The sequence below is a fragment of the Stegodyphus dumicola genome, chromosome 12 (assembly GCF_044657685.1).
Source record: "Stegodyphus dumicola isolate Sdum_Otavi_A_Nest chromosome 12, ASM4465768v1".
Lineage (NCBI taxonomy): Eukaryota > Metazoa > Arthropoda > Arachnida > Araneae > Eresidae > Stegodyphus > Stegodyphus dumicola.
In genome coordinates this window covers 110,422,826-110,494,914 of record NC_140779.1, presented here as the reverse complement: position 1 = coordinate 110,494,914, position 72,089 = coordinate 110,422,826, and the positions used below count along the sequence as shown (strand labels likewise).

The window sequence follows — 72,089 nt, the reverse complement described above, 5'->3', positions numbered from 1 at the left end:
TGCAAAAATGGTATAGAGTCTCATATGGTTCAAAGTTTAAGGCTTCAAAACACTTTTCCCCTGTTTAAAACAAAGGAGATTAATTTTTTCATGCAATTGGCATTTCACTTTGTATTTTTTTCAAGTCTCTTACACGGTAGTTTCTACGATTTTTTTTTTGGATCACTTATATTTTTTTACTATGTACCCTTCAATGACGTAACTTGGTTTCTGATACCAATTTGACGAAGAGAAAAATTAAGTTAGACTTTATATACTTTTTTGTGGGGGGGGGGGGGACGGGAAATAAATTTATTTTTAATTTACGTTTCGACACCTTTCATTTTAAAATTACATCCGTTTTGTAAAAGAGTCCTTTATTTTGTTCGTGCATACAGACGTTACTCAAAAAAAAAGTCGTCCAAATGGATTCGAAAATGGTCAAAATAGATACATCCGTTGAAATATGACACCTGAAATTTTCGCTATTACAGTATTTCCTTTACTTCGAACAAAGAAATAAAATGCTTATTTCTTAGGTTTCATTGCGAAGAAAATAACGATATTGCCAGAAAAAAAAACTCTGCACGAGGCAGGAAAGTTGGGGATAAGGTAATAATCAACCGAAATTTCTGCCTTATATCTGTAGTGCTTATAAATATACGCTGTTTCTTTCGCTTCTGAGAAGATGCTTTTTTTTTTTCACATGTTAAATGCAATAAAAATGACGATATGTTAACTGCGCAACCAATAGTTAACTTTACTGCATTTTACATTGCTTTATTTCTAACATCAGTACATAGTCACGGCTTTGCCTCAGTTTCTTCATTTATTTAAAGAAACCGACACAGAGCAGGGCAATAGCTTCCAATACCTAAAAGAAATCTCAAATCTTCCATTTTTACTTCCTTGTACGAAGTTAAGGAAGTATTGTAATCGCGAAAAACTTCGGATATCATATTTCAGCGAAAATATCCATTTCAACAGCTCTCGAAACCCTTCGAACAATGTTTTTGCGTGACACGTACGTACAGAATAAATGGCTATTTTTCGCCAAAAATGATTGTAAATTGGATTTAAAATGGATTCAAAAGAGAATTTTTCTTGACATCTGTACCTAAGTACGTATATATGTATCTCGCATAACTCAAGAACGAGTAGCCGAAGAACGCTCAAATTTTAAATACGCAACTGCTATAACAAGTAGTTGTGCAACTCCCTTTTTCGTTGCAATCGGCTGCACCTGGAGAGTAACAGAGTGGAAATATATATATATATATTTACCTGCCTCGGTGAGCTTGGTTTTTTTTTATTCTTATATGTTGGTACATCGTGAAGTATTTGCTTTAAAAGTGATTGATTGAATGATGTAGTTTTAATGTTCTGGTTAAGGTTTTTATGTCTTTAATTAATCTGCATGCAATTGTAATAGAATTATCAACCATTTAAAACTTTACGTGGCTAGTTACGCCTAACGAACCGCAATTTGTTTACATTTGTAACTTAGTAGAAAAGTGAATTCAATTTCTGCACTTTCAATGTCTTTTTGCCGAGTGGAACCGTAAGTAAACTTTCAGTTTTGTGTACGGAAAAACTGCCTTCTTGCCTACTCTAATTTTAATTGTAAAAGCTGTTTTATTTTTTTAAAACTATTTTAAGTGTATTCTGCGTTTTGGTTTCTTTTGGGTTTTACAATTTTTAATGAAGATGTTTTGAGTTTTTATGCATTTTTGCCTTGCCGCGAAGTGAGAACTGAAATGATTTAATGAGAAATATGTCTCTAATAAAATTCGAGGAATTAAGTTTAAATGAAGTGTAGCAAAAAATGTATATAGTTTAATATGCCATACAATGAAGTCATATTGTGTCCACATCAGATTTTTTACGTACGGTTAATGCCTTTCTCTGCCAGTGATTGAAAATCAACTTTGCAAAAACACATTTTTTAACTTCCAGGTAGCTAATAACGAAATGAAACAGCCATTTTCTCAGATTGCGTATTTAACGATTGAAAAATGAATACTTGATTTGCATTCCATTTCTTTTCTAAAGAGTTTGTGCTTCTTGAAACCTAATGTATTTTCGTTAATTCTTACATTTTCTTCTTAAAAATTTCTTATAATGAATTGTACAAAATTTATTTGCCATGATTTGATATTCAATAAAAAATAACCATTAAATTATTAGTCCAAAGAGGCTTTGTCCCTGAAGGACTCTTGTTTTCGTTTTGCGATTTTGCGTTGAATCAATATAAATGTCCGTTTCTCTTTTCAAACTGTTGCCACCAAATGTTAGAGCCCTGCATTATATTTGAAGAAATTAAATAATGAAAAACCTGCATAAATGTATGTATATTTCTCGCATTGTGATAAAACAACGGTGCATAGAGCCATCGAATTTTGAATGACGTAATCCTCCTACGAACATGTGCATGTGGAAGACCAAATTTAAAATTTGGAATTTGTTTGATGATCGATTTCATATTTTGTAAAACTTTAACGAATTTTTGATTAACAAACTCAAGGATTTCAAAGCGAGCAATGGCAACACTCTACGGGGAGGGGCAACCTTTTTATCTCCAGCTCGCGGAACTGTGTATCGGAAATTCTAAAGATAGGCTCATTTTAAAATTGTTTTGCGACATTGCTATAGAACTGAATTCTATGGTTTCAGTGCAAAGTACATGATATTTAAAAAATAAAGGTAACACACAAAACGTTAAAAAAACGCCCCTTGGACGTAATTTAAAGTCTGAAACCTTTCATTTTTTTTTAATAAATATATATATATATAATATTGTTCAAATTTTGGACAAGTTTTTATCCGACCATATATTTTTGAAGAAACCATTTTAAAAATTGAATATTATTATGTTGCTGTTATGTCTAATCTCACTTGTTTGACTTCATCAGTACAATCCCACGGAATTCATCGTGGCATGGCATACAAGATTACTCCTCTCGTTGGCAAGAGCCTTCGGGATTATATAAGTGAGAGTACGGTTTTGCCCAGCTATACGCCAATTTTGAAGAAAAGCACCCCGGGCAGTGGTCCCACTCCTCTACCATAAGAACTTTCCGTCTCACCATATATTTAAACTGTCGCCATGCCGCACAGACACTATACATTTTCAAACATCCATACCTTCTCCGGGATTCAAACCTGGGCCCTTCAGTACGGTAGTCAGATTCATTAACCACTGCTCCTTTTGGTGGTGTCTTCCTGTTTCCACGGTTGTCAAAAACGTTCCTGTTTCCGCGAAATCATCAATCTTCATTACCCCCCTTCTCAAAGGGGTTACATAGTGGAGAGGGGCCTAGTGGACCTTGGCCTCTCCCGAAATGTAGGAAAGCAAACAAATTTTAGATTTAGAAAAAAGAATTTTTAATACAAATAATCGAAACATAGTTACGATATCACATCTTTGCATGAATGAAGCTAATACAATATTTTAAAGGAGAGAAAGATGTTCAAACTCTGAGATGACTTTGGCAATGAACTAAAAGATAGTTTCCTAAATTAAAAAGCAATATTCAAAATTCTGCATAAAGGTGAGTTATAATAAAATCTTTCAGAGCAAGTATTCGTTCTACAAAGAAGTTCTAAAATGACATTCGTTCTTCTAAAATGATTTCTGCTTTGGTTTTAATTGCGCCTTTGCAGCTTTTAATTCTTTCATTTATGCAAATCTAATAAACTACATTTTCCTTATTTCTATTCCGAATTCGATACTGATAACCTTCATAAAGGGCTAAAGAATTTTTTCCTTTCAGTTTCAATAATGTCTAAAACATGCATATCGATTAACATATGATGTGAAAATAACAGTTAATATTGCAGCAGAATTATAAACAGAATGAAATTAAAGATTTAAAGATTCGAAATTAAAACTTAATGAAGACTAACTTATTCACAAAGAAACTGCCCAGCTCTTCTTAATGACTTATCGTGACATTCCCTGAGGAGCTGTGGGAGGGGGACTGTACTCTCCGAATTCGCGGGAACAGGAAGAATTTTGAAAAACGCGGAAAGAGGAATCGCGGAAACAGAACTAATTCCCTTTTGGCGCCCTATTATTATTATTATTATTATTATTATACCCCTAGGAATTTTTCTTAAGAATGTCATTGAATGAAAGCAAAATTCGCAGCGACAAATATTAATTATTTTAGAAATTATTATCACTTAGGTTTAAGATTTTAAAAACATTTTAAGTTTTCTTATTGGATTACTCTCTTTAATCCTAACACTACTATTGATGTATTATTAGATCGGAAATATAACGAACTGCAGATATGACTTCAAAACTAGCAATAAAACAAGCCAGCCCCCCTTGGATGTAAATAAATAAAAACCATACTATTGTACAAAATAGAATAAGCACTTCATTAATACAGAAACTGAAACAAGCTTTCAAATTCTGCTTACGATTTAATTTAATTTATATTTCAAATACGCATTTCTGAGATATCTTAGACAATGCACCTCTAAACGCTTCTCCCTCGAATTATTTCAAAAGTCTCGTTTCCCTAGTATAAAATCAACGCAAATCTTTGTAGGTAAAATGAAAAAGAGTCCGACACTGATAACAGGAGAACAGATGATATCACTGAAGAGGAGGGAGGAAAGAAAAAGAAAGAATCCAAAGGCCGTGCATGGAAGTAGGACGCAATTAATCAGCAGAATTCATCGAACGCATGGCATTCGCGTAGGAAACCCAGAAAGCATCCATTTCTGTCAATTAAGAGAAACCTAAAGCAAGGCTCTTTCCAGTCTACCGCGCTGCATACCAGAGAAAAGACCTCGAGAGGTCAAGCGTTCCGAAAATTGATGTCCAGTTCTGGATTCGAGAGCGAAAAGCAAGTCAGGGGTCATCAGCGCACACACCGGGCGGAACATCCCAACCACACACCTCACCCACAGCAACAACCCCCTACCTCTTTCGTTACAAACTAATCTGCCGGTGCATGCGTATGGAGCTGGCCATCGCATACCAAGCTGCCAGTCGCACGCATTGCTCGACGGCGAAGATACAGGGGCAGGAGATAATACGATTGCCCGATGCGCGGCGAAACGGGGGTGAGGGAATACACATCCCTCCTCCCCACGCCTTCATACAACGCAAACAGATGAATTCCACCCCCCGCCGCCGCAAGTTTGTCTTATCTCAGCCTATTACCGAGTCGGGCACTCCAGAACACATGTAGGTCTCTTGCCCGCTGTCCAGGCCGATATTCCTGCGGTGTATCGGAACTGCTAGTAATGGCGTACAGAGTTATATATCGTCCTGTTCATCCCCCCTCACCTTCCTCCTCGGTATATCCTACCTAGGTCCCTTTCTCCCCGTGCAACGCTTAATTACTATAGCATAACATGCAAATTACTCTCAGTCATCGTACGAAATTAATATACAGAGGCCGGCGTGTCCCGCGTTGATGTTGACTACTGCCGCTTCGGCCGCTCCACATGGGAAAATGGAATGGAATAATTAACTAAGTGGACCGGAAGCGCGCTGGCCACTCTCGTTAATGATTCAGGAGGTTTCGGCGTCACTTCCGCTCGAGCCCCTCTCTTGTAAGGAAGACGGAGCTAAGACGGGGAATGAGGGGAGGGCAGCAGCAGCACTGCCTGCCGGACTACCAGCGGTGACCAAACTCGGATTCGGAATTAAATCGGTGCTGTGGATTTCGACGATAGGGGGGAGGAGAGTTCGTGTGTTTGTTCGGCTGGGAGGGAGGAGATGTATGGGAGTTCGGGGGGAGGAAGGGCGAAAATACCGGACGGTCATTTGTAATAGCCAGCAGAAGACGACCGTTTGCGGGAAGGGGGGCCGGGAGAAATGATGGAATGCAGGAAAGATGATAGACGATATCTGAGGTGAAGCTTAGCGAAAGCTTCTAATTCAAACCTAGGATGGATTAGAGCCATGGCAAGAGCGGAAACCGAAAAGTTACGGTAAGTGAATAATCTTCAGATGGAGAACAATGTCAATAATTGCTACATTTCAGAGCTTGAGCCATTGGAAGCATATTGATTCAAGTAATTAATATTCTAATTTGCCAATTCCAAGCCATTCCAACTCTTCTCAAAACGAATGCCAAGTACCATCCGATCTCCCATATTAGAGAAGCAATTTAACAAGCGAGAACGATGATTTTTGTTATGAATAACCAGACAGTAAAATAATTACACAGTATTTATCAACAGGTGTGCATGCGCCATGCGCAGTAAGCTAATCACATAATTCTTCTCTTCACGTAGAATTAAAAAAGACAACATTTTTAGAATTTTACAAACAGCTTGTGGCCAAATAATTCCTTCGATGCATGGATGTTATTTTCGAATATTTTAGCACCTTTTTTCATTTATACTGTAGAAATAATGTATAGTTACCGTATAGGCACCGCGATAAAAACGCAAAGCATTAAACTGATTCACTGTTACTTTATCTCGCTATTCTCACTGCATTTTAATTGAACTGTATATCACATTTTGTGTGTTACCTTATTTACTAAATATCATGTTCTTCGCCCTTAAACCATAAAATTCAGTTTAACAGCAATATCGCAAAATAATTTTAAAATGAGCAAAGCTTTAGAATTTCCAATACACAATCTCACGGAGATTAAAATGTTTTTTTCTGTACAACGTACAATTGCTCGCTTTGAAATCATTGAGTTTGCTAATCAAAAATTCGTTAAAGTTTTACAAAATATGAAATCGATAATAAAACATATTCCATATTTCAAATTTGGGCTTCCAGATGTCCATATTCGCAGAAGGATTATATCATTCAGAATTGGGTGGCTCTAGGTACGGTTGTTTTATCACTATGCGAGAAATATACATATATTTATGCAGATTTTTCATTATTTAATTTCTTCAAATATAATATAGGAATTTGAAAAGTGAAACAACGCTTATAGTGAATAGACGCAAAATAGCAAAACGAAATTAATCGTCCTTCCGCGCAAATTGGCCCTTTGGTCTAATAAAATGGCCATTAGAATCATTCATAATTTTAAAATTAAATAGTTAATTATTACCAGATTAATTAATAATTATTAATATTAAAAATTAATAATCGTATTGTAATTTAATTAATAATAAATTATTGTTTATTAAAATAATTAAACATTAAAGTAACTAAATAATTAAAATTCAAGTAAATGTAAAGAGATAAATAAAATTTAATAAGCGATTTTTAACATAATTTTATTGCTAAAAATAAAATTTTCGAGATCAGATTTCTACTGAAATTGTTGTTTAGTTACATAGAAGTACCGGAGCCTTCTTATTTACGGCTCCGGTCCGCTCCGTCTAGAATTATGATTTAACTCAAAAACTAAGAAGTTTTTGTCCCCCCCCCCCCCAGTTTTAAAGGACGGATCTGACAGCCTCCCACCATCTTCCTCTACCAAGAACCTCTTGAGAACACTTTTGGTTCGCCACATATTTAGAGTGCCCCTATGCCGCACAGACACTATATATTTACAAACATCCGTGCCTCCTCCGGGACTCAAACTCGGGCACTTCGGCCTGGCAATCAAGAGTCACTAACCTCTAACCCGGTTGGGCGGCTCTTTTACATTTAAAATTAGCTGTTCAAAACAACAAAATCAAATAATAGAAAAAATTTTTATTGTACTATTTCATAGTAAAAAAGATTTAATTATTTAAGATATAACTGCACATTTATTCCACTGGATAACTTGTGGAACAGGCTTGCAAGAAATATTTTTCTCGAGCATCACTATGCTTTATAGAAACTACTGCAGAAGCCAGATGGCGCTGCGCGTCTGACTTCCTTTTTAAGTTAATATTATTGCTATTGAGACTGCGAACAATGTTAAATGATATTTTTTTTTGTTTGTTTGTTTTGTTTTGTTTGTTTGTAAGTGCGTACTATAGTTGGATTTATAAGTGTTTTCTTCGTTGTCATGTATTGTTTGTGTCATCAGCAAAATTAGATAAAATATCATGAATTGAACCGATCTCGTCTGACAGGTAAGAGACTTTAATTATTTTATTCTTTTAAATATTAAATTGAATTCTAAAGCGAAAGTTATTTTAGATGTAATTCAAGCTACATTATTCTTTTTGCTGCCGAAACCCAGGAAGTAATAATGTGAATTTTAAACTAATGTGAATTTTGAATGAACCCATTGTCATTCGGGGAACAGTGAAAATTCTCACTGATACATGCTTTCTGAGATGACGTAAAAATCCGCGAACTTAATAATAAATATTTAGAACATGTTTCCTACGAGGTGTTTAACCCCTTCGCGCCGACTGTCACGTATACGTGCCAGCAACGAACGCACTTACCTACCGGCCGACACGCAGGCGTGCCAGAGGATCTCTACCGACTGTCACGTATTTGTGCCAGTACTTTGGAACGTTTTTCAAACTATAATTTCTGCCACAAGATGGCACTGTATGTCCATATGGTTTCAGATACATGTAAATTAGACCTTCTACTCGAAATGAGAGAAGCATGACTCACATACACGTGTTTTTGATTATATAAACAAACGGGGAAATAAATGTTTCCGAATGGCGTGATTTATGACGTTTCTTTAAATCGCGCTTTATTCGCACGTGGTAATTGTTTACTGTAAGTAGAGAAGTTTCATTTGCTCTAAAACGTTGGGTATTTCGGTTTGCAGTTCAGTTTTTAGAAAATAATTAGATCTTGTTAGATGTGAATTCTTTGTTTTTACCGTTGCAATGTCGAAGCGTCGAAAATGTTTAACAGAGCATGAAATAGCAGAAATGATGCAAAATATTTCAGATATTGATTCTGAAATTCTGATATTCTGATATTCATTCTGAAAGATTAAATGAAAGACATTTTCCAAAACTTTGTTCAGAAGAGACTGATAAGAAAATGAGACGACGATGCTTCGTTTGTTCACATTCCCGGAAAAATCCTCCAAAACGGCAAATGAGTTATTACGAGTGCAAGGAATGTAACGTAGGACTGTGTGTAGATCCCTGTTTTCAAATTTTTCATACGAAAAGAGAATTTTAAGTAATATATTTAGTTTTCAGATGTATAATGTTAAAATTCATAAAATGGTGAGTAATTAAAATAAAATGTGTAAAATATGCATTTAAACAAGAAATAAGGTAATTAAAGTATATATATAAAAATATTTATAAAGCATAAGCCGTTTAAATACTCTATAGAGCATTATTAAACAATGCGTTGATACTTCGGAAATTTCATGGATTTAGGCTTAGTAGCAAAAAAGCCCCCGGCTCTGGAGAGACGCTCGCGTAAGACACTGCCGGCCTCAGCGATAAGCGCGCGTTTTCGCTACCCGGCTCGAAGGGGTTAACAAATGTTTTAGAAACATTAGGTTTTATATCCATGCAGGAACGGAGAAAATGGGCAATGCCATCGCCTGGATTAAAACTTCAGACCTTCCGAATAAGAGTCAAGGGTGCTTCCAGTTACAACGTGAAGGCACGTGGAAAAGAGAGAGAAAAGACCTTATAAATTGCACCTTTTAAAAGGCGACTGAGAATGAGAGAACCCACCCGCCAAATCCTGGTGGTGACGCAGGGGCGTAGCTAGAGGGGGGCATCTGTTTCCGGGCGCAGAATCCAAGGGGCGCCAAACTGATGGCATTTTAGAATTAAATGTTTTCCATCCTTGGCAAGCAGTAGAGGGCGCGAAATATTCAGTTGTCCCTGGGCGCTGAAAACCCTAGCTACGACTCTGTGGTGACGAAAAATCATCCACCACCTTTTTAGTTCGATCGCAATTGTAGATTCTTTTATAATTTTTCGATTCAAAATCCGCAGTGCCCACTTTGGAATTCGAACTGCGAACCTTTCGAATACGCGTCGAGCGTGCTTCCAATTATACCACAAAGGCATGTAGAAAGGAGAGAGAAAATACCTTATAAAGTTTTTTTTAAACAATTATTTTAAAATATATTTACCTGCTGAACGAAATGCGTTCTTCTTTCTTCGTGACTAAGATTCCTCTCTGACACCTTCCCAGAAGTCTGTACAAGAAAACCTGGAATTATTTTCCCGTAAAATTAACAGGAAGTAAGAAATCAGGGCATAAGATTATTTACTTGACACTAGTAAATATGTGATAGATGTAAATAACTGCAACACAATCTGCATAAGATACATAAACGCACTATCGCGATTCTCACAATCGTATTCGCTATAAATGCTAATATATCTATATATTTTAAATTCGAGAATGATAGTAGCTGTCCGCTTACTTTATGCATGGTTTAAAGATTTTTTTAGAGATAAATAAAGTATCGGTTTGTTATGGTTTAAAAAACCATCGCTTGCTCTTCACCTAAGTAAAATTCAATTTTTATTTTATTTATATATTCCTCTATTTTTTTTCAATAAAAATTAATACAAAAGAGTATTTTATTATTATTATATTAATTTACATTATTTATTTAAGGGTTATTTTAGTTGACTAGTAATAGATTTTGCGCTTTCTTTCATTCAGAATAAGTAAATAAATTAGTAAACCCTGGAAAGCTTTCAGATTTAGTAATACGTCCAAAAGGGCGTTTTTTAACGTTTGGTGTGTTACCTTTATTTATTAAATAGCATGCTCTTCGCACTTAAACTACATAAAATTCAATTCAACAGCAACATCACAAAATATTTTTAAAAAAAAGAGCATATCTTTAGAATTTCCGATAGACAGTATCGCGCGCTGGAGATAAAAATATCCCCCCCCCCGTACAATGTTGCCATTGCTGAGTATTCAAAAATTCGTTAAAGTTTTACAAAATGTGAAATAGATAATAAAACAAATTCCAAATTCGGGCTTCCATGTCAGCATGTTCGGATGCAGCATTACGTTATACACATTCACATTGTCATATCGTATCATAAGACAATATGAAGGTTTAGTGCCGAAAGTTCAAAAACAAGGACTAAATGACATTCAAGAAGCAGAACGCTCTGACCGGCCTGCTGATGTTTATGAGGCCCGCCTGCGAGAACTTGTGGAAGAAGATTAGTATGCAGTCACTCGAGAGCTTTGCTAAGGAGTTACACGTAAGTGCCATGTCTGTTAGTCGTGCTATGCATCGCAAAAACTTGACGTACCAGTTCAATTGCTGAGTGCCGCATGAGCTGACTCAAGCAGATAAGCCAGACGTGTTCGCGCCTGCACTAATCCGCTCGAATATCAATTGAAGGACAAAATTCTGGACCGGATCGTCACCTTGTAGAGTCATTAGGATTATTTTAGAGGCCAGCGAGATGAACAATTAGCAAACGCCTTCGCCGGGAATCGAACCACGGACCTCTGGAATACCGTCCCAGCGTACTACCGTTACACCACGAAGGCACGCTAAGGAAGTGAGAGAAATACCTTATATACTCCCCTTTTTAAAGGGTGGCTAGGATTTTAGGGGACCTAGTCGCCAAATCCTGGGTGTGGAGAATCATCATCCACAACCCTTTTAGTTCGGGCGCCACTGTAGAGATATTAAGATTTTTTGGAAGCCAGCGAGATGAAAAATTAGCAAACGCCTTCGCCGGGAATCGAACCACGGACCTCTGGAATACCGTCCCAGCGTGCTACCGTTACACGACGAAGGCACGCTAGGGAAGTGAGAGAAATACCTTACAACCTGTGATGAAAAGTGAATTTACTTCAACAACGCAGGGGGTTGTTATGTTCCCGGTTAGGCCGCCGGCAGCGTCGCGAAAGGCAGATTGAGTAACAAAAAAATCGAGCTTTGTGTCTGGTGGGATTTCCGTGGTATTATCCACAAACAGTATCTGGAAAAAAGGTACAAGCCTTCGACAGTAAGGTGCACAGCGAGATGCTAATCTGTGTTGACGCTGCTATTAAGAAAAAACTTCGAACGGAGTTCCGGCGCAAAAAGGTAATGTTTTATCAAGATAATGCAAGACCACATCTGTCTGCATTCATCAGCTGGACTGTGTGCGGACTCTGGAGGGATCTTTTGCCACACCCACCATATAGCCCCGACATCGGTCCTTCGAATTTCTACCTTTTTTTTTTTTTTTTTTTTTCCCACAGCTTCAGCTTCATCTTGCTGGTACTGTCTTCCATTGTGCTTTGGACGTCTTAAATGAAATTGATCTGCTTTTGGATTGGCAGCCATCAAGTTTCTGGGCTAAAGGCTTTGAAAGCTACCAAAACGTTGGCAGCAAATCATTGATTTGGGTGGCGATAGTTACCCGCACTAAAGGTATTGCTTTCATGTTTATTTTTTTTTTCTCTAACTTTATTAAGAACGTTTTTGGCGGAAAACTTTCGTTACAACCAGGTATATTTCTTCATATATAAATGTGATTAAACAGCGGATTACCTTACAGTGTACACAAGCATTCTCTTTGCCTTACCATGAAAGAAATATGCAGGCGCGGCTCATTTATCGCATTCATTTCATCATCTTAACTTATTATTGTTAAGTTTTCTCTCAAAATGACTCAAACGCAAAATATTTCCTTTATGAATCCGACGGGAATATGCTTCAAGTAAACAACTCTGACATCTTTATCGCTATAAATTATACATACCCATGCAAAATTCTTGGGAATTATTCACTCCGTCTTCCGGGTTGTTTAATCCGTTGACAACGTTAAGAAAAAATACCGTTGGTGATTTAAGGGATGTTTACCCGCTCAGTTCAGCTCTTTAGGAAGTTATGTAAGCATAAAATCAGACAGACGGCATAAGCAAATGATTAAAAAGGAAATAAATAACAAGGCCACCTGCTCTGACGGAACTCGCAGTTGCCCTTTCGCAGTCTATCAGGGCGCTTTCCGAAGAACGAGCTGCGACGCCAATGCCGATCAGGAAATATTTAGCAAGAAGTTTTTCTTTCTTCGGCCTTCTGGCAACTTGAGTTATAATAAAATACTTATATAGTATATACATTAAAATTTACGTCCGTTAGTTGTTGGTTGTGTAAGATCAGAGTACTTTTTTCACTCTTTCATTTGCTAAAAGAATTAAAGCTGTCGTATTGACTATAGCGAATATAGCATAGAATAAAAGCGTAAGTCAAAGTTTAGAAATTTGAAATTTACTTTCCTAGTTAAGCGTCAGATATTCAAATAATTTATATGAAAATCATAAGCAAATACTGGTTTGTAATATTCCTTTCAAAAATGAATTTTTTTGTCAGTCACAATTGGAAATGCTTTTACTATCATCTCGAAATGATGGTTTGGTTTATTTAATTACGGCAAAGCACTCGAGGTCTATCTGCCTAAGGATGCCTTCGTGGAGGACTTTCAAAGAGAAACTTGACTCGTATACAGTTTGCATATGAGAAAACCTGGAAAACGCCCATGCAGCAAGACCGTTCGCTCGGAGACCCTGGACCAAACTATCACCGTTCAGCGACTTTACCGCTGATGGGCCTACCCTCAAAATGAAATATATTTTTTCGTAACTCTTAATTTCACCTCCAAATTTTTATTTTTGAAGCATTAGCAAAGTCGATATTTAGAATCTTATTTTTATTTAACTTCACACAGTAGGTTATCGTAATTCAAAATCACACAAATCGATCACAGAAGCTACTTTTTGCTACCTGTACCTTTCTTTGTCAAACACCCTCAGCTCATTTAACATAATCAACTCAGTATTATTTTCTTGATGCTATTTCTTCGAAGAATTACTGCTCTTAAATGACTGTTTGTTTTTTGTCGACATCCTACATATTTAACGGTAGAATGGATGTCAGAGATTCACGGAAGTTGGATTTCTATTCCCCCCCCCCATTTTCTGGAAGAGCAGCCGGGAATATCCCACCTCTCTATCTTACCACCAAAACACACGAGAGAGCTTTCGTCTCGTTATATATTTAGGGTGCCCCATGCCGCACAGACACTATACATTTACAAACTGCTATAATGCTTAATGAGCCTGACTGCCGTAGAGGTGGGCCCAGGTTCGAACCCCAGAAAAGGCATGGTTGTAACTGTCCGTCCCGTCATAGGAGGTAACGGTGGCCGCCTATTAGGTGCTTCCATAATGAAATGGCCGTCAGTTCCGTCCCTTGTAGTGGCGCAAAGCTAATGGCCATTAAATAAAGCATCCGGCCGTTAAAAAATTTACAAACATCCATTCCATCTCCGGGATTCAAGCCCAAGCCCTTCGGTACGGCAGTCAAAGTCAGTAACTACTATCCCATGGGAGGCTCCTTAGCCAACAGCTGTGGGCAATATGTACCACGTAGCTTTGTGAAAAGAAAACAAAATTTGCATTTTCATATTTCAGAATCAAAATCTTCGAATTAACTGCATCTTTGAAATCTCGAGCAATTTAGTGACTTTTCTTTCAGTGGGACATTCTGTACCATAATATTAAAATATTTCGATTTTAATAGTGTTATTATGCAGAAGTTTATGAACTTTTATTGCAGTTAGCTAACCCTGTGTTTCTAGTAACCTTTAACTAGAAGGTCATTCATTTAAATCAACCGGAAATGGAAACGCATGAGTCTAATTTAGGACAATCCATATATCTATATTTTTCCCGACATTTCCTCATCTTCGAGGATAAAATTAGCAACCTGAAGAAATTTTTAAAATCATTTCGAATATATCGATATTGAAATTGTTGATTTTAGTTTTTAAAAGTGTTTAGCTTTAAAACAGATGAAAGCTTAAGATATCTTATCCAAGTTTAGCCTTTTTTAATAGCAACTTTGAATTGATCTACTGCGTACCCTTTGCGCATAACCGATTTCAAGATGTTGCCAAATGAGCAAAGCATAAGATCTTTAACTTATTTTTCAAATCCGATCAGTCTGCTATTGATTAACAAAGACGATTTTAGTAAATGACAGTCATAATAATTTAAATCTTTGTTTTATTTTTTAATATGTGTCTAACAGATATAAATTAAAATACGCTACTTTTTGATGTATCGAACTTTTAATTATGAATATATGCAGCTTTGTTAGAAACGAAAAAAGACATAGAATGATTCATAATCCCTTCCGATGTTCGAATATATAAAAAAATATATATTATAGTACATTATATAAAAAAATACAGCGAAAAGGCATGTATGGATCACATTCCTTATGTATCAATACAAAACTTGGAAAGATTCTTTATGTATCAATACATAAAGAATCTTTCCAAGTTTTGTATCCAGTCTACAGGTATCTGATATATGCCTACCTGGCGAAGGCGACTGACCTCGATCTCGGCCGGCCTATTCATTTTGTATCACAGAAGCGGCTAGTCTTGTAGTATCAGGTGCTAATTATCACATCTGTTAATGCCCCTGCTTAATGTAGCGTAGAAAATACCTGTTGAAACTGTCACAATCAACTCTCATTTTAAGTAATTCTAAGACGCAGTCAGTAAGCTTTGTATTCAGCAGTGAATATCATACTTAGCATCTACGTTATTAAGCTATTAGGAGTATAGACTTGGTGAGATTCTTAATACAAGTATATTGCTATGCTCTTTTTAGCCATATTTGGCATTTATTTTACAATAATGATTCAAAACTCCACATGGAATTCTGAATCACTCTGTATTTCTAACACTATATATCAGACAACTGAAGCAGAATTAATTTTTTTAATATTTATTTTATTTTTTAATTTTTTATTATTATTGTAAAGTGTTGACTCTTTTAATTTTTTGAAATTTTAAACGATTAACTGTAGATTAGACTGTAACCCTAAAATCTCATACTGTATTTTTTTTAATATTATTAGTACCTTAAGTTTGCTGATATACCACAAATTTACCTGCCTTTAGCAAGCTACCGTTTTAACATGGTTTTATTAGGAGGAAGAATTTTTAGCACAAAGAGGTGGTGGCCGAGAAGGGCTATTAGTCTCAAAACGGCATGTTGTGGAGTTTCATCATAAACAGCGAATCACTTTTTAAATTGTTGCCAGCAAATATTATCGCCCTGTGTTATATTTAAAGAAATTAAATAATGAAGAATCTGCATAAATGTATGCATGTTTCTCGCACTGTGAAAAAACGACGGTACCTAGAGCTATCCAATTCTGAATAACGTAATCCTCCACCCGAACATGGGAACCTTGACGCTCGAATTTTGAATTTCGAATTCGTTTTATTATCTATTTCATACTTTGTAAAACTTTAACGAATTTTTGATTAACAAACTTAACAATTTCCATGACAGCAATGGCAATACTGTACGGAAAAAAAAAAAGCATTTTTATCTCCAGCGCCCGAAACTGTCTATCCGAAATTCTAAAGATATGCTGTTTTTAAATATTTCGTGATATTTCTGCTGAATTTAATTTTATTCGGTTTAAGTGCAAAGAATGTGATATTTAATTAATAAAGGTAACACACAAAGCATTAAAAAAAACGCTAATTTGGGCTTAATATAAAATCTGAAAGCATTCAGATTTTTTTATATTTTTGATGATTACATAAATTCCTTCCTCCTCCTAATAAAACGATTATTTAAATTTATTTTAGAAATCGCCTGAGTTTGCAAACGAAAAGCAATCAGAAGTTACTTCCATTACACATTCCAAATTATGGTAAGAAAGCATAACTTAACGTATGGGAAAAACTCATCTGCTAAGTTTTTGTCCTAATTTTACTTCTGAACAATATCAGTATTAAATTCGCCTACACCGAAAAATTTCACTTACTTCTGCTTTAATTATTAATCTCTCACAGCTGCGGAGTTTAAGATTTTCTCAGCAGCTCAAAGTCACCTAGATAATAAAAGCAGATAACTCAAATACTAATGTGGCTGTTAATCTAAATACAGTTAAAAATATCAAATCAAAATTCCCAATACTGCCATTTATAAAGTTCATCAAATCCTTTGCAAATCTAAACTATTTCCTGCGGCAATAGAATTCCTTTATGCTACCCTGTTTTTCCCTAACATGTCGTAATAATACGCAGTATTCGACGAAATGTCGTGCACTGCCTTCAGCACTACAAAAATTACAAAGACTATTATGTTTTAAATTAAATCTTTTCGGTTACGCCGGGAGCACCCGTGTCCAGTAATTATTTGATTGTAATCAAAATCTCATATCATTCTCAATTTTTTAGAAACTTCAAACTTAAAAAAAATAACCTTTTCTTTTTCCCGAAACGTTCCATTTCTCTTTCCAGCAATCGTAATAGAAATCCTTGATTTTACCAGTAACAATTCTGCTTGATGCCTGAATATCGAACGCATCCCCGGCATTACCCATACTAGCCTCTTTGGCCAGCATGTCGGCCCTCTCATTACCTATAACACCAACATGGGCTTTCACCGAGTTCATTTTCACTCCATGTATTTTCTCAACTTTTATAAGGAGACTTTTGTATATGAGACCAAAATATTAGTGTTATCAGCATCTGCTTGGCGCTTCCAAATCGTGTAATGCGTCTGTATATATATAATAATATATGTCTTTACAGTCAGGTTTCCAATTTAAGAGCAAATACAATAGTAGCTAATTCGGCTTGAAAAACCGACTTTGTAAAGGTTCAAGTCTAATTTTGCCACAGTCTATTTCTGTACCAAATAAGTAAACCACATATGCTGCACCAGTTCCATTGTCATAACATCATTTGTATGTGTAATAAAACTTAAAAGAATTCGTACAAAGTAAAAAAGAAATTAAGAATAAGTACCCCCCCCCAAAAAAAAAACGTGTCTCCCAAAACCAACTTGGTTTTGAGAAAACAATGCAAGGGGAAAGCCTCGTATCGGGCAAAACATAGTGCAAAAAAGAAAGCAAAGAGAAACATCGTGGGGGAAAAAAAAGAGAGAGAGAGAAAGAAAGAAAAGAAAAAAAAAAAAAAAAAAAAAGCAAGGAGAAAACATCGTGCGAAAAAAGAAAACAAAAAGAAAACATCACGCAAAAAAAGAAAGCAAAGAGATAACCAACCTATCATGCGAAAAAAGAGAAAGAAAGCAAAGACGAACACCTTTTTATTAAGTGGGTGGAAAATAAAGCGATGCGAAAACTACGTAGGTTTAAAACATCGGCGTATAAAATATCGGGCTAAAAACAAAGCACATGCATGCATCGCATGATAATAACATCTCCGATGTGTGTTTTCTGACTATAGAAATTTTAACTGAATTTTCGCGTAATGATTTCTGAAAAATAAGCATAATTTTTATCTCTCTATTTCACCTATTTATATTAACTAACTAATTTTTACTGAAAAAGCAAGAAGGAAACTTTAGCGTTTCAAAATTTGTAAATTATTAAACGTTAACACTACGTATAGCAGTTAATATAAATTTAAAATTACTTTGCTAATTATAAAAAATTATTATTTAATAAGCCTCTTTTACAAAGACGTATTAGTAGATTTTCATGAAAAAAAAAAAAAAAAAAAAAAAAGCATTAAAAGAAGATTAGAAAAAGGAAGATGGATAAGCTTTAGTTCTATGAACGTAGAAGTGAATTTTTTACTAATTTCCAGAATTTAAACGCTTAAGTTTCCCTTTTTTTTTAGTAAATATTTATTACTTAATACAAAAACAGGAAATACACAGATAAAAATATCATTTCTTTCTTTTTCTGCTCACAAATCATTACGCAAAAATTCACTTATAGTCTTCAGTCAGAAAACGCATGTCTGCGATGTTAACATCATGAGATAATTCTTAAGGGCTTCATTTAATTGCTTCATAAATCATTACCTTAGTAATAATGTTGTTTTCTGTGACTTTTTGTCCCTGATGTTTTTGACGAACACCTTTTTATTAAGGGGGGGAGTGTCTTATTCTTAATTACTTCTTTTTAGTCCAAAGGGACTTTGTTTCTGAAGGACTATTGTTTTCGTTTTGCGATTTTGCGTTGAATCACTATAAATGTCCGTTTCACTTTTCAAACTGTTGCCACCAAATGTTAGAGTCCTGCATCTGCATAAATGTATGTATATTTCTCGCATTGTGATAAAACAACGATACCTACAGTCATCGAATTTTGAATGACGTCATCCTCCTACGAATATGGGCATGTGGAAGACCAAATTTGAAATTTGGAATTTGTTTTATGATCGATTTCATATTTTCTAAAACTTTAACAAATTTTTGAGTAACAAATTCAACGATTTAAAAGCGAGCAATAGCAACACTCTACGGGGAAAGAAAAGCCTTTTTATCTCCAGCTCGCGGGACTGTGTATCGAAAATTCTAAAGATAGGCTCATTTTAAAATTATTTTGCGACATTGCTATTGAACTGAATTTTATGGTTTAAGTGCAAAGAACATGATATTTAAAAAATAAAGGTAACACACAAAACGTTAAAAAAATGCCCCTTTGGACGTAATTTAAAATCTGAAACCTTTCAGATTTACCCCACCCCCACCGATATTTTACACGGCAATGTTTCAAAACAGACAAATTTTTCCCTCGCATTTTTTTTTTTTTTTTTTTTTTTTTTTCTACCTCTATTTTTCATAACACATTTCTTTAGAAATGTTTTTTCCCTTTCCTTGTTTGCTTTTTCCTATGACGGCGTGTATGACGAAGCTTTCCCCTTGCGGAACTTTCTCCGCGAGGTTTTCACTTGTAACAAAATAAATAAAATAAAAATCTGAAAGGTTTCAGATTTTAAAATACGTCCAAAGGGGCGTTTTTTTAACGTTTTGTGCTTTACCTTTATTTATGAAATATCACGTTCTACGTACTCAAACTATAAAATTCAGTTCAACAGCAATATCGCAAATTAATTTTAAAATGAGCATATCTTTAGAATATCCGATACAGTGTCTCGCGCGCTGGAGATAATTTTTTTGGGGGGCGGATTACAGTGTTGCCATTGCTCGCTTTGAAATCGTTTAGTTTTTTAATCAAAAATTCGTTGAAGTGTTGCGAAATATGAAATCGATAATATAACAAATTCCAAATTCAAATTAAGGCTTTCACAAGCCCATATTCTATGGAAGATTACATTATTCAAATTTTGATGGCTTTAGGTACCGCTGTTTTATCACAATGCGAGAAACACACATACATTTATGCAGACTCTTCATTATTTAATTTCTTTAAATATAAGACAGAGCGATAATATATGATGGCAACGATTTGAAAAGTGATACAGCCTTTTAAAGTTTTCGATGCAAATTCACAAAACGAAATTAATAGTCCTTCAGGACAAATTGGCCCTTTGGACTAAAAATAAAAATCTGAAAAGGTTTCAGTTTTAACGGTCGTCCAAAACGGTTTCTTAAGGTTTTCTTTATGCTCGCGCTGAGCTCGCAGTCTACCAGTCCACTCTTACACTCACTTCTACTACCCCCCCTTTTTTAGCTTTATTATCAAGCATCATTTTCTTTGCACTTTCGCCATATACAAGTGAACAGCAAAATTACAAAAATTTTAAAAGCAGCACAGCAGTATACGTTTAGAATTCCGGATACACTTTAAATGACTAATTAAGTGTTTCCATGCATTTTTCTGGTTCCCCCTCCCAGTCATTACTCAGCTAATCATATCAACATTCCGATTTCTTACTAAGTTGACTTTCAAATCTTTTTTTAAATCTTTATATTATAAACGTTATGTGTGTTTAGTTTAGTTTTGGCGCTTAAGGCACATAAAATTTGCAAAATCTCAAAGACAAAAGTATTTAAAAACAGCATATTTTTTAGAAATTCTGATAACCAGTCTCGCGCGCTGAAGACAATTCCCCCCCCCCCGTATAGTGTTGCCAATGTTCGTTTTGAAACCAATGAGTTTGTTTGTAGAGACATTCGGTATTTTTTAAAGTAGGAGAGATTAAAAATGAGCGATGCTCCCCGGGACTCGAACCATGGACCTCTCGAATACGCGCCGAGCGTGCTGATAACTACACACGAAGGCATGCTAAGAATGCAGGAGAGATACCTTATATGTTAATAAAAAATACCTTAAAGTTTTAGAAAATATGAAATAGATAATCGAACAAATTCCAAATTCGGGCGTCCAGGTGCTCATATCCAGGCGGAGGACTACGTTATTCAAAACTGGATGGCTCCAGGTACCGCTGTTTTTTCACATTGCGAAAAGCATACATACAGTCGCGCAGATTCTTCATTATTTAACTCATTTAAATATAATAATGGGCTATAATATTTAGTGGCAACAATTTGAAAAATGATATAACACTTTCAGTGATTCAACGCAAAATGCCGTTTCGAGACTGATAACCCTTCTGGGCTAACACCACTTTGGGCTTTTTATCATTTGTTGTATCACTTAGTTTTTGCGAATTTTTTTTCAATAGTTTATGCTATTATTTTACGTGTGTACTTACTACTGTTTATTTTTATGTATATTTGTTTTCTTTGAATACATGTAGGGGAAAGATACGAGCTCATCTGACACTCCTTTGAAATATCATTTTAAAATTTATGATTAAAGAATTGCAAAAGCTGTATAGAGTGTCTAATGGTTGAGAGGTACGAAATGTGTATTCGAAACTCATTAATCGACCGAGTTTAAGGCTTCAAAATGCTTTTCTCTTGACAAGTTCTCTTTGAAGCATTTAAACAAAGGAGATTAATTTTTCGTGCATCTGTACAACACTTTGTATTTTTAAGTCTCTTATATGAGAGTTTTTAAGATTTTCTTTGGATCACTTATGTTTTTATTTTATTTAACTATGTAATAGACATAAGTAACTTGTTTTTTGTAACAAATTTCACGGAGGTAAAAAATAGGTTGGCCTTTATCAGTTAATAAAACAGGTATTGATTCTATATACCGAAAGCATACCTCAGTCTTCACAAAAAGAATGAGATTAGAGAGAAAACTCGGGAAACTGAAGAAAAAGAACTCGACACTAAAGTGCCATCCTTTCAGGAACAAGAAATTTTATAGGTTGCCCTCATGTAATTGAGATGGTATGGCTATGCTTATTTGATCAAGGTCAAGATGGTATTAAATCTGGGTTAAAAGTGGTTAAGAGGGTTAAGAGCTCAAACAAAGCTGCAATCTCTTCTGACTTTAAAAAAAAAAAAAAAAAAAAAAAAACTATTTTTTCTTATATGTATATTTTCTTAAATTATATATTCTTATATATATATATATATATATATATATATATATCCGTGTGTATTGTACGCAAAATTACTATTAATTTACTCAGCTGTCATTTGTTTTATTATTCCATTTAACCTTTCCGTTATTTAACTTATTAATTATTGAATTATTTGAAATATATTTCAAATATAATTTTATTAAATGCACCTAATGATTTGAAATGTATTTCAGCTATATAGTGCAGTATGTATCTGATGAACACTTGTAATCGAAATTCATGCATTTTCTCTATATAGCTGAAATTCGTGAAAAAATTTTTGAGGCCATTAAAAAATTGTACTAATTATTTTTCAAAATCTAAAATTAAAATCATAAAAATTTAAATCCAACGTTATTCTACACTTTTTAAGGTGTATAATGTATATCATTAAATAAAACCGAAACAGTACTGCAAAATTATAATGGCTTGTTATCATTCCTTTAAATGACTAATTATCAATTATAACTATTCATTAGAATAGTCCTAAATCCCCATAAAACAGAACACCTAAATAAGTTGCTTCAAAATGGAGAGAAATGCTTGATCTGCTATTGTAGCAAACCCTTCTATATGTTTCACACATTCATATGCGCACATATATTTCTCGGCTCGTACAGTAAAGCGATATATATTTGAACATATGAGCACGAATAGACACCTGGAAATTCTGCAAGGTAAGAAAAATCTCTGAACAGAGTTCTATCGTGAAAATCGGATATTACCACAATCTGGACATTCCTCTTCCCCCGAAACACGAAAGCTCAGCGAACATACACCTCTCCCCCTTCAATAACTCCAATATTCCGGCCTAAGCCTTCGCAGTGTAGCAGCTTCTGTCCACGCCATTGTTTTCCCTGCTTATAACTGTCCATCACGGGGGTTGACCTATGTACACAAGAATCTCCGATTCGCAACTGCAGCGCGCCACTGTCTCTGCAGCCTGTTTGACCATAAGCTGACCGGGAGCACGCAGTAACAGACTTACACTTTAATGCATACTTAGAGACGCCGACGAAACCCCCCGTTTAGTTTTGCAATCACACATACCCGCGCGCTACAGTGTGCCGAAGCCCATGACAATACTGTGCAGGACTTAGGAGCTTTAAATCCCCAAGCCTTCAATCTGACACAGAGAATAGGGTATCATAGTGCACGCTTGACGCAAGGAGGGAGGAAGAGAACCTCGGAAGGGAGAGGGAGAACGACGATCGTATGTATGTGTGTGTGTGCGGATATGTACGTAGATAGCGCTTTCGGAATATCACCTTTCGTCGGTCATAACGGGCATTGGTCATTCGGTGCTGAATAATTTCAAGGCATGGGTATCCGTCTATATGTATAATATAATATGACGTGGTGGAATTTGAATTGGGAGTTGATACCTGAGTGTTTGTGTGCTTATATATATATCTATATCTATATCTATATATATGCACACATATAGAAATGTGTATACTCCTACCTACACAAATTGTTGGAGGACTTTGCCTTTGATAGAGAACTGGACTTGCACGGCTTGCTCGTTAATAAATAGACGTTCGGAACCTCTCTATTGGGGAACCTTTTGTGATGTCCGGCGCGTTCTCATACAGCATTCACTTTAGTGGCTTTGTGCGCCAGAGAGCAGAGTCCGATAAACAGGGGTAGGGGAAGCGCCAGGGGAGTTCGAGGGGGGGAGAGAGAGATTACAAAACGCGTTAGCTAAGTGCGTCATGAATACATTTCCAAGGGAAATTATCGCAGACTGCATGATTAATATGATCGTCTCCATGATCGTAAGACACTTACGTGACGCGTACTCGAGTCCATCGTGAGCGTGAAGGAAGTGACCAAAGTCTCGGTTCCGTTTCGTTAGCTGTGATTACGAACATCGCCACGTACCGTCCAAAAGCGTACACGGCTGACAGTGCCATGACAGAATTCATATTAATTCCAGTCTCATAATTATGAAGTAGTAGTTCGTAGCACGATATCTTGCGCTCGCAAGTCGCTTTGAAATGTCCAACAGACAAATGGAGACTTTTTCGGAATTTTTTCAGAAAATATTCTTATGTGGGTACCTCATTAAAAAAAACTGAAAGCTTTTAGATTTTATTATTACGCCGAAAGAGACCTTTTTTAAAAAAATTACACACACACACGTTTCGAGAGCATTTCAGTTAACGCCGCTTTGCGCTAAAATACTTAAAAACAGCATATCGTTAGAACTTCCGATAGAGAGTCTCGCGCGCTGTAGGTAAAAATGTTTTATTCTGTACAGTGTTGCCACGACTCGCTTTAAAATCGTTGAGTTTTTTTTTAATAAAAAATTCGTTAAAGTTATACAAAATATGAAACAGATAATAAAACAAGTTGAAAATTGAAAATTCGAGCTTCCATATGCCCATATTCGGGTGGAGGACTACATTATTCAAAATGTGATGGTTATAGATACAGTCGTTTTTTTTCACAATGCGAGAAACATGCACACATTCATTCAGATTCTTCATTACTTAATTCCTTTAAATATAGGGCGATAATATTTAGTGGCGAAAATTTGAAAAGTGATTTTATATTTTTAGGGATTCGACGCAGTATACCTTTTCGAGACTAATAGCTCTTCTGGGCTAACCCCCTTTGGAGAGTGAAACTGTATCTGCAGGGAAAAAAAAGGCATAGAATGTTTGAATACATCCCTGTCGTCTTAACAGAATTAAACTAAGAATTAGGGGAAGCTAAGTCTAGTAATATGTGCAAAGAACAAGCGTAATTTACCATATAGCGTATACACGAGTAAAACAGACATAAAATCGTAGAATTTATAAATTTTCGCCAAGACTCTGGCTTAACAAAAGTATAAGTTTCCTATACTTTTTCTATAAATTCTGCGCTTAAAGAATTTACACACAAATGCTACTTTTTTCCCCTCTTTCAGAAAATATAATCCAAAAGGCAGTCTCATAAAAGTTTCTATAAATTTTCCATATTTTTTTTTTTTTTTTTCTGTAACATTATTTCAAAAGAACGATACTCCGAGCAGTTATTAAAATACCGTTCCTTGTATTTTTTGTAAGATAATGCCCATCTGACGACTTAAAGTGCCCAGGGCCGAGCTTAGGGCCTCCACTTTCTTGGTGCCCCCCCCAAAATAAAAATACAATATAAATAAAGCACACTTTCAGAGCCAGATTCAGACTTGATAAGGACCTAAGTTATTTGAGATAATAGGATCCTTTGTAAGTCAGTTATAATATATTATAATAGTATTTATACGATATTTTAATTTGGGGGGGCACCGAGAAAGTGGGGCCCTAAGCTATAGCTGGTGTAGCTCGTATACGTAAATCCGGCTATGCGCACTTTAAGTCATCAGATCCGCATCATCTTCCAAGGAATACAAGGAACGGTATTTTACATACCCGGAATCAATGCAAAAACACGTAAACGTTGGAGTATTCTCATCATTCAAAAAGCCTTTTAATTAGTTTTGAAATACCACTAAAAAATTAGAATCGCACATAAAATTCTTGCTTCGAATTTGAAGACTCGGCAAATAACAACTGGCAACTCTAAAAGAATTTGCGCAAAGCTAAATCGAAACAGTTTACAAGACATAGACTTGACCAAGGCCCTTGACTTCAAGGTCAAAAGGCGTGGAGTGCGCCATTTCGGTTTTTAGCAGTTGAGTGGCCTGTCACTCTTGTGATCTTCTCCACGTGTAACGTTATCATTAGGTATGCTTCAAAGGAATTAAGAAATATCCTTTCAGAGGCAGAAAAATCCTGTAGTATATTTTGCATTTCACTCACATACAGTTACGAATTTAGTACACAGATAAATGATTTTACTGCAACTATATGCGAAATTATTGTATTTTTCTGTGTAATGTAATGTAACAAAAGAAAAATCTAAGACAAGCTATGCCTGTGCAAGCTATACGAATTTAGTACACAGATAAATGATTTTACTGCAACTATATGCGAAATTATTGTATTTTTCTGTGTAATGTAATGTAACAAAAGAAAAATCTAAAAGAGACAAGCTATGCCTGAAAAGTAAGAATACAGGGGGCAAGTGCATTTAACATTGAATAAATGGGTATCTCGGTAATTTTGCGAGATATTGCCAAGTTAGCAACTGTTTAGGCGATTTATTTTGTCGCCAACTTTGAAGAGAAATCGCCAAAAGTCGCCTAACCTGGAGACCATTTGGCGACATTTTTATCCGGTCCTTGTATCACCATAGCAAGTATTGTAACTGAATAAATGTAATTGAACACTACTACAACCGTAATTCGACCATCATATTGCCTTCCAGTAATTTTGGGAAGCAGAAAGTGCTAGAAATATCTCGACGGCCGGATGAAGACTATATAAGGTCGAAGAGAGAGCACGGCCTTTTGACTAAGATCAAAGTGTTACAGCCGAAAACGTCGAGAGAAAAACATCGTGGACGAAAACGTCGTGGTGAAAACAAAGCAAGGGGAAAACGTCCTGATACAAAACATCGTGGGAGAAAATAAAGCAAAGAGAAAACATCACAGTTCTAAAACATCGTGATACAAAATATCGTCGACGAAAATAAAGAGGTTCAAAAACTTCGCAGTTTAAAAACATCGTCGTCGAAAATATCGTGGTAAAAAATAAAGTACCTACAAATCATCGTATGATGGTAACATCGCAAATATGCGTTTTTCAGGCTTTAATAACTGTAAATGGATATTCACATAATGATTTGTGAGCGCAAGTTGGAAAGAAGGATAATTTTTACTTTCACATTTTTCATTAACTAATAAATTTATAAAAAAACAAAACAAGAAATTTAAACGAAACAAGAAATAATTTTCATTATAAGAGTATAAGATTAACAGAAGTGAAGAAAATAATTTCATAATTAACTTAGCAATTTTTTTATGGGCATGTGACTACTTATCTTCGTTTATCTAATCGTTTTTAGATTATACTTTTCATGAAAAATTACCAAGTCTTTATAAAAAATAAATTATTAATGACCTTTGTTAGTTAACTATGTCAGTTTAAAATTCTATTAAGTGCTATAAATTGCATTAATTTTCTACGCTTAAGTTTCCATTTTACATTTTCAGCAAATATTTCTTAGTTAATTACTATTAAATATTTGCTGAAAATGTAAAATTACAATTATTAAAGCCTGAGAAATGCATGTCTGCTATGTTATCGTCATGCGATGATTTGTAGGTACTTTATTTTTTCCGCGATATTTTCGACGACGATGTTTTTAAATTACGAAGTTTTTGAACCGCTTTATTTTCGACGACGATATTTTGTACCACGATGTTTTAGAACTGCGATGTTTTCTCTTCGCTTTATTTTCGCCCGCGATGTTTCGCACCACGGCATTTTCGTCTTGCGTTGTTTTCTTCGCGTTTTGGTCCGCGGTGTTTTTGACTCGATGTTTTAGGTGGACACCGATCCAAGTATCTGTTCTCAGTTATTGTTAATGTTGTTGCGAGTTGTTAGTTCAGCGTGAGAAATCTCCGGGTCAACTTTCTCCTTAGGTGCGCTTTACATTGCGTTGTTTTTCACGTTCTTAGTAGTTTGAAGTGTAACTACTGACTGTACTCTGTGATACTGTGAAGTGTTTCATTTCATAAAAATAAATTTTATTAACCTATCATCGGACCTGTGTGCATTCAGTCTATGACGAACCCGTACGCACGCAACAATATTTAATTACAGTAATAATCTACAAAGATATTCTGTTAATTCTAAGGAATATTTTTGCCGCTTGATATTTTGTGCCCTGTATCCAATTCTGTGGAAACTTACACAGCATTTCTTTTAAAATTATTACCAGCCTAGAACTGAATGTTGTCAAATTTTTAAATCGGCGCGCCTATCTTATACCTATCATTAGGGTAGTTAATTAAAAGCATTAAATTAAAGAAAACTTGTATATAATTAAAATACATTTTTGTCACAAACTCAGGGAAAATATAATTAAAGAAAACTGATTTCCTTGAAAAATTTCAGATTCTTATGAACTAGTGTTGACCAATAGAGTCTCACTTCATCGAATGCACAAACTACTTTGAGACTCACTTTGAAGCTAAGCTTATTATCGCTATGTTCAGTAAGAAGCCAGAGAAAGGAAGAAAGGTGTAAAAGACCTTCTCATTAACTCAAATAATTTAACAGAAGTTACTTCTTGTGTTTACAAAACCAGCCAACATTTATGGCGTAAGACCTCTTGATAGTCTAATATTCTTGGCGTATTGAATCTCTTGACAGCAGACAAACTGCTGTCAAGAGATTCAACTAGTAACGTGGTTTTTCAAAAGGCAGAACATGCTCTGATTTAACAGTCTAAAACCTTCCTTTAAATGCTATATCTATCTACCACATTCCAGTACGCGCGAACTAAAATTTGCATTCTAGCAGAAAAACAAAAAGATAGAATGTTAGAAAGGCTACTGAATATAAAAGAACTAGTTAATAAAAATAAATTAATTCTTACAACCAATAAGAAAAAAATTTAAAAAAAAAAAGAGAAAAGAAAAGAATGGAGAGTCTGTAGTGGCCCAGTTATTGCATGAGAAATAATTATTTTTTATTTCATATATTTGTTCATGTGTTTAATTATTTTATAAAATTAACTTTAATATTTTGTTAATATTCATATTTATATTTCTTTTATGCTGAATGGCAATAAGTAGTTCATATTTATATTTAAATTTCTTTATGCTGAATGGCAACTAGTTCTAGTTCTGATTCATGATTGCTAGGTTTTGGTTTCAAAACGTTGCTCGTAGCGTCGCATTTCGATAGCTGGAAAATAAAATGCAATAACTTAGCTATTTGTTTATAATTCATTCTGTTCCTAGTCATAAATTAATTTTAAATATTAGTAGCCAAGGCTACAAGTCTAAAAAACTATATTATAACGCATAAAAGACATTTTGAATTACATGATAAGTTAGTATTTTGTCGACAGATCAGTAATTACTATTATTTTGTTGTCTATTTAATTTTTGTTATGAGAACAAACATATTGATCTTAAAAACGTTTAACGGAAGTACGACGTTTTCGGTCGGGAAAATTTCCCTTGTAAAACTCTTTGCATAGATAAAATATTTTATCTACAGAAACTATACGTTACGATTATGTTAAAGCAAATATTATAAAAGTTTAATATTTATCTTCAATTTATATCTTTTATAATAAAATATCATAAAAATTTAATATTTATCTTCAGTATTATATTTTTAAGAAAGAATCTTTAAAGATCCTTGATATGATAGAGTTCAAATACACGATCAAACAAGATATACATAAAGATTTTTCTTATCACATCAAATCTGCATTGATAATTATAAATTTATTCAAAAAATTCAAACTCATGAAAAATGTCGCATATTTTTAAATAAAATCAGGGCCTCAATAATTTATTTCTTCTCGGAGAGAAATTTAAATACATTCACTGAATACATTTAGGTAAATAAACATCATAAATCAAAATTTAAGGTTTGTTTGATGGTTATAATTGTCTAAAAATATAACTAAATACTGTAAAAACTTGTTTCGGAAAAACCGCAAGAAATAAAAAATCAACTATATTTTAAAATTAAAACCGAACGTCATCCCGTAAGCATGTTAAAATTCGGAAACATTCAAGAGCCGCAACTAGATATACTCTTAAATTTATACGACAGTTTTTGAATAGAAAAAAACTTAAAAGCAAATTAATAACAAATGGGCATCTTTTAATTAATGTAGTTATTAATAAATAAATAATTCATCGTCTTCTTCCTGTATAAATAAAAAAATATACTCTTACAATATAGTACAAATTTTAAACTTTCCTAAAATGCACTGAAATCTTCCCCCATCTGGCTAAAAATTCATAATTTTCTTCCTGTCCTTTATTATATTTGTCTGGTGATGCTAATAAGAATAAGCTGACATCAAAAGAAGACAATAGCTTTCTTTAAAATAACGCGAAACGTTTCACATCTCTGTGAAAAATAACTTAGGAATTTGGCTTATTTAATGACGGCAAAGCACTCGAGGGCTATCTACCTAAGAGGAGGGATGGCTTCGAGGAGGATTTTCTAAGGGAAACTGGCTCAGATACGCATCACACATGAGGAAACTTAAGAAAACGCCCATGAAGCCAGCCCCTCAAACCAAACTATCAGTTTTCAGCGACTTTACCGCTTGGCTGCTGGTGGGCTATTTAGTAATTTCAAAAATAAAATTTGTTTTGTTCTTTCGAGAACAGTACGCATGAGTTAATATTTTTCTTTATTGTTTGTTCACTTATACGCACTGCTCTGGAAAGAATAAAATTAAAAATGGCAAGAGAGAATGCACTGCTCAGAACTTGCAATCGTGATGCAAAAGTTAGTTTAAAATAATCTGAAAAATTACAAGAATTTTTGCAAAAAATTAATTTATAAAATAATCTGAAAAAGTACTGGAGTTCTGATTTAATCAGTTTAAAATAACCTGAAAAATTTCTGGACCTTTTTGCATAAAATTAATTAGTTTAAATAATAAATTTATAAAGTTTTTGTATAGAATTAATTAGTTTAAAATAACTAAATAAATTTATGAAGTGTTTGCATAAAATTAATTAGTTTAAAATAACTTAATAAATTTATGAAGTTTTTGCATAAAATTAATTAGTTTAAAATAACCTGAAAAATTACTGAAACTTTTACATTAGTTTAAAATAACCTGAAAAATTATTAAAGCTTTTGCATTATTTTATAATACCCTGAAACATTATTGGAGCTTTTTTGCATTATTTTATAATAACCTGAAACATTATTGGAGCTCTTTTGCATTAGTTTAAAATAACCTGAAAAATTATTGAAGCTTTTGCATTAGTTTAACCTAAAAATGTATTGGAGTTTTTACGTAAAAATAATATTCAGTTTTCCAAATATGAAGAACGTGAGGGCTAGCATATAGAGATAACACACAGCTTTAAATCGTTTAATTAATTCATTAAGATACATAGATTTTATGCTTTTGAATTAAGTTGCAACTATACACATATGTCGGCAGATTTCATGCAGTTTATGCTTTATGTTGCTGATATATTGGTATTTTCTCCTCTAAAACGTTCACCACCAAGCCATCCTTCCCCTTAGGCAGATACTTCTCGCTTGCTTTGCCACAAAAGAAAGGTTGAAAAATTAAGTATGAAAATTATGACAGGAAGAAAGATTTCAGATTTTAATGATTTTAAGTGCAATATTGCATTATTTTCATTATCATTATAAACGAACGTGAGTCACGTCCCAGAAAATCCACAAATGGAGCTCATTAATGCATTCTGTGATATAAATCTTTTTCAAAGATTTGAAGATACAGATTTGGATAACCTTTCTTCATGCTTGCTAAACGACAAAGACTGTCAATTACATCAAAAAGACTGTCATCTTTTTTTAATATATTTATAGATGAACAGATTTTTTCTTTAAAATTAATTATTAGGTCTAAAAATTTAATTAGGTCTAAAAAAAGAACCACACTGACCGAAGAGCGCACTTTCTTTTAATTTTTCTAGAAAGTTATAATCGAAATCGAAATGTCATAAGGTATTATAGCTGAAAGTTGTAATACGAAATACAGAAGTTTAAAATTATTTGCATACAGATAGATATATGTAATTTTCCTGTATGCGTGAAAGAAAAATTTGATAATTAAAAATAAGACAATGCGATTATTTATTCTCAAATTTTGTTCCACTTGGAAGGTTTTCGTAATTCGTTTATTTTTAGTTTAAGTTAAAAATAAGTTATTTATTGGTTAACTTAACATATCAGAATTATTTGAAATAAATATCAATTTAAAATATTAAAATTCAGCTACCACTACGTTGTAATTACAAAGTCTAACGACAGAAACTTCTTGCAGATACCAATCTTTAGATCTGAGGCAAAAAATAAAACTGAAATTGAAATTTTTCCTTTCCATCATTATTATTACTGTTTATTCATGTTCTGAACAATATTCTGTAAATGTAATTTAAAATTTAGTTCAAAAATTTTAAAAAAAATATTTCATTTAAAAAAATCGGCTCGGCAATTGCCTTTAGCTTCTACGTTCGGCCCTACATGCAATTTGAATTTAGATCCTGGTTAATACTATCTTCGGTTCTTTTCTGCGTGGCTATATCAAATATTCTGTGAGCGGCCTGGGGGAGGGCAACAGAAGATATTACTCCCCCCTAACGCGACAGATGTGTCCCTGCCTGTAATGCTATTGCGTTTACGAATTTTTAATGCAGTTTCTTTTTTTATTTTACTTCAAAAGTCGCTTTATTTTAAAGCTTTTCTCGTTGGAAAGGGGAAGACCTTATTAGAAGATTGATTGTGTTTCATAGGCTTAGCGATGTAGGCAGAATATGCTTATATGGGAAATCAATGAGATGTTCATCTTACTTTCAAAATGGCAGATCCTTTTTCTTAAGCGGAAAAAATTATTTAAGTGTAGCTTAAAGGCAAAAAGTGGTAGATGATCAAAATGTTTCTTCGGAATACTTCAAAATCAATCAACTGAGCTCCCAAGCTAAAAAGCGATGCAAGAAGATTTTACGACATAAAGATCGAATGTTATTCATTGCTTGTTAAAAGCAGCCATTTTAATGCCCTTCATGTCTCTTTTCGGTTTGAAATAAACTGATGAGAAAAGCTGTCTTCATCTTCTTCATCCACATTTTGTCTTTTGAAAAAAAAAATCCAGAAAATCTTACCAAATAGTGCTGTTCTAAAGGCTGAAATTTCATTTTCCAAACTTAACGGTTAACCTAAAATAGAATTATTTGAAAATGCTTCTATTCATTTTTTTAACTCAGCTTTTGAGAAATGAGTAGTGGTTGTCAATTTTTCAGTCATTTTACGACGTTAAGATCAGCTGATCTTTTGCATATTAGCGATAGCAAATTTATCAATCTTCGAAGCACTTCTTCGCTACACAACAAAAGCTAGTAATCTGCAGGAATATGCATCTGCACTTCCACAGGTGAGTATTTACATGCGAGGAAATACTCATTTTTCTACTCTCTTTCTACACGAGTTTCATTTACTCAAGATTTTTTAGAATATCTGGACTACTATATCTAGGATGTGCATTTTAATGATCTGATAAAACCTGCTTCCTGGACAACAATCCTCCACATTGCTTTTAACCTTAAACAGTGTTTTTTGTTGGAAGTGTTTAGCCTCATGCTCTAATCAAAATACGATCTGTTTATTCTTTTGTAGATCTTAGCTTCCTCAAACTTGACGGTCCTATACGATTTTAATGATCTGATAAAACCTGTTTCTTGGACAACAATCTTTCGCATTGCCTTTAATATTAAACAGTGTTTTTTGCTGAAAGTGTTTAGCTTCATGCTCTAATCTAAAATACGATCTGTTTATTCTTTTGTAGATCTTAGCTTCCTCAAACTTGACGGTCCTATACGATTTTAATGATCTGATAAAACCTGTTTCTTGGACAACAATCTTTCGCATTGCCTTTAATATTAAACAGTGTTTTTTGCTGAAAGTGTTTAGCTTCATGCTCTAATCTAAAATACGATCTGTTTATTCTTTTGTAGATCTTAGCTTCCTCAAACTTCACGGTCCTATACTATTTTAATGATCTGATAAAACCTGTTTCTTGGACAACAATCTTTCGCATTGCCTTTAATCTTAAACAGTGTTTTTTGCTGAAAGTGTTTAGCTTCATGCTCTAATCTAAAATACGATCTGTTTATTCTTTTGTAGATTTTAGCTTCCTCAAACTTCACGGTCCTATACTATTTTAATAATCTGATAAAACCTGTTTCTTGGACAACAATCTTTCGCATTGCCTTTAATCTTAAACAGTGTTTTTTGCTGAAAGTGTTTAGCTTCATGCTCTAATCTAAAATACGATCTGTTTATTCTTTTGTAGATCTTAGCTTCCCTAAACTTGACGGTCCTATACTATTTTAATGATCTGATAAAACCTGTTTCATGGACAAGAATCCTCCACATTGCCTTTAACCTTAAACAGTGTTTTTTGTCGGAAGTGTTTAGCTACATGCACTAATCTGAAATACCATCTATTTATTCTTTTGCAGATCTTAGCTTCCTCAAATGTAACGGTTCAATTCTAATATAAATTCTGAATTTGAAACAATCAAATTTGTTGCTCGTATTCCTTTCATCTTAGTTGATAAGTTCTTACGTCGATAAGAGACATTCTGAATTCTGATAGATGCGGTTTCCCCCCCGTTTGTCAAGTGTTGAGAACAGGCTGAACGCATCGCTTATTTCGTTGTTTTTCTTAAGTTGTTGTGACTTATCTCACTTGTCTGACAGTAACATCAGAATAAGCCCACGAAATTCATCGTGGAAAGAAGAGCAACATTGCTGCTGCCGTTGGCAAGAGCCTTGGGTAACATACAGGTGATAATACGATTTTGCTCAGTTCCGTGTCTCCCCCCCCCCCAATTTTGATGGACAACAGCAGGGACGGATCCGTGGGTCTCCCACTTCTCTTCCCCTATCACTAAACCATGGAGGTAAGTCCATGCACTAAACTCTCGAGAGGCTTGCATATTTAGAATGCTCCCATGCCACACAGACATTATACATTTACAAAAATTCATGTCTTTTCCGGGATTCCAACCTGATCCCTTTGGTACCGCACTCAGAGTCGCTAACCGCTATCCCGGTTGAGCAGCCGTTTTTCGTAAGTAAATACAAGATAACTCTGTACGTAATTTCTCCACAAAATCAACCCTCCTTAGAAAAATAATCTTCGACTTTTCTCTATGATACGCTACCTAATTACCAACAGTAATAAGAGGGATGACTATTGAGATTATTTGTTTTTACCATAAAAGTTCTTTATTGCAGGTACACCTGTATTCACTAAAGTTAGGCCATCAAATTCAAATTGATATGAAGATAAAATTTTCAAGAGACTGAAAAGATAGCAACCATAGATTATAAAATATCCAATAAATTTCAAAAGAAGTAATAATTTGAAAAAGATGAAATCATGCTCGCGAATTATGTTCATCCACATCACTTAGAAACATATCACGAGTAAAGCGTACGGAAACAGTATCTGAGAATTTTCATATTTGAATAGAAGCAGCAGTATAATTAGCATCTATGGTTTTCGAAACAAAATAATTTGAGGCTAAAGACAATATACAAAACTCTCCGTGAATCTGTGTATAGACACATATTTTGAATGGGGTGATAAAAGTATATCAGAAAACATTATTTGTGAATATTTTTGATATACCCAAGTGCTCATTTTATATCCAACCTCCTTCTGATAGATCATGTCCATGCCAGATAAAACATCGGTGAAAGAGGTTCTCATCCTTTCAGTTTTTATTTAAGTGTCTACTACTGGGATCTGAACTCAAGACCTTTTGCTCACACGATTAGATGACTATACTATAGTGTTACTGAAGTTATCAACTAGCAACAGGTACTTTCTGTTTATGATGGGATTCAAGTAATTGGAGATTATCAATGTTTGATATATTTTGACACCTAATAACGAGAAGAAATAGCGTAATAAAATTTTGAAAATTGTCCAAAAAGCGATGATGAAGAATCAGTATATGATATTCTGATAGATCGAATATCGGAAAAGAAAAGTGTGGGAATATATTCTTAAAGATTCTGAAAATTATGAAACTGTTAATGAGAAAATAATAAGGGATTTATGATCCTTCCAATTTTTCTGAAGTTTCCCGACTCATGCATGACGTTCGGAATTCATGTACATACCCAAATCAATCTGATCATCTCAAATTTCCGTATCTAATCCAACTCAGCTTAATCTACAATATCATCTATTTGTCCTTTTCAAGATCGTAACTTCATAAACCTGGTTTGGTTTAATTGGTTATGGCAAAGCCCATCAGGGATGCCTTCGTGGAGGGCTTTCTAAGCAAAATTGGCTCGTATACACGTTACACTGGGGAAAAATTACGATCTACAGCATTTAAATGCAGCTACACCTCTACTGATTCAAGACCAAGTTATGCCTTATTTAATGCTAAAATTGCTAAATATAGGAATTATTCAGCGCTAAATTGTTTCCTCACGTACTACTAATCAATGCTATAATTGCTTCACGAACTCATGCTATAATTGCTACTTCTATATTCTTCAAAATTTTATTACGGACTTTTACTGTATTTTGGACTTTAAAATGCGAAAGAAAAAGTTATGCACACCACTTCACGTCGCTAAATACAGGGTACAGAAGTTTTTCCCAGGAACTTCACTGCGTCACTTAAGAGAAAATCACGAAAACGCTGGGCAGCTAACCCGTTCCCATGGAATCGAACCTAGATCTGAACTACCAGTGTTCAGCGATTTCAACACTAGGCCGCTGATGGGTACTTCCTTAAACTTAGTTCTGTGGTCATGATCCAACACATTTTCTTCAGCGATTGACTATACTTAGCTTTCACATTACCATCTTCTCGTTTAGCGTCAAGATCAAAAGACCTACAGAATTATTACAGCAAACGGAAGTCTTTGGAATTGAAATTCTTATACTATGCGTAATTTTAAGCAATTTTAAGCGTGTTTCTGAGCAGGAAACTCAGTCCAATCTGATGTCAGACGCATTAGTGCATCATTTTTCCGAATTTCCTTAAATGAAATTTTTTGAAATTCTGCACAGTCGGTGCCGTTAGAATAAAACTAAACTTTTTAAAATAAAACGCAAAATATCATATATTTTTTCAAAATTTAACATTCAAAGTGATCTCTTTTTACATTAGTTAAATGCTAGGTTTACTGAATGAAATGAGTGGATATATATCTGAAAACTTATCTTTAGAATTACGTCGATGACCTCGTAAAGATCACTTGTATGGCTTAACTATCATCTTTAATCGCCACTTCCTCTTGGGGAATGGAAACATACGGTTAATAGGGTGAGTTTTTAACGACACATCTTTTGTTGTCAAAAATGTGCGTAATGCCATGATGGCATGAAATGGAGCTTTGTCATGTAAAAAGTCTCTCTTTCTGATTCGCAGTACTTTGGCTTGATTCTAACAGTTCTTCTGCACAAATATTCTATTACACCCAAATAATAATGCGCCATTACAAGTTGATCTTTAGGAACCAGTCTGCTATAAATGATATCTTTTGAATCGTAAAAATAAATTTACCTTACTCTTGATTTCAAGACGCGCACTTTTTTTAGTCCAAAGGGGCAATTTGCCCTGAACAGCTATTAATTTCGTTTGGGCATTTTCCGTCGGTACACTATATACGGCGCTTCACTTTTCAAATTGTTGCCACCAAATATTATCGCCCTGTATGATATTTAAAGAAATTAAATAATGAAGAATCTGCATGGATGTATGTACGTTTCTTGCATTGTGAAAAAAACAACAATACCTAGAGCCATCCAATTTTGAAAAATGTACTCCTCCACTCGAATATGGGCACCTGGAAGCCCGAATTTTGAATTTCGAATTTGTTTTAATATAAGTTTTATATTTTGTAAAACTTTAACAAATTCTTGATTAATAAACTCAACGAGTTAAAAGCGGGCAGTGGCAACATTGTACAGGGAAAAAAAAAAAAAAAAATAGCTGCAGCGGGCGAGACTATCTATCGGAAAGACACGCTGTTTTAAAATATTTTGTGATTTTTCTGAATCAAATTTTACGCTGCGTGAAGACAGGAAAAAAAAAAAAAAAATTTGTAGAGGAAGTGAACCCCGGGTGGTGGGCGGTCCGAGGGTCTCCCAGCGCTCTTCTCCTACCACTAATCCACACGAAAAAACTTAAGGCTCTATACATATTTAGAGTGCCCCCATGCCACAAAGACTCTATACATTTACAAATAGCCATACCTTCTCCGGAATTCGAACCCACAGCCGCCGGTCCGGTAGGCAGAGTCACTAACCACTATCCCGTTTTGGGCGGCTGAAAAACGTAAAAAGGAACCCATTTGAAAATTTATTTACTTACATTACAAATAATTTTGAATCCTTTAAAGTTTCTAATAATCCAACAGTACGTTTTTTTATGCATTAGCTAAAATAGAACTAAAATCTCCGTACATTTTCAGAAATTTGCAGGTTGTATTCGTTTGGTTAGCTTAACAAATATATCTTAAGAAGGGTTCTAAGGAATCCTAGAAATCCCAGATAGTTTGTGGCTAAAAAATAACAAAATTCTCAGACATTGCTTAAGTGAGTCCGTGATATTTGTTGAACTTTAAAAAAAATCTGATGTGAACATTACATAACATTTACGACCTATTAAATTAGACACATTTTTTTCTGCACTTAATTTACACTTATTTCCTCGAATTATTTTACCTTTATTAACCGATCCCTCAAGGCAAATTAGAAATGACATAAATTACAAATTTTACTCCCAAATTCGAGTTCTTTTCTACGTTATGTACTACTACTGGAAAAGGGCAACTAAAACTAATATTAACCAATCATAGCTTGTTTCTAGAATCGCACTTACTTTAGTATAAATATATCTCGCGAGCTAATAGGCCACGTGACCAGCTAAACAGTGCATGACCACAGGCCTTTTACAGCTCCGTCAAGTCTTGGCATTTTCTTGCAGGAAGCAATGGGCTTCAAAGGTTTTCTCACCTCAGATTATACCTCACCTGGAGAACTTTCGGACTTCCTCAAACGTCAGGCCCAATTCGGTATTCACTCAGAAATCTGGAAAGAGCAAGGACAGGAATTCCCCGCTGCATACCAGAATAATGACAATAGTATCAAAGTATCATATATTACGTCATTATTCTACTAGCTTCTACATTGCTAATATCTTCCCGCTTGGCTTCTTTAGAATGCCTGCGTCATTCTTTTTTAAAAACCAATGTGTATATGAAATTATCGTAATTGTATGATTAAAGAGTATGTTGTCTACGAGAAATTATTCTAATGTGCCTGGAAATCTGGAAATAATAATTGACTATCAACTTCTTCCTCTCGCCCTATCACTCAGCCATCGCGACTCTGCTTCGAAATCATCATATATATTATATATTATATACGTTTGATATTACCCCGATTGCAATGCAAAACGGAGGTGCATAACTACATGTTATAGCAGTCCCACGTGCAAAATTTATGCGTTCTACGACTAAATGTTTTTCAGTTATGTGAGATACATACATGCGGATGGACACACGTCACGAAAAAATCCTTTTCGAATCCAATTTAAATCCCTTCTACAATCCGTTTTGGGGAGGGGAGAAGAGTCCTTTATTTTGTTCATGTGGGAAAAAAAATCCGTCACATAAAAAAAAAAAAAATCATCCAAACAGATATTTCCGTTCAAATACGGTACTCGAAAATTTCGCGATTACAATACTTTTACTTCGTACAAGGAAACAAAAATAAAATATCTAATATGTACACCACAAGCCTATCTTATGCGGAATATTAAATTATACACAATTTTTTGCTGCCCTTTATTTAAACTTATTTTTCTCGAATTTCATTAGAGATATATTTCTATTCAGTTCTCACTTCACAGAAAGACAAAAATACATGAAAACTCAAAACACCTTCATTAAAAATTATAAAATAATAGAAAAACTTAATACCAAGTATAGTGCAAAACAGTTAAAAAATGTTTTATATATAAGTAAAATTAGAATTTCAGCGCTAAAACAAGCAATTCCACCAACGGCCAAGAAGACAAAATTCTTCGTGTAAAGAATTGAAAGTTAACTTTTGGTCCCACTTACAAAAAGACACTGAATTTGGTGCACCAACTGACTTAATTCATTGTTCTTCAACTAGTTTCAAATGTCAAGCAAATGGCGCCCTTGTAAAGCCCTAGCACCACATAAACTATTCAATTGTTGATAATTCTACAATTATTGCATGCAGATTAACTAAAACCATAAAAACCTTAACCGGAACATAAGAACAACGTAATTCAATCACTTTTAAAGTAAAAAATGCACAATTTACCAACATATAAGAATAAAAATATTAAGCTCACCCAGCCGGGTAACTGTATATATGCTTTGGTGCGGCCGATTGCAACGAAAAAGGGAGGTACACAACTAGATGCTAAAGTAGCCCCACATAAACAAAATATCAACGTTCTACGACTACTCGTTCTTGAGTTATGCGAGATACATGTACAAGTGTACGTATGTACAGACGTCACAAAAAAACAGTCTCTTCTGAATCCATTTTAAATTCCTTTTACAATCCGTGCTGGAAGAAAGGGTCTTTTATTGTGTCCGTACGTAGATGTCACACGAAATAATAATAATAATAATAATAATAATAATAATTCAAAATGGATCCGTGTGCGGTCAAAATGGATATTTTCGTTGAATGTATGATACTCGAAATTTTTCACGATTATACTTCCTTTACTTCGTACAACGAAATAAAAATAATAATTAAAAAAGACACAAAACAAATCTGAAATGTTTCAGATTTTAAATTACGTCCAAAGAGGCGTTTTTTTAACGTTTTGTGTGTTACCTTTATTTATTAAGTATCATGTTCTTTGCACTTAAACCATAAAATTTAATTCAATAGCAATGTCGCAAAATAATTTTAAAATGAGCATATCTTTAGAATTTCCGATACACTAGAGTTCGACGCGCTAGAGATAAAAAGGTTCCCCCCCCCCTCTTGCAGAGTATTGCCGTTGCTCGCTTTTAAATCGTTGAGTTTGTTACTCAAAAATTTACAAAATTTTACAAAATATGAAATCGATCATAAAACCAATTCCAATTTTCAAATTTGGGATTTCAGATGCCCATATTCGCAGTAGGATTACGTCATTCAAAATTGGATGGTTCTAGATACCGTTGTTTTATCACAATGCGAGAAATATACATACATTTATGCAGATTTTTCATTATTTAATTTCTTCAAATATAATGTAGGACTTCCTTTGGACTTAAAAAGGGGGGGGGGAATTCTGACTTCAGAGAGAAATTATGCTTATATCCTTTAGTAGTAAACAAATAATAATTAAGAAATAGGATTATCATGAGTATCAGATTTTATTAAAGGTTCTATAGCGCAACGTTTCCACATTAAATATCCTCACACGACTCTTTTAAATTTAGGAAAATATAATGAAAACGCTTAAATGTTTTTCAGCATAGGTTGAAAATTAATGCACGGCTGACATACATTTCTTTGATATTAATAAACGTCTTTCAGGCTAAATGCGTTCTACGAAAGAAGCTACGAAGCTTTTACAGGAAGTAAGCAATGTATATTTAATAGCAAAGCTGACGGTAATGTGACTAGGACCTAAATCATCCTGCTCTGCCGAATATAGCCATACTCATATTTTTAACTTTTAATGTGCATACTATTTGTTCAATAACTTTTTCATATCGTATTTAATTCATTTGAACCTTAGTGTCCCGCGCAAGTATATCTGGAAAATACTAATTCAGGGGGTAGGTTAAGCTAGACATACACACACACAAGCACGCGACAAAAATTGTAGCATCTGAAATGCTTTTCCATTAAAATCCATTCCAAAAAACAAACAAGTCGTATCTATTCAGTAGCTCATAAATAAAGACGCGCAGCACTGTCTGTTTTACCGCAATCAATTATCGGCAGACAAAGCGTTCTGCCTAAAAGTATTTATTTATTTAGTGTATTTTTTTTTTTTTTTTTCCCCTCCAGATGTGTACTACTGTTAATATTGTTAGTTTTTCAGAAAATTCCCGAAAACAAAATCCCTTCAAGTGGATCGATCTTAACTAATTTAATTAATTTAATTCCTTTTGAAGTACTATCTCTCTTCTCTCTATAACTGATTAATATTTTTCTTTTTATATATCAATTTTATATATCTTACTGCAAATTATAAAGTATGATTCAAATTTAAAAAGTTTTATTTGCCTTTCGAAATTTAAAATGCAAATTTATAATTTTAATTTTTAATAAACAGTAGTTTAAACAGAATTCGTAACGTATGCTCATGAATGTGATTCCTTAATTAATTAATAAACAACAGACAACAACATTTTCCTATTAATTGTATACCACATTGAACTTCGAATTAAAGATAAGCATGGACTTATCTTTAATTCGAAGATGTGTCTGCATTCATTTCCAGAAGTAAACAATGATTATGTTAATAGGAAGAAGAACCGTAATTTTAAAGCAACGTTTACAGGCAATACTTAAAATCTATCATTCAGTCCTTAAATAAGGGAAAATGACAGCATTTTTCTGTTATAGCGGGAAAACTGTCTTCATAAAACACCGTTTTAAAAACTCACCTGCTTCGCTTTAAGTGGCTTCCCAGCAATACACACGTTGTGACAGTTACTTGGCGCCAATATATAACGAATGGCAAACACTTAACAAACACGGTGACGTTATCCTGATTCCTCCAATGACTGACTCATTACCAGGAAAAATATATCGATAAGTAAATAATATGATTCTTACTTAAATTGCCGTTTTAATTTACATTTAATTCATTTCTTGTTCTTTTTTTTAATACTGCAGTCTTTTATTAGTTTAACTAAAATTATTTCGGCAGTTGTATTTATAACTTTTAAATGTATCGAGTGTTTTGCCTGGTATCGGCGATTCAAAGTAATGGCGGCTTCAGTCGTTTGGATTAATAGGTATGATGCATCTTGACAACTTATATGCGCACGGTCTTATTTTAAATTTACTTAGAAGAAAGTTAATTTATTTATGACGTTTTCTTTCAAAAGAAATTTTTCGGTAGCAGAATTTGCATATGTGGAAGTGCTTAAAAAAAAAAAAGATGATAATGTTTGCATTGCTTTCCTGTTTCGATTATAACTGTAATAGAATAATAGTGGTTATTTTTCGGTAGTAACCGTAATATATGCTTCTTTGTTTTTGTCTGAAGTCAGAGAATAACTTTTCGTTAGCAAATGAGTATCATTTTTTAGTATATAAGTAATTAAAGGAAGTGTAGTTGAGAGTATGTTTTAATGTAAATGATTGCTAATAATGTTCTTTAAATGAGCTAGGAATTTATTTTTTTATTTATATTTTCTTTGTTATTTTTATAGTATGAAATGCAATTTTTCCTACATGTTTAATGAGTTCTAAAACTGTCTGGACAGCGTTTAAAGAGAAGAATTATATTTATTGTCCACAGTATGACAACTAGCCAACAGTTGTCTATGATATTTGTCATAAAGTAAACTTACTTCATCTCAGAGATATACGATAATTTGTTAAATTGAATATAGTTTATCTTAATTAAAGGCTTTAAATAATCTTTTCTATGAATTGTCAGTTGAATTATTAATTACTGTCATAATAATCTGTGATAATATTTTTGCCTTTAAAAGTATCTTTAGAAAAAGGCATGCTAAATTTTTTAGTTGTTAAAGTATGTTGTTATGTTATTTATCATCTATATTACTTTATCTCGCATACAATCTTTAATTTATTTTTCCAATTATAAATATATTAACATGCTTAGCAATTTAAAAGCAATAAATAATGTTTCTTATAATTAAATCTTTTTTTTAATGCTGTAAAATTTTGCTTCCCTAAAATGATACTGATTCAGTAAACAGAAAATATTTAATTAAAGCAATAAGAGAATTTGCAATACCTGAAAAGCTTATAAATTTTCTCACCATTACTCTTACTGAGACAAAACTTAGGGTTAAAATTCAGAATAATCTCTCAGAGCCTGTTGTTCTTTCAAATGGGCTCGAACAGGGTGATGCACTGGCCTGCTTGCTTTTCAACCTAGCCTTTCAAAAAATCATAAAAGACTCCCAACATTAATACACGTGGAACTATCTTTAACAAGTCTGTTCAGATTTTCACGTTTGCTGCGATATTGACATAGTCACATGCACTCCTGAATCACTTAGACAGGCTTTTACACCTCTAGAAGCTGCATCTAGCAATCAGCCAAAATAAAACTAAGTACATGCCTTGTGGTAATAACAGCAACCCCTATTTTGGAATTGGGAATTACAGATTTGAAACTGTTAGCAAATTTAAATATTTAGGAATCGGAAGTTAATACTCTAAATGATTTAATGCCTGAGATCACAGATGCTAACCAATATAGTGTCACAGATAACCAATGTTTTTTCGGGCTCCAAAAAATACTTGAAGTTTAACTTCACTAACAGAAAAACGAAGATTCTAATTTACAAAAGCTTAATCAGACCCATTCTTACATACTCTGCTGAAACCTGGGCAATGACAGAAAAAGCTAAAAGTATCATTTCTGTCTTTGAAAGAAAAATTTTGAGAAGTGTTTTTGGTGGTATAAAATGTAACAATATCTGGAGAAGAAGAACTAACTCTGAATTCTATAAATCTTTTAAAGAACTAGATATAGTAAAATATATAAGGATACAGAGAATTAAAATGAGCAGGACACCTGTGCAGAATGGATGAAAATCAAGTAAGTAAAAAAAATTCTCGGCCAGACCATTTGGCACGCGAAAAAGAGGGAGACCTAAACTTGGGTAGCTCAACTGTTTGGAAACATACTTGAGAATTTTAAAAATAACTAACTGGATATCCATGGCCAAGGATAGAAGAGCTTGGAATTCGATTCTGAGGAAAGCAAGGGCCCATCCTGGGCTGTCTGGCCATTGAAGAAAATGATACTGAGTAGCATTGAGTGGCTAAGTCCTAAAAAATCAATCATCTGCATTTTTTAGGCGTGATATTTTTTGCAAGCTTCATTATTTAAAAACTAATATAGAGTTTGTGATGAAAACATGATTTCAAGCTATTGTATGCAAAGACAGAAAACTGCAAAAGTCACTTTTCGCCTGTAAATATTTTGTTTCGTATTAATTTTTAGTATGAAATTGTTCCATTGTTTTGAGCTTTACTGCTGTTTAGTTAAGTTAGTTTTATTTTCTTCATTGTTTATCATGCCTTCATCCGCTAATTGCTTCACAAATTCAATTATAGCTGAAACGACAGAAATTTCTGAATCACCTTGGCTTTTTACTAAAGTGCAAATGTAAAAAATTGATTACGAATTTCATTCAGTATAAATCTAATCAAAAATCTTCCAATCATGTTTCAAAAATTCTCTTAAACTGCAAACTAGCCTTGCTTTGGTCCATCATAAGAGATAAACATCAACAGTTATCCAAAATTGAACATGAGCTATATAAGCTTCATTTGGAACTTGCTAATTCGTATTCAAAATTCACTACCATTGAACAAAAGTCCTGGTCCAGAACTGAGAATGAAGTTAACTGCCATAAAAACACCCTTGCATTTAAATTCTACAACCTTCTTTCACAGTCTAGTGTTAGTTTATCAGAAGAACAAGAGAGAATTCTGAAATAAATTTTAAATTCTCACAAACCTTAAAACTTTCGATTCCAAAGACTTTGGCTCCTATTAAAAGAGCTTTCAAATTCAGTAAAGTTTCAGATACACCGAAAGAAATGTTTAAGCATCTTATTGTCCATAACGTGAAATTCAACACGAATCCTTTGAAACCAAATTTAAATGCCAGAGAAAGTACTAGAATGCACTAACTCATTTTAACCTGGACATTATCATTTCAAAGGTCGACCAAGGTGGCCAAATAGTCGTCATGGACAAGAAAACTTACATTGATGGTGTGACTAAACTCTTAAATGAAGGACCATATAATCTGATCCCTAAAGACCCTTCACCTTCGAACCTCTCAAAAACCCCATCTTAAAGCAGGAATATCGGTGAAAAGGGTGTAGGATTTTTCAATATTTTAAATGATTGGATGTTGGGACTTTTAATGTGGTCTTGCAAGCTATCCAGCCAAAGAAAAAAAAGTTGCAATTGAAGCTTAGTTTAAAATGGCTACTAAAGAGGAAGATTATTGAAGGTAGGTACACAATTTTAAGTCAGTTTTCACTGAGTATTTTGTCATTAACACAACTAATAAGTAATTTTAAAATTTTGAATAATAAAATTAATGTTTTAATATTTACATATTTAATTTTAAGATGGTATCTATGCTTTTATCCCTTTGCAGTGTATTTGATAATTAGCCTTCATCAGTTGTGTATAGTTGTATTTTTGTGTGTTTTTGATGCTGGTATAAAAAGGAATTTCATTAAACGTGTAAATTTGTTGTGTTCAAAAATAGAAAAAATTATAACTTAAATTAAAGATTGTTTTTCTCGGTTAAATAAATAGTAGTGTAAATGCTGTTTCTTAGGAGAGTTTTTTTACGTTAATTAGTAGTTAGGGGAGCCTACTGCGATACCGAAAAGCCCGGGTTTGAATCCCGCCGAAGGCATGTCTGTAATTATCCGTCCCTTCACAGGAGGTAATGGTGGTCCATCTATTAGGCGCTTCCACATGAAAGTGGCCACCACTGCTGACCTTAGTAGTGGCCAAGCTTAAGGCGGCTGGATGCTCGTTTGTGGTGGTGGTGGTGGGGGGAATAAACACTTCTCTTCCCTGTTTTAATTTCAGTGCATAATATATAGCTTTTGATTTCACTGGTTGAGATATACTGTGAAAAAGGTTTAACCCGAAAACGTGCAAGACGAAATATCAGTTAACACGAAATACTATTAGGTTGTCCAGAAAATAATGCAGGCTTTTAACCTATATCTTTAACTCAACTCAGAAACAATTTTATTAATCAAAATAAGCACCAGCCAAATGAATGTATTTTTGCCAGTGAGATATGAGTTTATTTATGACTGTAGAATAAAATTCTGGACGAGATAAAGTTTTCAAAGGCGTTTTTGACTTTGTCTTGGTTTCTGAAGCATTTCTTCTGCATAATGTTATCCAGATATTTGAAAAAGTGGTAATCGGTCGGCAAGAAGTCAGGCAAATATGGGGAAAGAGGTAATCTTGTATCCCAATTCGTCCAATTTCTGTAGGGTCAGTTGCATGACGTGCGGCAGAGCATCGTCATGAAGAACTGGCCACTTTGTTAACCAATGCCGAGCACATGCTTTTCAATTTTTGGTGCATTTCATTGATTTGCTGACAGTACTTATTTTCCGTAATCATTTCGTCCAGATTTAGGAAGCTGTGGTGGAAGAGACTGGCCTCAGACCACCAAACAGTCACCATAATTTTCTTTTGGTACAAATTTGGCTTTGGAAAGTGTTGTGGTGTCTGACTGAGGTCCAACCACTGAGCTGAATGTCGCCAGTTGTTGGAGAAAATCCACTTTTCATCGCGCATAACAATTCGATCTAGAAAAAGGTCATTTTTGTTGTGGAGAAGAAGAGCAGACAACATTTTGGAATGGCAATTTTTTTTTTTTTTTTTTAATTATTTTCACTCAATATGTAAGGCACCCACTTATCGAGCTTCTTTGACTTTCCTATACGAGTCAAGTGATCAGAAATCGTTTTGCTTACGCCAAGCTCTCGAACAGTTATGCACGGGTTTGTTTCAATTAAAGTCTTCAAATCATCATCATCAACAGCTGAAGAGCGTCCACAATGCTCTTGATCTTCCAGGTCAAATTCTCCACGACGAAACTTTTGATATCACCGTTGAACTGTAGATTCGTTAACACTTTTCTCACCCTATACTTCGTTGATTTTTTGAGCAGTTTGTGCTGCACTGTTGCCTAGCTTGTACTCATAAAAGTAACTTTGCAGAAAATCCCATTTGACATTTAAACAAAAACACCTAGTAACTATTTTTGAAAATAATTTTGTTCCAAAATTATTATAGAAATATAGAGCTTCAAAATGATATATAAACCAATGTAATTCAAAATATTTTTGTTGCTAAAAATGTACAGGAAAGATAAAAAATTGCAAAAACCTGCATTATTTTCTGGACAACCTGATACAATGGTCCTGATAAACTACTATGTATTTTCTTGCATTTTTTCCTTTTAACACGAAACGAAAATCGCCTAACACGAAAAGATATTCCCTTCTGGGAGGGAACAAAATATGGAAAACGCCAGCTTTGCCAGTGAGATTTAAGAGATGTGGGAAATGAAAGAGACGTGTTTTGTAGAAAGGAGGCTAACTTGGCTTTGAAATACCTTCGGAATTAGCCTGTGACATGAACCAATTTTGTTTAAGCTACTTTCACCCTCCATCCCTACAAGCGCCACACAAGAACATCTTATCTCTCATCATTTTGGCTTTGGAATTCGATCAGGAGTACATCGTAGTGTGTGTAAAAATCTGTGAATTTCGTTCACGCCAAAAGAAATGGAGAAGGGGAATATTGAAACTGAGCCAAAACTTTCTAATGAAATGTTTGAGAAAGTTTCTGTATTATTGGACTGTCCTACTGTATCATCGGAAGAATTCGTTGCGGTAGATAATGATAATGTGTGTACAGCCCCAGTTATGGCAGACAAAGACATTTTGGAGTTTGTCCAAAGTTCAAAAAATATCATTGATGCAGATTCAGATGATGCAAATGAAATGAGTAAATGAGTAATGTAGCTCCTGTTCCCACATCATCTGAAATGAGGAACAACATGAAAAGTATGTGCAGTTATTTAGACGTACATTCCAATAGTGAATGAATAACAAAGTGAATGACATCAAATAATTTGTGGACTATTTTATGCTAAAAAAAGACAATGCAAAGAAAAATGTCAGATTATTTTCCAAAACCTCAATAAATGTTTTATTTTTCTAAAAAGTTGAAAATTTTATATTAAGTTCTTGTGGATGTTTTCGTTTCATTGATTTTTATAAAATATATGCATATATACATATCTGCGTAAATAAAACATACTCTAATAATCTTAATTTTGTTGACTTTTTTTTTTTGTAATATCCTTTAAAACGAAAAAGTATTTCAGTCCCCTCTTTCATGTTAAACGATTTTCATTGTCTCTTGCAGTACTGAATAGTTTGATTGTTTACTTATATTAGTACGTTAAAATATAAACTTTCTTGAATATTTTCATTCCCTGCTTTTAATGTAAATTTTTGCTAGATTTCAAAACTTTTGTATTTCTAAATAGTTTACCATCTGTAAATGAAACTTCTTTCTGTTTCAATTCAATTTCAAACAGAAGAATTTAAATAAAAATTGTTTGTCGTCTAAGACAAAATATGATTTTTGGTTGATCTTTGGATTATGGTAACTTGGCGATTTTTTGGCGACCAACTCTGCTACAGCAAACCTCTGTTTTTTTTTTTTTTTTTCGCTGCCATTTTGTCTTCACGAAGTAAGGACATGTTTCTTTTCTTTTTATTTACTCAACACTTTTTTCAACAATCTACTAGCCGAATTACACTTATGCTAGAAATTTTATGGAACAAAACTGCTTAATCATGACAAATATTAACTGCAAAATTGGGAAAAAGTGCAGAATCGCAAACTCCTTGCCGCGTTTTTCAAAATCGCACATACACAGTAACCATGTACACGTCGACTTATTTTTACTTAAAAAAACATCCCAGAATTGCACAAAAATGGCATTGCGCACACTCTTGACTTTATCCATCTAAACTGCTATTTTCTCATAAATTACAAAAATTTGCACGAAAATGCAGGAAAATTTTGTGAATCTTTAAACTCGGTAAAAAACACATATATGAAATTACCTGATTGCGAAAAATTATATACCCTATCCAAGGACGAACATTTCCACGAATAATATAAATAAAATATCCAAAAACTTTTACCTCTAAATTATCTATTATAAACGTCACCAACGAATGCATAGCAAAACATTAAAAATGGTTACAAATACTTAGTGTCAAATATTTAAATTATTTCCATGCACGTTTACTTCCACTCAAACGTATACCAAATTGCTACAAACATATAATTCACAAAATAACTATCATTTAATTAAAATATAATTAAACCATGTACATGTCGACTTATTTTTACTTAAAAAAAAATCCCAGAATTGCACAAAACTGGCATTGCGCACACTGTTCACTATATCCATGTACACTGCTTTTTTCTCATAAATTCGAAAAATTTCACGAAAATGCATGAAAATTTTGTGAATCTTTAAATTCGGTAAAAAGGACATATATGAAATTACCTGATCGTGAAAAAGTATATACCCTTTCCAAGGATGAACATTTGCACATATAAAATAAATAAAATATCCAAAAACTTTTCCCTCTAAATTATCTATTATAAACCTCACCTACCAATTTCTAATGCAAACATTAAAAATGGTTCCAAATACTTAGTGTCAAATACTTAAATTCTTTCCATGCACATTTACTTCTACTCAAATGTATTCCAAAATACTACAAACATTAACTCTCAAAATCATGATCATTAAATTAAAATATAATTAAATTAAAAAACACTACTTAAAATATAAATAAGCACATACATTAAATTAATAAAAATTAGCTTACAATCCTAATTACTTTAAACTAAATCATTGCTAATAACAATTTTCCAATAATACCATATTAAATTTACTACTTACATTTAGAACAATGCATAAAAATAATATCCTCAAATAATTAAAAATACTAACTTACCTTATCTTCTACAGAAACTTGAGTGCATGGCGGATCACAAAATGTCCATTTTCACCAGATTTCTTGCACCGCCATTCAAACTTATCTAACGCCATTCAAACTATCTGTAATATCCTTCCTTTCACACAATCTCATTTCATACCCACATGTTGGAAATTCATATTTATCCGCAATTAAGCAATTCTTTTCAATTACACATAAACGGAATAAAAATTTTGGATTTACTTTAATAGGGCCATGGGATCCAAATATTAAACAACGCTGTTTCACAGAACATAGAATGAAACTAATGCTGTACAGCAGATATTTTTAAAAATTTACACCCTTTTCCGATTAAAGAACATTGATTCATCCATTAATGTCACATGACATATCTCATGATCTCTCATTTCCCTCACACAAAATCAGCCTGATTTTTATATACTGTCATAATTTTTTGTTTTTTAATATCTATCTCGTAAATGTTAGTATTTATAGACTAGAAAGGATGCTGAATTAATTCTGCAACTGCAACATATAGCAAATTGTCAGATCTTGGTATTAACAAAGGATTTTAGCAAGAGGGAAAATAACCTTTTTTTTTAATTCAGTCTCAAACTCGCAGGGTGTATGTGGCCTGCTGAAGCAATTTTATGTGTCTTACGAATACATTGCAATTATGTATTTGTTGCATATACGATGTTTATATAATTATAGAGATATAAAAATATGGGTTGAGGGTATGTGTATAATTGCTATTGAAGGAAAAAAAATAAAATGAGTATGTTTGGGATTTGTTATTGTATGCTTATATGCCAGGCCATGTAACTAGGAAAAGATGGGAAAGTTTCTCACATTGCTACAGTCAATAAATTTAGTTTGTCAGCCGAGAGCTGATGGTGCTTCAGCCAAAGAATATGTATTGACGTTCTTTGCTTCCGCATTCTGAAATTTTCAATTAAGGTTAAAAGTAAATTATTCAATGGTTAATTCAACATATTGGAATTACCTGAAATAAATGCCTGTCTAAAATTATTTAGCTGTCAATTTGTTTGATTTCCAAAGTATAAACAAAAGAAATTTTGGTGCATACCTTTAGACTTCATGTAGAAAATAAATAATATGAATTTTTTCCTTAGTACTATTTGCCCACCAGCAGTAGTGGTAAAAGTCATTGAACACTGAGGTAGTTCTTAATTATTGGTACTTCTCGGTTTTCATGGCCCCCATTATCTAAACGGCGCCAAGATTATCACCAAATTTAAACTACTCGCATATATGTTTTCGCTGCCATATCTTCATGATTACTTTTCTTATGGAATCAAAAGGCTTATCTTTCCTAGAGGATTTCCACTACATGAATTCCAAAAGATATGGCTCTAGATGATGTCTAGCCGTACCCCTTTGCTTTTTGTTTTGCCATTTAATAGAGCCCTACATTCTTTTCATATTTTGGGTGTGAGCATCCTTTGTTAAATCGACAAAATTAAATTTCTAATTATCCATTAAATGTCTGTAACTATTCTTTTCAAGCTCGCGTATTTTATAGGTTCCCCAACAATCTGAATATATTGTTGATGCTTCCAGTGCATGATCTACAGTCGTTGATATCATTTCATTTCATATTTCTTATTTCTGAGGTTACAGCTCAGTCATTGATATCAGTGCGCTTGCTTCAAAATTTGGAACCTGAACAAGAACGCACTTGCCACTTTCATGGCATAACCCGCCGAATATCAACTGTTGGTCCCTGTGCATGCTTTTTCTGTTGCCGCATGAAAAAACTTGTCAATTTCAACCATTTTTTTGGGGGGCCTATTTATTTGTCCTTTAGGTTGTCGAAGTAAATCTAGTGAACAAATCTCTCTCATAAAATTGTTCCAATCAATCATGGTATTTTGAGACATATTGAGTTGTTTATCGCACCACTAGCGACATTAGTTCCTGTTTCTAATGGTAAATGAAATGCAACACTGTTAGTAATGCTATTCTGGAACCACTAAACTTAGTTGTCAGATCGATTGCTCATTTTTTGTTCACAACTTTTCATATTATACCCCCAAATACTTTCTTTTACATATAATTTCATTTTATGGCCACTTATGCATATTCGATTGCAATGCAATATATCTTTTTCCCAGTAAAACGATACAGGGTCTTCCTCATTTCTTGGCAAATTAAAAAATTGTCAACTGTTTTTTACAGTGTTTACATTGGAAAAAAAAAAGACTACTACGGTATTACGCTGTTCATCAGATTCAGAAATCGAAAGTGAAAGTATTATCTTTTACATAAATATTTAAATTGAAAAATATTAGTATGATATCGCATGCTCGTCAGATTCCGCAACTAGAAGTCAAAAGTGAAGGTAAAAGTAAAAATGTTTTACATAAATGTTTAAACTGAAGACTGTTATGATTTCACTCAGTTTACATAATTTGGCAATTTATCGCGAGGCCGTGAAAACTAAGTAGTACTGAAATTTCTTGCAGATATTAATCTTTTAGGCTTCAGATAGAAAATAAACATATAATTTTAAATTTTGTCCTTAGTGCTTTTTCCTCACCAGCTGAGTCGTAAAGTCGCTGAACACTGGTAGTTCAATTCCAGGCAAATTGACTGGCTGCATGGGTGTTTTTATGGCTTTTCTCATGTGTAGCACAGATATGAGCTCGTTTTCCTTAAAAAGTTTTCCACGAAGGCATCCCTCTCCTTCACGATAGTATTTATGTGCTTTACCATAGTCAGATAAACATGAACTGTTGTGCTGTTTTTACTGTTTATGCATGCTCAGTAAGTAAAATTTGAAATGTGTTATTTACTTATGCTAATTTTTTTTTTTTTTTTTTTTTTTTTAGTTTTAGCCCATCAACTGCTTTCAGATCATGCATTTGGTCCATGTATAGTTTGGGTTTGACACCACTGCAGTACAGTATACGATGATAATAATTCAAAGGAGGCCAACGAGCCTTCAAAACTGATACAAAAAAATCGGAGCCTAAAACAGAAAACTTTCTTATACTATGTTAGTAACAATTTTGAAAGGTAAGTGAAAGGATTGAAATCTTTATTTATAATAGTAAAATATTCTGTTTGTGAAGTTCATAATTTGTTATTTTATTTATTACAGTGTTTGTCTGGATTAGGTTTCATCCAGACAATTGGAGAAACTTGAACAAACTAGAAGAAATAAATAATGATAACACCCCCCATTGGACTGCCAAAGGGGGAGAATTTGCTAATAGCAATGTAACTTACTTGAAACTAAATGTTTTATTATTTCTGCTATAAAATGCAAATTAAATAACATTCCTTAAAAAAAATCAATGAAATTGTGAAATAATTGTTATTTATTTACAGTATGTTACACCATGTATCATGATGCGAGTTCAGTTTTTTTTTTTTTTTTTTTTTTTTTTTTTTTTTTTTTTTTTTTTATAATTCATTCAATTTCATGTTCTTTCTTGATAGATGTTGATTTTCTATTTTTATTGCTATTATTACCTGAAAGTTAGTTTTGAAATCTATCCAAACTCACACATGTGAAAGCAAGATCTCATAGGAAATTAAAGGTGTACCTATTCGCACTTACTTATTATCAAAAAAAGTTACACAAATGTAGCTAGAAATACATATAATGAAAATATTTAAATTGATTAGTAGTCAATTTAAATATTTTCATTACTTCTATAGTAAGTAGTATTAGTAGTAGTATAGTAGAATCGCATATTAATAAATTAACAAACATATTATTGTTAAATAAGTAAAAAAAAAAAATCATTTCTTCTAGCTGATTTTCTGCACTACCAAGGAAACATGCTAAACCTATTAAAAGTACATCTTTTCTGAAATTTGACTTAATTCTGATGCTATTTATAATACATAAAGTCTTGTTTGATGCAAATGAATGTTATTTCTGATGAAATTATATAGTGTAAGGGGAATTAAAGTTCAGCAGAATTAGAGCGAATTTTCTCCTCTCTTGAATTTATTCATTTGTCACCAAACTGTTTTGTTACATTGTTTTTATGATGTAGATTCATTTTTGTAATTTAATTTTCTCTTTCTTTCTCTTTTCATTGTCTTTCCTTCTAAATAATTTTGCTATGAATATAAACAAATTCAGTTTCAGCATCTGTCTAAATTCACAGATATGAAAGTGTACCCAAAAATGCATATACATACATGTAATAAAAACAGATTTACACTTAGTAGGTCCATATTGAAGAATTCTGATTGTGTAGTATGCTAATAATCTAAGAAGCTTGGCAGTCAAGGCAAATTATATTCCATTTTTTTTTTTTAAATTGACATTTGTGGCCACAATTTACTTGGCACTCTAATCGTGCCTGTTTCCAGAACATTTGGTAAAAGTATTTTTATGGGTACCCCTTGGCGATTTTTGGTGGTATATGGATACTGAGTTTGTGCAATTCTTTGACTTGTTATTTTGGCTTTGTATAGCTCCAAAAAATTGCCGCTACACAAAGACAAAATAGCAAGTCAAAGAATTATACAAACTCGGTATCCATGTACTTTCTCATTGTTTTACTACATTTTTAACCAAACAATAAAATAACATAAAAAAGGAAAAACCTCTTATTCATCTAAGCACTACACAAAGCAAATATCCACTTACCTTATTTAGGCATTTCTTCATCTTCAGTATGTGGCACACATAATTTCTCAATAGCATCCAAAAACTACCTAAAATTACCTGAACTTGAATCCATATATCGGCGTTGCCACATAAATAAGAGTAAAAAGTATCCTTCAAAGTTCCGGACTGTCCGGAAAATGGCTACTAAGTAAACCTTCATTTATACACCAGTCAATTAATACTCTTTTCCCTTTTTGTTCCAAATCATACAGAAGCTTCAAATTAATCTTACTACATTCAGTCATTCTACTGTCTAAACAACAAAACAAGCAATGTACTTCGTTACCAATGCACATTGCCAGCCCTTACAAAACATCCCATAATTCAAAATTTACTGCAATCAAGGCAACCAATTACATCATAATAGGGTTTCCATAACATTCAACTACTCAGGTTACCATAAATAAAACAACAACTTAATGATAAATGAAACAACAACTTTGCAATAATAAAAGGGGTATCCTTCAGTGTACTCTAACTGAACATTTATATTATTGCAATAGGAAGTGAGCATGACACTCAGGTTACCATAAATAAAACAACAACTTGGTGATAAATGAAACAACAACTTTGCGATAATAAAAGGGGTATCCTTCAGTGTACTCTAACTGAACATTTATATTATGAGTGAAGCATGACAAAATTGCATCCAAGCAGATCCAAGCTGAAAGTATGCAATTATCCAACAGGGAAGCTCGCCAAGAGAGGTTTTGGTTTAGGTTAGAAAAGTTTTAGTTCTCAAAATTTTGAGAGTCACAGTGCTACGCAAGGCATGCAAGATGGATTGATCTAGAAATGATGCAATCCGAAGACGTTATAAAATTTTTTAGAATAAAGAGGAAATAACTGAATTAAAAAAGAGGAGTTAAGAGGCTACTACTAAATTAAATTATAAAGCTTATTTACATATTAGCTTATGTACATATATATATATATATAATGTCATGACACAAATTAAATCCATCATAGTAGAAAACTTATTAACAGGAGCAGAAACAAACGAAACAATACATCGCTAATCCATACAGTAATAAATAATAGTTGAAAGAAGAAGCAGCCAAATGAATTTTCAACATCGTCACGTTTTTGAATTATATCTGGATGTGAATCAAAATTAATTAAAAAATTAATACTTTAAATTAATGACTGCTAAATTTTTTAATTAATTTTTATTAACATCCTGAATAATTCCGAAATGAACTCTGTTGAAAACTTTTGGCTGCTTGAAAAAGACCAAGGCATTCTCAACTGTTAATTATCAATATTATATGAATATTGCTGTATTGACTTAGTTTTTTTTTTCCCTGTTCTTCTTGGTAAGTTTTACATTGTGAAAGATTTAATTTATGATTATTAACTTTTGAATATGTAATTAATTTCACAGCATTTTGTTCGACTTTATTAATTTTTCCAAATTTCTAAATTGTAATATATATATGTTACAGAAACAAAGTTTATTGTAAGCATATAAATGATGCTTCTTAAATTAGCTAAAAAATGAAACTGTTAAGTTACAATCAGACATCTCTATAATGAACCCCTAGATATAATGAATGAATTTTTTTCATTCCTTTCAGTTTCCTGTACACTTAATGTTATTTTTATTGCTTTAGTGAACCTCATAAGGTATGGAAATCGGTAGATATCTAGGATACGGAACTCTGTAGTTGTCTTCAATTGAAATTTTTTTAATCTTTTTCATATTTTTCCGGAATTTCTGCAAGTTTTAACAAAAAAATTATTAACCCTTAAAATCATTCACATACAAGTTAGAATCCACATTATTTCCGTAAAGGAAAACATCTTCATGTTACTTTTATTTTATGTTCAATCTCATTTTTCTCTGTTTTTTCCACAAAGGCTATGTGAAACAAGTGTGACACCCAATCTAAGAACGAGGACACACCTGAAGGCATTTTTATATATGGTGTATGTGACCATTGAACTAAAGAACCTAAATAGCCTGTCTAATTCTGTTCAGATTCTTTGACTGAGTTATCAGACATGGCTTTTTATTTTATGTTAGGATAGAAATTTTGAAATTTTCACTATTCTGAGAAAAAGGAGGGCTTGCTTCAGATTCATGATGCAACGTGATTACTTACAGGCTCAGCTTTTTAGATTTGGACTTGCTGACTTCCCAAACTGAGTGCTCCTTCTCTAATGACCAGACAGCATATTTTTCTTGTACTGCTTTGCAAGATGTTCTTTCATCAGACTTCTTTATGACTCTTCCAACTATAGGGGCAATTTCCTTTATTTATTGGACTACAAGGCACCATATGCTCGAAAAAGTCTAGGTGGGCATAATTAAAGAAGAAAGTAGTGAAACTTAAGAGTTCAGATTGAACAATTGATTCATCTTTTAGGGAATGAAAATTTTTTATCCTTATTGATTTTTTTTTTAAAGTATGAATGCCATTCAAGTTCCACATTCTGAATGGAGGTTTTGCAAGACATAGGATATTCTTTACAAATATTATTCAGCCTTTGTTTTGCAGCAATACATATCTTAAGTTATAGGTAAATTTTCAATACTTTTTATTCATTTTCATACAAATGTGAAAACATTATTTTTATATTTTATGTGGATAAAATAATTATTCAAAGTTATAAATGTGTAATTTAAGGAAACAGATATTTGTGTTGTAATGTCACTTATTGCATAAAACTGTTATCGTATAACATATTATAAATATTATAATTGTAATTAAAACTTAACAGGATTTTTTTTAAATTTAGATTTATTATTCACTTGTTTTGGTAGAGGTGACATTTTTTTCCCCTCCTGATTCCTTATTCAATATCAAACTGTTGTTCGTTTAAAATCTGGTTTTAATGAAAGTTTCCTGCTACCACAAATATCGTCTGCAGAAACAGTTTGCGTTGGTGTGTTTAATAATTTTTTATCGAACTATTTTTGGCATTTGAATAACTTTAAAAACCTATCTATAGCTTAAATGAGAAGTAATATGTTATTCAGTTTTTAAATGAATTTTTTATTCTTTTGCCATATAGATAAAATTGCCAATAATTTTAGGGAGGAAAATGCTTCTGTTATTGGTAATGAGCTTCAAAATAAGTTTTCATACAAACTGGATTCTTTCACCTCAAATATAGAATCTGGTGTTTTCTAGCAATATCAAGATTCCTGTCTCATAGAATTCTTAAGGCAATGTTTCATTTTCTTTTCGTTTGTACAAGCAAATTTCAGAAATCTATTCAATTTTAACATATTTGTTCCAATTTATTTTAAATGTTTTATATTTGAATTCATTTGGTAAGTTTCATGCATCTTTTTATCACAGCATTAAACATTTGTGTATTTTCTTAATTTTTTTTATGATTTTGTTTTGGTTCATCTGCATTATATGGTAAATTTGTTGCTATTTAGAATATTATTTAATTTTAACTAAGTTGGCAGAGTTTAACCATATGTTTAGTGCATAATAAATTGTGAGGTTATTATTGCATCAATTCAATAGACAATATTAATTAATGCGGAAAGCACTCCAACAGTAGGTAAGTAAAACAGCACTTACCTGAATCATCGGGTTCTTCATTCAGATATATCCGAAAATACATACAGGATCAGCTTTTTAAAACTTTAATCTGTGCACAAATTATAACAAAGAGGTTATTACAAAAGATCAAAATCTACACATCGATTTTCTAAAACATTCAAAAACAAACTAACTAAAAATAGAGCATTGATTATATCATAAATCAATGAGCGCATGATAAAACTTAATGCAATCTTTCCTTATTAGTTCAATCCGTTATGCGCGCGCATAGGTGGAAGAATCACGTATCCTAACATACCTTTGAGATTCAAACGAGAAATCTCAAACCCTAATTCTAGATTTAATTAATCGTCCATATCTAGATCTTTTTTCAGGAACAGTCTCTGGAAAAAGTTATTGACAGTTCTTTGCTTAGAAGGAGTTATTTTTTGAGCTAGTACTGGCTTGTCAGGAGCAGTCTCTGAAAGGCGATTTTCAACAGTTTTTGGTTCATTGGAATAGAATCTTGTTCTGCTACAGATATAACGGGGTCACTTTTATCAGTCACTTCAAGAGGTATTAAATTAAGTACTGGACGGAGAAATTCTCTGTTTTGCAAGTGGGCAAGGGAGGATGTCTTTGGATCCACGGGAGGTTTATAATGTACCTTCCATTAACATCTAATTTCCCACTTCAGTTAAAATGTTCTTCAGCTGCCATCTCAAGCTCTTGTCGACTTCCCTTTGCTCCAGGATCCAAAATTCCAACTGTATCAAGTCACCATAAGTCTGAAATTGTTGCATTGTTTACATGTAGCGACATAATGCTATTTGTGCTATATGAAGTTTCAATTGTATCAGTCTTGCCCATTAGTGTCCATCCAAGCCACGTTTCCATCAAAACTAGACCTGAGTCTAACTGTTCTATCTTTCTGATGTACAGTTTACCTGCGACATCAGCCCCTACGAGTGCATGAATCCCGTCAGGAGAGAATTGATACAACAGATCTACTTTATCATTCAAATCAGACAGGAAAATTTTATATTTCTTAATTTCACTCATAAATTTACCACACGGTATTTTTGGAATTTCAGAACAAATTTGTTCTTGATTTAACACCTCGAAATTACATCAATAATTATCTGAAAAGTCACTAAGACAAATCAAATATCTCTTAGTAGTTTCTATACCGCTGAATAAATTATGTGTTAAAATTTCTTCACCAATAAATTCATATCCCATTTCCGTTATTGCAAAATTTGACTAGTAAGATTTACTGCTGTCTGAGTCAATTAGTACCTTCATGTGTTTAGTTTTATTCTTGTTCCTAAAACGAACAATAAGTGTTTGCAAGAGAACTTTACGAGCAGCTGTTTTGTTGGATAGAGCGGAGTCCTTACTTTCGATTTGTTTCTTCTCAACCTGGTGCGATCGGTTCGAATTTACGGGATTACATTTTCAGTACACATTAATTTAAAATGACCCTTATCACAAATCTCATAGGGTGGTACTTTCATTTTACAAAATCGAGAAATATGTTTTCTTACTGCTAAACATCTGAAACATGCACCCTTTTTTAACCCATTAACCGCCAAAACTACAAGGAATGTTTCTTTTCTCATGAAAATAATAACAAATATTAAATTAAGCATTTATAAGATAAATTTACATTGAAAATTTTAAAAAATGCTCTTACTTGTGGAAAAAGCGAGTGTTGCGTTCGCACAACGTCAGCGGAATATGACTACGGATGTTGAGTGAGTAGGATTGTACTCGTGTGATGTTTCTTTTGAGTGGAGCGCAGGATTACTTTTTAGCTGTATAATGTTTTATAAATCTACAAATCACTTTACTTGTAATTAATTTATTATTAAAATATACGTTATATTTATTTTACAAATACAGATTATTTCAACTGACAGATTCAAGCATGAAAAGCTTGATTACAACCATGATGTAAAGCTACATTACATACTTTGCATCTGTAAACAGTCTGGCTGTGATACTCTTTACAACAAAGTCTTTTGTTATCAACGGACTTTACGATAAAATGTGTACCATCTCCGTGCAGTGGATTTTGAATGCTGAATTTACTAGGTCTTCCTGTTGCTGATCTATATCTGGCTAACTCAATAGGAGTTTTCAAAAGGAATAATGCATTCTTGTGTCTGAAATCTAAAAGAGTATATTTCCAGTAGTAAAAAGTTGTGATATTTAGTAAGTTTAGATATGGTCTCACCTCATATAATTTATCAGTATTGTCAATTTGACTATTGTCAAATGCAAATTCTGCTTCTTATTCCTGTACTGCAAATGTGATATCGATTTTCGTACAACAGGAACAGAAATGTCCTTATCAAAAGACCAATACATTTTTTCTTGAGGTAAAGAATGATATCCTGTAAGCAATAATATTCCAATAAATCTTCTCATATAGGCTTCAGATGCAATAACTTCTGGGCTTCCCCCCCCCTCAGCGTATATATTTGTCTGTTCAACGAGAAGAGAGTAAATGTCTAAACCAAAAAGAAAATCGAAAATCACTAGTTTTACCTTGTATTTTGTCTTTTATAATTTCTCTTCTGTCTCTTTCTTCATGTTCTTCCTGAAACATAACTAATAGTTCCTTTTTTATCCACTTCAAGATTTCAGTCTTCTGCTTTTTAACCTTTTTAGTATGACTATAACTGCTTTTAGAAGGCTGAAACTTACTTCTTATGTGAATTTCAACTTCCCCAGCAGTATCATTGCAATTTCTGGGGGAACAACAACAATATCAGTTCCATTCTGGTCATTATTAACATTATCATCATCTGTTTCTTCATCAGAACATCTTTGAAGGGCTTCTTCTAATGTGAGATACCTCGTTCTAGGCATTTTAAAACAACCAGAACATCGAAAGGAATGAGTGAAAAAGGAGATTGACTACCCGTTTTCTGCTGATGTTGCGTTAGCGCAACACCTGTTTTCCCTTCCTTCCCAACACAAATATAAACATGTGACTGACGTAATGTTCTGATAAACGGTGACCTTGACTAAAAATAGATCACTCATAAAGACGACGATTCTTTCGTTAAATATTTTCAGCAAAAATACCCGGTCGAAAATTTTGCTTAAAGTATGAGATTAATTATTATAAACAAAATGATTAAGACACAATAACACGCCGAATAAAATTAACGCTTTTGTAAATTAACGCTGATTTTTGTTGTTTGACTTCTGAATTAACAAAATGATTGTTAAAGGCAAATATTTTTTTACAGAAATAATCTTTATAATATTCCCTACACAGAATCATCTGCTGGTATAAAATATCTCAGGTAGTTATATACGCATTTATTTTGACCGTTGCGTCAACCCAACACCAGCGGCTAATGGGTTAATAGTATTTGCTTTTTCTCTTCATAAGGCAAATTATCAGCATACCTACACTGACTACTTATAAGTGCTTTTTTACAAAATACGCAAGTTTCTTTTTTAATATCCGAAGAGTTACATAACTCTGCAGCTGTCGGAGTAAATATTTTCCGTCATGCTGACGTGGGTGAAATAGTTTTGCTTTCGACTATGGTAGGGTATAACTTTTTGTAAGTCGAGTATTGCCTCTGTGTGCATGAAAAATTTATATATATAAATTATTTTATGTATATAATAGTGAAATTTGTTCAAAAGTTTGAAACATTTGAACTCATATTCTGTACATCTCTGCCTACTGCAACTGCTAAAACCAGGAGAAGTGAAAATTAGATTGATTCACATTTTTTAATTGAAAAATTTAATTAGAAATGGGAAATAGTCATAGCTAAAGTGGCATTTCAGTAAGTTGAAATGAACAGAATGGCTCATCTGTTCAGTGAGAGTGCAATACATTGTCTGAAGATCATTCTGAAGAAGAGGAAGAGCACTTTAAACATATTCTTGAAACTTGGCTGCTCAAAATTTCAAAAGCAGATATGCTGCAAGGTAAAGGCCAGCTGAGTCTTTTAAAGCTCCAACAAAAAATTAGGAAGATTCAATCTGAGCTTAATTGTGTGTAACCCATACATATATATAGGAAAATGTTCTTTTATAAAAAAATTTTCGCATTAAACAAGAGCTTCAATGGTCTGTTTTGGCGAAACGCATAATGGTATTTAACCTACTTCGACAATCAGTTTTTTTCCCTTGAAAAGCCAATTGAGAGTACGAGTGGGTTAATTTACCATTTTCCGCTATATAATTATAGTATTTAGTTTTGTTGCAATTTGTGTCTTTATTTTAATTTTTACTTTTATGTATTGGCATTTTTTTCAATCTATGTTTTTTATATGTACTTTCCTTGTATATTTTTCCGACGATCTATTTTTCATGTGAGTTAACTTTTCACATATCACAACGGTCAGATTAATTTTTTCGTGCATTAGCAAGTCTTCCAGCATTAATTTTGGCAGTTTTTTCGCGTGTTTACAGTTTTTTCCTGTTTTTCCAGACAAATTTCTACTTAGTTGTTATTTTTGTAATACTGCGTTAAAATATTTCGTGGAGCTACAGCTCCTGGTAACTTTTTAGCAAGATCGCTGCAATGTTTCTACCTCTTACAATTATATATAGGAAAAGATATAAGAAAAATTTTAAAACTGTAATAAATTCAATTTTATTTTTTATTGGCACTGAATTTTTTCTTTTGCCTATAATTTAGAAGGTTATAATTTTAGTACATATATACAGGGTGTCCATCAGAGGAAATCCCTGATTTAAAAATTAAAAAATCTCAAAAACAAAGATCGATAGAGAACTACAGTAAGCAGTATATTTGTAGTGAAAGTTGTAAGAATGTTATACAGAAGTTTCAAAATAGCAGTAACAAAAGCTGGTAACAAATGGTGCCGTATGTAAGAATGATCAGTTCCAACACTGAAATGGGATAGGAGGTTGGTGTGCCGAAGAAAGAGGTTGAAATCATATATTCCACTGAACAACGTGTGTTTCGACTACTGGTATACCACAAGTTACTGCACAATCCTATAGCAACAGGCATAGTTTTCAAACATGATTTAATATTCCCGAAGGACGCGATGGGAAAATTATTTGCAAGCTCTTCACAAAATCTCACAGTGAACAGGCAGCATCTGAACGACAATCTGGTAGGGAATTATTGGTCACAGGCAATTTATTAGTTACTCCTGAAAATGTCACCACTGTATTTGTAATTATTCTGCAAAATCCAAGGAAATCCATCCAAAGCATTGCAGCAGAGATTGATTTGAAGTGTTCCAGCATGCAGAAAATACTGAGAAACAGCCTAGACATGTTTCCGTTCAAAATCCTTCGGTCACCAGCCATACCCATTGGAGCTGTGCGACAAATGGCTGACTTTTGTGAACCTGATTCTCAGAATGATTGGTAATGAAAGATTTGATGTTGGCTGGATCTAGTTCACAGATGAAGCACACTTCTACTTGAATGGATTCATAAATAGTCGAAATGGTCGATTTTGGGGTTATGAAAAGTCCCCATTTGCAAAAGGTGAAAACACTGCATTCTCTCAAAGTTATTGTTTCGGCTGCATTAAGCAATAGAGGCATTATCAGCCTTTTTTCATGCGAGAAACAATCACTAGTGAACATTACACTGGTGTGCAAAAATTAAGGACGAAGTTGAAAAATTAGCATATCAGCTGAACGAAGAGGCAGAGCGGACAGAAAAACCAATCAGGAGATTAAGTAAGATGATGTACGATAGTACATGCGCAGATATGCAGGTAGACGTAATGGGGGAGTGTCTGAGTAGTGTAAAGCATGTTGTCGGTGTAAGATCAGTATTTCTGGCAAAGAGATTGCACGCCGTATAGCAGTTAAAATCACACTGAGTTCCTGCCTCAGCGAGAAATGGCGAATAATCAATATTAGACGACATCTGGATGCTTTTACCCGAGGTCGAATCATTGGGAAGTTGGAGGAAGGCCGCAGTGTGACAAGTGTGGCTGCAGAGTTCGGAAATGCTCACAGCATCGTTTCACGACTTTGGAGACAATTTCAAACTACAGGAACAGCTATCCGGGGGTTTAGTAGTGGTCGTGCACGAGGAACCACACCCGCAGATGACCGGTATATTGCCTTACAGGCCAGAAGAAACAGGCGGCACACAGCGGGAGAAATCGCTAGATACACAACACAGGCGACTGGACGACCGATATCGCGTTTTACCGTGGCCAGAAGCCTGCATGGTGTGGTCTGTTTACATGATGCCCTGTACGGTGTGTACCTCTAACGCCTGCCCATCGGAGAAGGCGTTCTCTGTGGTGCCGGGAACACCGGAATTGGAGAGACAATGAATGGAGACAAGTACTCTTTACAGATGAGAGCAGATTCAGTCTGAGTAGCGATTCTCATCGCATACTCATCTGGAGAGAGCGGGGAAGCCGCAATCATCCCTCGAACATCATTGAAAGGGACAGGTATGGAGGTGGTGGTGTTCTCGTTTGGGGAGGCATCATGCTTGGTAGTCGTACAGACCTTCACATCTTCGACGCAGGTTCAGTCAATGGAACCCGTTATTGTAATGAGATTCTTCTTCCATATGTGCGTCTTTTTAGAGGCGCTATGGGTCCGCAGTTCCTTTTCATGGACAACAATGCACCATGTCATCACACAGTAGCTGCCGAACAGCTCTTAGAGAGTGAGGATATTGAACGTATGGATTGGCCGGCACGATCTCCGGATCTCAATCCCATCGAGCATGTATGGGATTTTCTAGGCAGACGCTTGGCAGCTTGTACCTTACCACCAGTAACGATTCCGGAACTTCGATTGGCGCTGCAAGACGGAATGGGCAGCAATGCCTCAACAACTCATTGACACCCTCATTCTCAGCATGGGCAGACGCTGTGAAACCTGCCTAGCAGTCAGGGGAGATCATATCCCGTATTAAAGACCGGATGTTTCTTGCTGGACACCCATCACAGGGATGTTTCGGCCTTCAGTCGCATTGCGCTCCATGCTACTTTTTCAATAAAGCTTCTTTTTATCCCTCTGATTTCTCTTTTAGTAAGTGTTGCTTACATTACTCATGTCCTTACGCATTGGGGATCTTACGGTATTAAATGTGTTGATTTGGAAAGCTTTTGTACAAAGTTATATTGAAAAAACCGTCTCGTCCTTAATTTTTGCACACCAGTGTACATTGCAATTTTGGAACAATTTGTCGCCACAGAGCTAGCGTTCGAGGATCGACCAGTCATTGACTGGTTTAAGTAAGATGGAGCCCAGTCATTTCACATTGAACAGATATTTTGCTTTCTTAATGAATACTTTGAGAAAGAGTGTTGGATTATTCCAAATTTATTGTGTAGATATTGGTTGGCTGCCCTATTTGCCTGATCTGACTCCTTGTGACTACTTTTAGTGGAGTACATTGAAAGACACTATTTACTGGAACTATCGCATCATGCTAGACAATTTGAATTGTTGATCTATGTGGCATCTGAATCATTTTCATTGAGACACTGCAGGATGTCATAGCAAATTTCATTGTTTATTTGCACCACTTCTGTACCCTGAGCGGTGGACATTTTGAAAAGATTGTGATGTGATTGTAAAGACTATTTCCAGAGGACAAGTTATTTATGCATATTGATATAAGCTGTATAACATATAGTGCCATCTGTTGGCAGCTTTTGTAACTATTATTTTGAAATTTCTGTACAACAATTTTACAAGTTTCATAATAAATAAAGTGCTTGTTGTATTCCTGTATAAGTCTTTGTTTCTGAAATTTTTAATTTTGAAATCAGGGTCTCCTAATAAATTGGTAAATTCCTATCATTTCGGACATTTTTAGTGTTTTTAATATACTCTATGTAATTATTTATGATGTTTCATGGACATGAAATCCCAATTTCGTTCGTGATTCCTCATGTATTTCTAGTGGAAGGAATGTCTACCAGACCGAGCACAGCTTCCTAGTTGGTGGGCATATGTGTCATTCGATCAGAATTACATGTGGCCTTGGAAAGAACTGCTGTCACATAATTGCTGGTGTAGGCGTGCAAACATAGTAGTTTTGGTGGGAATTCACCTCAACGGATAACTTTGGGCATACAACTTCTGAGTGGCTTAATTGTTAGTCTGCAGCCTCTTATGCTAGAAGCATATCTGCTTTCTCTGAGTTCTTGTAGTCTGCAATCCTGCTGCCTCTCTGTGTATGTGCAAAAGGAAGCTTCATTTCGGCACGACTCCTTCTTATCATAGAGTTCATCTGGCAGCTAGTTCAACTCTTCATCCAGAAATTTGCATATTGTGCCTTTAACACACTCTTGAGAAACTTTGCTCATCTTATCCACTGGTACTACTACTCTCTTAACTAGACGCAACCGAGTCGTCTAAGCGTACCACACCTCCCCTCGAAGTTTCTAATATATTAGCTGGAACACCATATATATATTCCAAGCTTAAATTCAGTGGGAGCCCAGTTGAGCTATTTCTTAGTTTTTGAGTGAAACTGCTATTCCTGCCAGAGCCCCAAAGGAGATGAGGTCCAATACTTTATTTTATTAATTTTTATGTACCTTTTTATATTTTCTTGAATTTTGATTAATCAGTTACTTTGATTATTACTTATTTTACTATTTTGTTAGATATTTTATTTATTTAATTTTGCTCCTCTTTCAGATGACCTTCCTTAGGGCTCTGACACATCTCATTTCTGAAATTAAGCCCTGCCCTTTCAGCAGTACAAGTGATCCCAAACTCCATAATATTCAACAAAAGTAATTCATAGTTTCACTGAATATTTTCTGTTTGACATTATTATTTTGTCCCAGACCTCTATAAATCTAATATCCATATTCATTTAAAATACATTTTCATAGACAGTAGAATATTCTAACCGTACACATGACATACAGAAGTTAAGCTTCACCCTCATTTTCCTCGAATTGACTGTGTATTTTCCCCATATGCATTCTTTTAACTGGAGCTCTAATTCATTAAAACTTATGATGCCAGAGAACTGCAATGCTTAAATGAACTGTGAACGCTTAGGAGCTGTTCACTTCTTAAGAGGAGCAAAGCCGTCTAGCTTAAGGCAAACCTTATCCATCCTGGACAGTCCTGACTAAAGCTATCTTGTCTTAGTTTCGAATTCTATTTCTTTTTTAATGTTAATGAGTGTTGCAGATATATGTGTAGAAGGAATCTGCTTTGACAATCTCTGAAACCATCTCTTGGAATGGCTAATCTTCTCTGTGTTGCAAGGTAATCTAATTTCTGTCATTTTTGTCAATGATACTCTGCACTTGTCTGTACTGCCTGTACTGTCAAAACACCCAGGTGCTGTTTACCAACAAGATTGAAGCTGATCTCAAGATTGTTTATAATGCTATGAGCATTCAAGGTCTAATGTTATAGAGCATCTTAAAAAAGCAAAATAAACTGGGTTACTAGCTTTATGCTGAGTATATTTAAAAGCGAAATGAGACTCAGTAAAACTTGCAGCCTACAAGATTTCGGATTAAAGAGTGTCTCGAATCCATTTTAAATGTCAGAAGTTTAAACAGTGTTAAAAGATCGAGTTTTTTAATGTCTTCAAACCAATTTTTCTAATAAACAGGTCTCTGAAAACTGTTGAAAAAAGAATCATCTATAAACTAATTGTAAAGAAAAGTTTGACTTTGTAAAGAGGCAGGTCAAAAATATAAGTAGAAATTAGATATGAATCTTTCAGGTATCAGTATGAGTTGTGAATCTATCGGTCATATAATAGACTGATCACTGAGAAAATTGTCCACAGGGAGCAAACAATATTAATTTGCTATAAAGACAGAAGACAGCACACATACACAGAACCAAGCCTCATGGAGGAGTTGTACTCGTACCCTTGGCTTCGAGCTAACAGTCGGGCTGTGCCAGCTATTGTACAGTCCAGGGCGGCATATTGTTTTGCATTCAAAAGTTGAAACTTTCTAACTTAATTTTTCTAATTTACTTTCATTTGACCCACTCTCATAAACAACCAATGAAATTTTTCTTTAAATTAATGTACTGGATATAAATTTCCATTCACCTAATGAAAGCAGCCATTTTTACTCCGAGATCTTTGTCTTCATTGAAACAGATCTTCATAAAAGTAGATTGCACCTTAATTTCCTGCATCACTTACCTCACTAAGATGTTCAATGAATTTGCTACATATTGCATTCAGTGTTGAATATCCCTACCTGTTAAAGCATTTTTATAATTTTATTGCCAATAGCTTGTGAGGACCATGTATCGATTCTTTTAAGAAATGTCTAATATCTTTACAGATCTTGACAAGGTGATTAAGTGTTAGGTTATGTTATTTGGCAAAGCACTTGAGAGCTATTTGCCTAAGGGCAGAGATACCTTCATGGAGGACATTCTAAGAGAAACTGGCTTGTATTTACATTTCACCTGAGGAAAACCAATCATGCAGCCAGCCCATTTGCCTGGTATTAACTCTGGGTCGATGTCCCAGCATTCAGCATTCATATCTACTTGGCCACTGGTGAGGTCAGATAAAAAAATGAATAATTATCTCTAAATATATCTGTCATGTAAACAATGGTTTAATTATATGTGTATTTTTATAAATATTATGTAATTAATAAAAACATTTTTATACTATGGTTGTTTTCATTAATGTCCTACATTGCATATAGTACATAAATAACTGTATTGATTAAATATTTAAAAGAATTATGATTCTGCAAATAATTTAATATTTTCTCCCAAATTATAATAAGCAATTAAAATTCATAAGCATTAAATTTTGCATGAACGAATTCCTCTTTAAATTTACTTCTAAATTAATACCTTAATTAATGTTTTAGTAGTATAAAAGGATGTGATTTGAAAGACTGCTACACTCTTAGACAAAAAAAAAAAAGAGAGAGAGAGAGAGGCAGTACGATGCACCGAGAAGATATAAAGCAAATTGGTATGCATATGGGTTTCGCCGGAAAATGCAAAATTTTACATTTTGGCTGCCAATGAATGAACGATTGTTGCTACAATGCTAACTGGCAGGATATTTAAGAGAAATTACGATTCCAGGTCATAAATTCTTCACTAATTTCATTCCTTGCACTCTGGTAGACAGTAATAATTATGCCTCACATACAAGTGTGTGAACGATATGCACAGATGTCAAAATTTGAGAAAGGTCGTGTAGTTGGGCTCGAAGCCGGTTGGTCTTATCGCCGAATAGCTCAACATTTGAGCAGGAGCGATGCCACTATTATATGATGTTGGCAGGAATGGGGGAACCATGGCCTCACACAGCGTCAAGAAGGAAGCGGTGGGTATAAAGAAATGACAGATCGTAAAGACCGAGCAATTGTGAGAGCGGCACTCACAGCCCCAGATGCATCATTATCATCGATTGCACGTGCAACTAGTGCTTCAGTGACCGCAAGGACCATTCATAGATGGCTCACAGAAAGGGGACTGAGGTCACGGCACCCCTTGCGCCGCCGACTACCATTGACTTCTGTACAACGTCAAGCTTGTTTGCAGTGGTGTTGGGCTCATTCGCACTGGAATGTCACTGACAGGAGTAGAATAGTCTTCAGTGATGAATCCCGCTTTGAACTGAACCCCGATGACCAGTGAAGGCGAGTCTGGAGATGCCCCGGACAGCGGTGTGATACCAACCTGTCTTCTGGCAGACAGGCCGTTAATCAGAGGTGATGGTCTGGGGTGCCATTTCATTTCATAGTAGGACCCCTTTGGTTGTCATCCGTCGCTACCTTACAGCACAGCGGTAAGTCGACGAAGTTCTAAGGCCCATTGTGTTGCCCTTCATGGTATGCCACCCTGGGCTTACATTTCAGCAAGATAATGCCCACACTGCACGTGTTTCTATTGCTTGCCGAACATTACCTTGGCCAGCAAGGTCGCCGGATCTCTCTCCTGTTGAGCACGTTTGGAGCATTAGGCCTCGTTCAGACGAGCATAGGGTTCAAAGTTTTCAACTTTACGCCGAGTTTGGGATAAGCGTCGACCAATCAGAGCAAAGCTAAAACGAAGCGGCTTTCTTTAGACGATTTCGCTGTCATATCGAAGGCGACATTTTTTTTTTTTAATATGGAACAAATCGTATCCGAACGAAATAAAGAGTTGATCTCGCAAGAAATCTGCAATGATAACATGCATTTTTTAATGAGTTTTTCAGTTTATATTGAAAAATATGGATGAAACTCGTAAAGTGAAAGTTAAGCTCAGGATTATGCACGCTGTGTATGATCCTGTAGATGATTGATCCCATCCAATATTTTTCATTTTATTATGAAAATTCTTTAAAAAATGCATGCTTGCAAAAATTTTATTTTTTCTGTGTAAATTATTATTATTACTTTCTTTCTGTCTATAATTTTTTTTTAATTATTACTATAATTTTTTTCCTGTTTAATTATTTTTGTATTTAAGAATAAATTTATTTAAAAAGCTGGAAATATTGTATTGCTATTTGCTTCAAATGCTGAATTTCTTTCCAAACAAATTTCATGAATTAATTTTACTAAAACATCAAATCAATATCAAGAATCTGCTGTTTTTTTTTAACAGTAAAAATATTACTTAATTTTGATGTATTTGAAGATTTGGGTACCTAAAATTTGTCAATGTGGAATTACTTTTGAGATTTGGTCGTAGATAGAAGTGACAGCATATGTTGAAATTAAATTCAGGGGTGCGGCTTATATATGCAAATTATTAAAAATAGATGTATATGAACAGCTGGCAAGACAGCAAAATGTATTTAATGATTGAGCATAAAATACATTGTTGGGTGAATGTTTCCTAGTATTGTACTAGTTGTGGTTGCTGGTCATTGTTGTGGGATACTAGTACTAGTGATAATTGATACTGGTAGTGCAGCCAACTACTATAGTGATCAACAGGGACAGTGAATAAGGAGTGCTAAGCACACGTTTCACTGTCACAGAAACATGTTCTTTTTGATTGAAAATTTAAAAAAATAATAATAATGTATGGTAAGTACTGTTTTTAGCTTAACTGCTTTCACACCTGAAAAATGGAAAATTATTATATACAGGCTATCTGTTAGTTATCCTCAAGATTTTTTTTTTAACTAGGCATATTTAGAATATCGTATTTCTCCTAAGAGAAATTATATATAAAAATTGAAGAAGGTTTTATATAGTATATAAATATGCATATGCATGTTTATAGTATAGAGAGTACTACAGTACAATGCCGAAATATTCCATACTGATTTGCACAGAAAGATATGTGCCAACCAAGTATTGGTCTTTCAAAAAAATATCTGTAAACCATTTCGTTCTTTTTCTTTTTTTACCTTCTTCCGTTGCCTCTTGGCTTATAAGAAGGGCAGATAAAAGAGCATTCTGTTGAACCAGTAAAACTTTGTCTTGAGCTGAAAAAGCCATGACACAAAATAATGAAAACGAGCAGAGCGAGCGCGAGAAATCAATTGAGCTAGAAAACAGCGCGCGAAAGGTGTAGATGTTACCGTGAAAGACCGAAATTGGAGAATGTCGACTTTCAC

The 72,089-nt window shown here is 33.9% G+C and overlaps 1 long non-coding RNA gene across 2 annotated transcripts; it reads left to right on the top strand.

Moving 5' to 3' along the window:
* Positions 1-42,568: 42,568 nt before the first annotated feature.
* Positions 42,569-69,184, top strand: LOC118189332 (uncharacterized). 2 transcript variants are annotated; one of them, XR_004758250.2, is made up of 4 exons: positions 42,574-42,617; positions 45,539-45,835; positions 53,258-53,444; positions 67,211-69,184. It is a non-coding gene; the product is annotated as an uncharacterized LOC118189332 (long non-coding RNA). The 2 variants fall into 2 exon arrangements; XR_004758251.2 differs by lacking the exon at positions 45,539-45,835 and having other exon boundaries at positions 42,569-42,617.
* The last annotated feature ends 2,905 nt before the right edge of the window (positions 69,185-72,089 follow it).